Below are 72,089 nucleotides of genomic sequence, written 5' to 3' on the forward strand. Positions count from 1 at the left end.
AGTTTGCTTTTACCGTCCCAAGTTATCGTGTTGTTATTTGTTTCTGTATGGGGTTTAGTTTTTGCTTCCACATGAATTTGTTGGCCTTTGGATCCTAGAGAACTGTACTTAAGCGTGGCCAGGTGGGATGTCGACGAGCTTGTAGGGTTCAGGTCGTGACATCGACAATCCGAGACCATAAGCCATAGTTGGTTTCATCCAACTTAACTGCAATTTGTGATGAAGATGAATCATTCTGCGATGTTGGTGCCGGAGGAGGAGTCTGGTTCTAAATCAGAATTTGAGTCAATTTGGTGGTCAGATTTTGGTGGAATTCCCCCCTTGATTTTGGTGGGGAATCACTACTCCTAAAGGATTTTGATCCACTTTAGGTCCGAGGTCAATCGTAAGAACAAGGTGAAAGATGAAGACAACGTTGGGTGGCCGGCGCGAGACGAAGAGTACTCACAAAAAGCAAACCCTAGGGTTTAATACCATGTTGAAAAGCAAAAAAAGAATATAAAGAAAACACAATTTAACGAGGTTCGGCAATATACCTACGTCCTCGATCAAACACCTCGCCCTCTCTCTTCTTCTTTTTTCTTCTTTTCTTCTTATTTCATCAAGTATGCACAATCCTACATATATACAATCAAATGAACTTCTTTTACAAGTCAAGCATCTACAAATTAGGAAAAAAGAATACTCTACAAATCAAGAGGAAAAATAAAATCCCTAAAAATTAGAGGATTCCAGCTCGAGCCAACACTTAGCAAGTCACAGTAATGCGTTGTGTAACAATGAAAATTCCTTAAGAGTTTAGTAAAATTGCCGTTACTAGATATAGCTTTCGTAAATTTTTTTTGTTTTTTTGGGCAAATTTGAGTGAAAGTTACTAATTTCTTAAGAAACATACTCAAAGTAAGTTTTCAACTTCTTACTTACTTGATCCATCATTCTGATAGAAATCCTTAGTAAGTTGTCCCACTAGCATTGAATTGCTAGTACGATATAAGGTATGGCAAAAACAAGTACAATATAACTGACAGATCACTATTGTCCGTAAATTGATGGAGAACGTATTTTAAGGTATGGTTGACTGATTATTATTGTCCGTATATTTTGAATCTCATCTTACTCAATGCCATTTATGTTTTGCTCTCATTTTCTATTGGCTTGTTGCATGATGTGACAGCCCGTTCACATAAAATACATTTCTCTGCATTTATGTCCGAGTTTGATGTAATTCGAAAATTACATCAACTTGAAAGAATCCATGTCAGATGCAATGTGCACGCACAAAAGGACTCTTAACTACGGCTTCTCCTTTCATCTTCTTTGCCTATATCATGATCAAGCAACTCATTAGCCGTGATTATAGCAAGAACTGATTATTTCCATAGGCTAATGGTGAGACAGTTCGAACCGGTCAAGCAAAGTCACCGACTTTGCTTGCTTTCAACGACATTCTCATATAAGGCTCTGTTTTTTTTTCTTTGCTTTTGCCAAAAATAACTTCTATGAAAATTTTATTTGTACTATCCATCGTTTGGTTCGGAGAAAATAAACTAGTCAATAAAAATATTTTCCATTAATGAAAAAAAAACATGTTTAAAAATGGGTGAAATGATTTCCTCTTTTTGAAGAGAGGTAATTATTTTTCCTCATCTTTCCTCTCATACTCCGTCAATTTTAATTTCATTTTCTTTTTAACTAGTTAAAAAAATCATAATTCTTTAATAATTCTTTTATTTTTAATTTTATCCTTTTCTTTCTTCTACTGCTGATCATCGGCCATAGGCGACGAACAAGCCTCATTGGCCTTGGGTGAAAGGTGGCAGCCAACGACCTGTAGTGGAAGAAAAAATGAAAATAAAATTACTTAAAATTTTGAAATTTTTGGGTAATTTTCTCATAGAAAATCAATTCCTTATCAATTGATGAAAAACATTTTCCAATTCTTTTTCATGTCTTAGTCAAATACCGGAAAATATTGTCATTTTCTTAGAAAATGACTTTCCGAAAATATTACATTTTTTGTGAAACAAACATAGCCTCGATATCAACCTGTCTTAATTATATATTGACACGGCCCCCATCTCGTTAAAAAGCTTTCAAAAATGGAACGGCAAAGCTAGCAGATATGGATCCGAAGAAGGAAACCCCTCAACTTCCTGGAAAGCTCCCAAAAATCGCAACTTTAAGGTAAATATTGATGTGGCTTACGTACCTGGAGCGTCGGAGGGCTCGATAGCGTGGGTTTGTCGTGATTTGGTCGGCTGATTGGTTAGTGGTGGCGTGAGATCTGTAGCTACCTCATTGGCCCTTGTGGTTGAAACTCACGCTTTAGCTTCTGGCCTCGAAGGAACGAAGATGAAGACTTAACTGAGTTTTTCTCTCCTGGCGATTGTACTTTTGAGTTTGAGACTGATTGCTTGGTCTTAGTGGAAGCTGTCTCCAATCCCCACCAACACACGTGGGAAGCCCATGTGCCAATCCTGAAGTGCAAAGATACCTTGCTTAATTACTCAAATGCCCAAATGTCTTATTGCCCTAGAGAATCAAATTCCGTCGCTAACTGGGTGGCTAAGAATCATAGGAAAAATACCTTACCTTTAAACTAGGTTTCCTCCCCTCCTCTTGCTTTGTGGGAGCTATTATGTATTGATGCCCATCCCTCGGGCTTTCCTTCCTGAGTTATTTCAATGAAAAGTTCTTGTTTGAACCAATAATAATAATAATAATAATAATAATAATAATAATAATAATGTATTGTATAACAACTTGGCAACTAGAGAAATCTGGAAGTTGCGAAGCTTAGTCGGCCAATTTGCCAACTTGATGGACTTTTACTAGAAAAATCTGGAGAAGGGAGAGAGATTGCTCCATAACTCATTAATGGAGGGGCCATAAGCAGATCCAACAATACGTGAGAGGAGTCAATATTCGTACCTACCAAGTTGGTGAAGGGCGGCCCAGCTGAGATATGTCCATTTATGATATTTGGGTGCGGGATACGACAAAATGGGGAAAAGTACCATAGAAGTGCCATAACTTGTGTATGACGTTCACTTGAGTGCCATAACTTTCAAAACGTTTACTTAAGTGCCATAACTTTCAAAAATCGTTCACTTGAGTGCTACGTCGAAGTAAAATTGTTCACTTGAGTTCTACAGTAACTTTTCCGGCGTGCCACGTCGCCTTTCCGGCATGCTACAGTAATTCTCCGGCGTGCTACAATAACTTTTCCGGTATGCCACGTCAGCTTTTCTACTGCCACATCAGTTTTTCCGGCTGCCACGTCAACATGGCACTCAAATGAACAATTTTTGAAAGTCATGGCACTTAAGTGAACGTTTTGAAAGTTATAACACTCAAGTGAAGGCCGTACAAAAGTTATGGCACTTCTAGTATACTTTCCCCAACAAAATGCATTAGTGTACGACTCTTTCGAAGAGGGAGATTGGTCTCTCGAGACATCACAGATACCTCCTCGTAAGTGATAAGCTCGCAATTGTTCTCAAGGTATCAAAGATCGAAATCCCGTCTTATAACACATTTATAAAGACCCTTTTGAGCATTGTTATGACATCCAACCTCCACACTCTTGCCGTCACAATTAAGAGTACCAAGTTGTGTACTTCGAAAGTTACACGTTCTGCGGGAGATGCAATAGTCGCCTAGCGTGAATTAGCCTGTTGCACGAAAACTTCCAGACATTCCACGATTAAATAGAAGTAAGACTAGAATGATCAAGTAGTGGAACTTATATGGTACTTGGTCGGTTTTAGTATGTACTTTGAATCCAGTAAGAACTATTTTTTGTCCATCCAAACCGGTACCTTTAACTCTATGGACACTCATTGTAACAATTGTATTGTCTAATTGCACCAAAAAATCATAAATGGTGTTCTGAGGCGTTCGTTGCATTCCTAATGTGGTGTAATCAGTCCATCACTCATACATTCGTCACATAAGTATCTTTTTCAGTATTAGTGAAAACATTTATTATTGCCTCCTAAGACTTTTGTGATATATAACGCTTGCTTTGTTCGTCGGTAGATCGTTAAACTCATTCTAAAAAAGTAACTCACGTTACGTTTCATAAAAGTATCACGCTCTTAACATGTTCTTGTATATGATGATTTAATCTGTTCGCCATATCCTCTGTGTGATTATTATGCTTGGAAACAGCTTCTTATAGGAAGTGCACTAAGCTATGGGATCATCTCAATTTAGGGGGGTAAATTGAAATTTTAGTTTATCCTTCTTCAACTGTAAAATACGGAACAATTAGTTTTTTAGGTCGGAAACAGAACAATTAGTTGAGGGGCTCAGATTGACCCACATTACCCAGATACAGTAACTCGACTAAAGTGGTCTCAATTTTTTTTGTGAAAAAATTTACACAAACCGAAACAAAAAGTCTAGAATAACAATATAACAGTATGTTGTAAGCTCCAAATTCTTGAAAGAATGGAACTTTTATAATTTTTAAATATTTTTTTGTATTTTTTTGTGGCTCAAAATAGATTGTTATTCTCACAGTAAATTGAAGACTATCATGTAAGAATTTCTCTTTTCTCAATGCATATCCAAAACTTTCACAATACACAAATGTTGAAATATTCCGTGACTTCCACGCCCAACTTGATTCCTTCATTTTTATTTTTTTTAAAGTTTTCTAAGCGCACTCACGAAAAATTTCCTTTTAGATAACAGTATATTATATGAGCCAGCAAATATATAAATTCACATAACTGGTTAACAAAACCCCCTTCTTTTGAAGGGCAACTACCGTCATTAATGCGATTTTCACCCCTTATTCTCCCTCGTAGCATGGCTGAGCAGCTCTATATAAGGTCCAAAGCCTACGAACGCATTGCCTGTACAGAGATTCAGAGAGAGAGGGAGAGGGGGGAGTGGTGGAGACGAAGCTCGTCATGGCTTCTAAACCAGGACTATTCACCGATTGGCCATGGAAGCCTCTTGGAAGCTTCAAGGTGTCAACTCTCTCTCTTCGGTTGCTCAAGTCTTAAGACTCCTTATTGCACGCTATCTCTAGGATGCTATATTAGATAAGGGCAACAAAATCTTCTTGCAAGGCAACTTTCTTGAAAACGTTTTGAGGCAAATTTCCTAAGATGATTTGTTATTGTCCCTTTCATTGTACACCAAAATAGTCGCGTCTCCCATTTAATTTCCAGCTAAATAGGCTTATCAACTGTCCTAAAGACAGCTCCCTTTTGTCATTCATTTGTGTGCAGTACGCAACGTTGGCTCCTTGGGTGGTACGCAGCGGTTACGTCTTCGTCAACAGCAATGGAAGGGAGAGGGACGTGTCCACGTTCCTGATATTTCCATTTTTGCTATGGAGGATGCTCCATAACCAAATTTGGATAACTCTGTCTCGATACGGCAATGCCAGAGGGAATGGTAGGATCGTCGACAAGGGCATTGAATTCGAGCAAGTCGACCGGGAAAGAGACTAGTCGGTTCCCTTCTTCCCTCCTTATCATCTCCTTTTTCCATCCCTCCAGAACTTTTTTGTTTTGTCTCTACCGGGATTCAAAGGATCATTAAAGGCCCTTCTGTTCTTTGGGAAAAAGCATTGGAAAAGACTTAAACCTTTTATCCATACTAATTTAGTCATAAACCTTTTATCCTAATGTCAATTTAGTCTTCCAGCTAATTTTGGCTAGATATTATTGAGTGAATGCCGACCCACCTACATGACACGGCCCGCTGACGTGGTAAATAAATTTTCAAAATTTTAATTTTCTTTCTTTTCTTTTGGTTTTCTCCCTATTTTGTTTTTTCCTCCTCTTTTCGGTGGCCGGCGAGGGCGTGGCTCCCTTGAGCAAGGGTGGCCGTCGCCACCACAAGCGAGTGTCGACCTCACCGGGCCTCACCCTAGCTTGGGCTAGACCTGCGTCTTATGTTGGCCTCACTCGGGCTAGGGTGAGGCCGTTGCTAGCCAATGGAAAGAGGAGAAAAAAAGAAGAGAAAAACAAAAGAAAGGAAAAATAATTACTTAAAAACGTCAAAGTCATCGTGGGCCATGTCATGTAGGTCAACTAGCATCCATATCAGTAATATCAAGCTAAAAGTAGTCAAAAAGACTGAATTGGCACTAGATCATAAGGTTTAAAACTAAATTGACACAATTAAAAAGTTTAGGACTAAATTGACATCAATGTAATAGGTTTAGCGCTTTTTTTACGCTTTTCCAATTTTTGGGTCTAACCTCTTTTTTGAGTTTCTTCAACCACAAAAGGGGACCATATCAAGAGTTAATTAAGTTGATAATATCAACAAGAAGAGAGAAATGAAGAGCTATGTAGCACCGACACTCCTCCTAAGTGAGAGTGTCGTGTCCGACACCGACACCCGTCCGACACCTCCCGACACCCGTGTCGGTCGCGTTGACCGCGTATCAGCATTTCGACACTTGGTCAATGGGGCCGACACTCTACCGACACCCGAGTCCGGCGTGTCGGACATGTGAAGTTTATTAAAAAAGAGAAAAAACTTAATAACGACAGTTTGGACTTTGGAACCCTAGATATTGTAGAACTGTGACCCCCGTCGTCGCTTTTCCCTTTCCTTCTCTCTGAGTTGTGGGACTGACCCATCTTCTAAAAATTTAGCCTTAACTACCTGGCAATGCTAACTTTCGGATCTTTTATAAAAGATAAAACCTTCTAATCTCGTTTGGTATGCTTTTATTGTGCCATGCTTTTAAGTTTTCCAGAATATGATATCTTTCTATTTTTTACAATTCTTGAGTTTGTCGAATTGTTGACGTAAGTGAAAGCTCGCCATCTACGATTAAAATCAGTGCATATAATACCTATGTTGGCTTTATTTATTTTTTTATATTTTAAAAAAATATTTAATATAACGTGTCCCCGATGTGTCGGATTTTTCTATTTTTGAGAAATGACGTATCGACATGTCGTGTCGTGACGCGTGTCGGTGTCGGTATCGGTGCTACTTAGATGAAGAGTCAAATTTCGCGCTTCACACGTCTCATCACAACTAGTTTTGCTGACACTTATTCATTAAGAGTTTGTGGCTTTTATTTTTGACCTTTTATTTTTCTATTTCTTGTGGCGTAGGCATTTAATATTTTTAGTTATTTTATTTTTTAGCACCGAAAACATTCACAAATTTTTTATATCAACTCATAGATTCACATAGAGTATTTACGTAATTTTTCTAGATTAAATAATACTCTAAATCTTGGCAATAAAATATCTGAAATTTTTGGCTTTCATAAATTGGTAAATTGAAGATTGTAGGGGATGTTGAATATAATTATGTAATTAACCACTCGTCTATAGGATAAGTTACAATATTTCGCATCAAATGACACATAAATTTAGCAGCCAGTCAAAATGTAAGGCGCATTAGCATCTCGTAATCATATCATCCATAAGCTAGCATGATCCTATAATTAAGGAACGGGGTCGGCCGTACACATAACAAATTGTTACAGCCTATCCATGTGTTTTTCTTCAATTTAGCCTTGTTATTTCCTAGAATGAAGTTGATAAAGTAATTGCTAAACATTTCCTTTCTTGTTTAATTTGTTCAATTGTTGTGCAGGGACGACCAAATACTGTTCAATGGATTAATCTTCTATGCCGGAGCGGCGACAGTCGCCGGAGCTTCTTGCTTGCCGGTGTGGAGGTCAGACGGTGTAATAACCACAGCTCTGCTTCATATGGGGCCGGTGGAGTTCCTCTACTACTGGCTTCACAAGGCGCTTCACCATCACTATCTCTACTCCCGCTATCACTCTCACCATCACTCCTCCATCGTCACTGAGACAAATACCTGTAAGAACTCATCTTCTCCATCTCTGCATGTGGGACTCTTCTTGTTTAAGTCCGGTGATTCCGAGAGAGAGAGAGAGAGCCAGTTGATGACGGGCGGTTTCCAGAACAAACACCCACATCACATCGTCGTAGAGCTGCTTTCGAAATAGAGCCTGAATAGTGGAACCCATTGCCTGGGCTAGGGGCCCTCACCGGCGCTCCCCCTTGGCTCAACAAGGCCAACCTTGCCCAAGCCAGGCTGACCTCACCTAGGATAATGAAAAAGAAAATTTGAACGATTAATTATTTTAAGCAATATGAGTCATTATCGTTTGAAAAATGTCTTCCAAATAACTCATTTTTAATCAAACAAAAGGAGCCTTAGTGTTAATCATACTTGTTGGGTGTTTATGATGCTCACGTGATGCGTGTGCATAGTGTCTCTTTTCTTGTGAGCATCGTAAACACCCAACAAGTCAAATGACACCAAACCTTTCCAAATCTTTGCTTTTATTCTTATGTCTAGGAAACTATGACACCAAATCGCTCGCACACCAATCATGAAAGGAATGTCATCCCTATAGTACTCTTTATTCTTGTCCAAGTGGGGTGTGAGGTTCTCTGTCACAATGGGAATGTGTCCTCGTCCATAATCCTCAGATTTAACACACTAGTCAACCACACCTCACTCAAACCTCTCCTCCAAATCTCACTTACTCCCTCTTCTATCTCTTTCTTCTCCTCGGCTGCCCACTAGCTGACCCGGCTCCCCGCTGCCTCTTCTCGCTCTTTCTTCTCCTCAACTGCCAACCGACTGACTCTTCTGTCCACCGCCCGTGGCCACCACCATAATCGAACCGAGTGTGCATTATCTTCCTCTTGTTAAAGTTCAATTGTACAGACCGACCACTTAGTCGCTGAAATCTCGGGTTGGTTGCAGCTGTGATTCATTCATTTGCCGAGTACGTGGCGTACTTCGCGCTGTTCGCGATGCCTCTGCTCACGACGGTGTGGATGGGGACGGCATTGATTGTGTCATTTGTCGGCTGCGTGACGTACATCGACCTAATGAACAACATGGGGCACTGCAATTTCGAGCTCATTCCTAAGTGGATCTTCTCATATTTCCCCCCTCTCAAGTACCTCATGTGCACCCCCTCGTAACTCTCTCTCTCTCTCTCTCTCTCTCAACAAAAGTATGCGATTATCGGTGAATATGTTAAGATTGGTTAACAAAATTAGTATACAAACAAATGTGATGGGCATTATTATTGAGTGTTTAGTACAACCCCACTTACTGTCGGCCATGTCATTTGGTATATGATTTGTGAAAGAGTCTTAAATTAAATATGATGCGTTTGGCGCATCATTTGAAAAAGTCTTTGAACCTCTAAAGGCCTTTCAAAGGCCTTCGAGCCAAAACTAGCGTTCCAAAGATCCCATACCCCAATGCAAGAAAGTTTCAAAGGCCTTTGAGCCCAAACTAGCATTCAAATGCCTTTGAGCCGAAACTAGCATTCCAACTTAACACTCGTTTGAACTATCTAAACTTCAATTTTGATGCTTGAGCGACATTACCCTGGGCGATCCCCTCATGGGGTCGTGCAGGGGCCACGCCGAGGTCGCACGGCCTCCAGCTGCCCAATGCATAAATGGGGTTTTGGCTGTGGGACAATGGTAGTAGTTGTGATGATAGTTAGGTCAGCGATTTATGTTTGTGTCAGGGGGAACAGAAAGCCATGGTTGCTCTGAAGGCACCTCGATCTTCTTGGGTTGCATGGTGCTTGGACGAGTTCCTGTCTCTTTCGGAGACGCTGGAGTGGGGGGATTGCAAAAAGAGAAGAAAAGGTGGTTGAGGAATTCAACGGGAGAAAGTGTCAAAAAAGTCCTAAACTTATTGTATTAGTGATTTGTAACCTTTTTTGGTGATTGTCCTAATTTTGTATTGGTGATTGTCTAAACTTTTTATTAGTGCTAATTTGTCCTAAATATTCCATTGGCCTAAATCTTTATATTTTCCATTGAGTATCGAATTTTGATCGAAAATTGGGTTCACTTGCTAGCGTAACTTGGATATTTTTTAATATTTTTAATATTTTAAATAATATTTTAAGCTTTTTTGTTTTTTAAAATTATTTAAAATATAAAAAAATTTTAAAAAATCCGTTAGGCCACGTGGATTTTTTTGTCTGATTTCATCAAATATTGGTATAAATCAATTTTAGACTAAATTGACTATTGTAAGGTTTGGTATTACTAATAAAGGTTTGGTTAATTGGCTAAATAAGGTTTAGGATGATGAACCAAAAGGTTCTAAATTGGTTTTTTTTCACTTTCCATCATTGTCTTGTTCTGAGGGCGGGTTGTTCTAACAGTCCTCCACATTTTGGACCCGGCTCAAGATTCACATTTTCGAGATGATATTTTCATGATCTTTATTCTTGTCGACATGTTTATCTTGCATCTCCTCTCAAACCTTTTTGCTCGCTCTATGTCTTAAGAAATATTGAAAAAATATTAAACTTATGCATCGGTATGATTCGGTCCTAAATATTTAATTTGACAAATTTTTAACGTTTTCTTTTTAATTGAGTCCAATTTAGATTGGAAATTGGAAAAAAGTGATGGACCATCCTGGCTTTTTTAATAACATTTTAAATTTGGGGGATTAACTATAGTCGCCCATTATTTATATTATACGTTTGAGAAGGAGAACTCTCTTTCTTTATATCAACGGGTCATAATTTCTTCCACCCTATATTGGACAAAGGCCTTGAAAGATACGAAATCCAAACCATATGAACCGATCGGTGGACTGATCAGCCGTGGGCTTTTGATAGCCATCCGGACTGGTCCTTGGTTCGGTTTTAAATAGTCACTATGTCTGAAGGATAGAGTCGTGTGCAAGGATTGGGGTTCAACTTGTTGGTGAGGGGAAATTCGAGAACATTAAAGTCTGAAACTCGACGACTTGTCACCAATCGCATTTATTGTATAATTCGACCTTGTTGAGAAATTTATGGACATACTTTTTTTTTTCCACATGGGGATTAGCTCTGCCTGTACGTCAAAAGTTTTCACACAATATACTTGAAAAGAACCATACGATTAATCTTTTGGCTAATTGATGACATTATTTAGTCACGTGATTCCAATGTTGCAGGTTTCATTCATTACATCACACGCAATTCCGGACTAATTACTCCCTGTTCATGCCATTTTACGACTACATCTACGGAACGATGGACAAGTCCACCAATGAACTCTATGAGATTTCGCTCAAACGAGAGGCGGAAGTGCCCGATGTCGTGCATCTGAACCATCTCACGACTCCCAAGTCGATCTATCATCTTCGGGTGGGATTCGCCTCTCTCGCGTCCCGGCCTGACCGATCGTCAAAGTGGTATCTCTGGTTGATTTGGCCTGTGACACTATGGTCCATGATGGTTACTAGGATTTATGGGCGCACATTTGTGGTTGAGCCCGATGTCGGAAGTGCTCGATGTCGTGCATCTAAACCATCTCACGACTCCCAAGTCAATCTATCATCTTCGGGTGGGATTCGCCTCTCTCGCGTCCCGGCTTGACCGATCGTCAAGGTGGTATCTCTGGTTGATTTGGCCTGTGACACTATGGTCCATGATGGTTACTAGGATTTATGGGCGCACATTTGTGGTTGAGCGGCATCGCTTCAATAAACTCAAAGTACAAACTTGGGTCATTCCAAAATACAGCATTCAAGTGAGATTTTTTTTTTTTATTTATCCGCCCAATTGGTTTTTTATTTCACGTTATGGAAGTTTTTGTGCTCTTATTTTGGTCATTTTCTCATTTGTATTAATCATTTATTTGATCTTCTTTCTAGTACTTCATGCAATGGCAAAGGGAGTCGATCCATGGTCTGATTGAGAAAGCCATCTTGGAGGCAGAGGCAAAGGGGACCAAGGTTTTGTGCTTGGGTCTCTTGAACCAGGCAAGCATCTTATGACATTATAATTTCCAACCCATTCATATTATAATATGAATCATGATAGGTTCGTGATGGACACTTTTTGCAAGACAAAGTTTACGGCCATAAAAGTTCCATAGGGTTCAACATCTCAATTATTTAATGTGCTAGACTATACTATAATGCATACATAACCATTCTCTAACACTTAAAAGAGGGAATGGGAGCATAACTTATAGTCTGATGTAATGTCAGGCAACGAGTAGTTTCAAGGGGTGGACGTTATATTAACTGATGATGACCTCACGAATTTTAGCTAGAAGCCAAAAACAAAAAAAAAAAAAAAAAAAACAGAAGAGGAACCAACCCCAAATACTGAAAGAAGGGACAACTACATGTTGGGGTGTAGGTCGTACTCTCCAATCCTAACACTATAGGCAAGTCCCAAAACTTACCACGGTAATACACTTAAATCCTTAAAAATTCATTTCATACATTTAAATCCTTAAACTTGTCAGAGCCGTCTATTTCAATCCTCTAGTTGGCTCCATTAAGTTTCTTTGTACATAAAACTATATGGCAACATTTATTAATGGCCCACACTAGATTAAAAAAATTACAAAAATCAGGTTGCATTTCCCTCCACCTAAAATTGATGGAACTAAATGAAAGGACTCAAATGCAACGAAATTGTGACTTTTAGGACTTAAATACACGAAATGAAAGTTTCAGTATTCGAGCATACTATCGTCATATCCTCTCTTTTCCAATCGAATTAGTTTATATTCATTATAGGATAAGAAGATGGATAATAATAGCCGTGTACTCTAAACTTGGTATTTGCAGGGAGAGGAGCTGAACGTACATGGCGGGTTATACGTGGAGAAGCATCCTGAGCTCAAAGTGAGTTGTGGATGGGAGTGGATTAGCAGTGGCTGTGGTGATCAATAGCATTCCCAAAGGAACTGTTCAAGTCCTCCTCAGAGGGAGGCCAACCAAGGTGGCCTATGCCATTGCTTTTGCTTTATGCCAAAGTGGAATCCAGGTGACTTAAATAATTTGGATGGTAATTCTAAAACTTTTAGCTGTTAGATGATGATGTGATTTATTATTTAAATATTTTGATATGTTCTTCTTAAAAGGGACTTCCTAGGTAGAAAAAAAGGAAGATAATTCATATCCTCAACTAGCTAAGAAGATGATGCCCGATTCTCGTTAGTAAAGTAGATTTTTCTTTTATATTTTAATAGTTAAGAAAATTCCACTCGTTTCTCAGCATCAAATTATAGCTTTCGGATCAGCAAATAAATTCTATATTCAATAGCAAATTATATATAGCATGGACATTAGTTACGATGCACATGCAAAAAAAGTTATTAATTGTCGATCGAAACGTGTGAACTTTCATCTCCCTATAAGAACTGTCAATTTTCAAAATAATGGAGATAGCATCAATTTGCTTACCTTATAATTGTTATATTCAAGTCCGATAGGGCTGTTCTTGGCACCATTTTTTAATTGTCTTTCTGATTTGGGTCACTACCTCTAGCTACTCTTCTTAAATGGTGGTACAAAACTGATTTTAGGTGGCTACACTGCATGAGCATGAGTACGAGATGCTGAACAAATCACTCAATCACAAGTGTGACAGCAATCTGCTTCTCTCAAGTGGCCATGCTCCAAAGGTGAATGAATCATGCCCTTCTTCCAAATGGCTTCAATTATAAATGTGCATGGGCTTTTAAGGATTCAACATGTTAGCTTCTTGGTTTTATTTAGATTCTTAAGAGGAATTGGATACCCTAATCGCTATATAATGCCCTAAGAACTTATTATGATGATGGTGATACACGTGAACGATCACTGACGGCTGGTGTATTCTTAGATATGGATAGTTGGAGATGATATGATGGAAGAAGACCACTCAAAAGCACCAAAAGGGACCTTATTCATTCCCTTCTCGCAATTGCCTCCAGAAAAGCTGCGCGGCGACTGTTTCTACCACTACACACCGGCTGTCGCGACCTAGAAAAAATAAACGAGTTAATTTTCGGGCTAATGGATTATCGGGTTAATTAATTAACTAACCTAACTCGGACTCTCCCAAGTCCATACCAAATCGCAACTTAAGGTTCAAATAATTAACATACAACGTGTTTTGAATTTGGAGTCGCCACTAATCATTTTCGGTAGGTTGATTAGAAACCTAAATAAAATAGCGGGAGAAAACTATCTTATTTCCGCGAACCGGAGATTTTGAATTCGGGGATTTGGTTACGTCGGATTTCTCTAACGCCCTTTCGGTACCATTTTCATGAAAAATATTTGATTTGGCAATTTTGATGGATTTTACTTGAAATTCAAAGATGCATTTTTTGTTTTTTCTTCTTTTTATGGGGATGTAAAACATTGAACTTTGTACGATATACACCATGGGTGATTTAGAAAGAAAGAAAACGCACCGATCCACGAGTATTTATAAAAATAAATTAACATGTAATAATGCTAAAATTTGGAACACGTGACATGTCTAAAATAAACAAACAAATGTTCAAACCAAACGATTACATTTTTGTAGATCGAGATGGAAAGGATTACCTTCTATTACACAAAATCTTACTCACATACACGTTATAGTTCCCTTTAAGATCTCGGAGTGGAAGAACGCGGCTGTCTTCGAAAATGGCAAGCAATGGCGTTGTTGGGTGGCGAGAGGCGAAATATGTGTCGGGACTCGTCGAAGATGATGCTCGACTAAAACTCTTTCTTCACTCTCGAATTTTCTCTTCTAATTTTTCTCAAGAACTCTCTTTTTCCTCTCTAAAAATTCCTCTCAAAACTCTCTCCAAACTCTCTCAATTCTCTTCCACTCTCCCCTCCTAATTTTCTCTCTAAAACTCCTCTCAAGAGCTCTCTAAATGCTCTATCACAAAAATTCTCCTCCTCAATTCTCAAGAACTCTCCCTCTTTTATAGCCAAATTTCTCCACCCTTCATTCTTCATCTTCATTTCTTCACCTTCCATTTTCATCTTCCCTTCTTCATCTTCATTTCTTCACCTTCCATTTTCATCTTCCCTTCATCACCTTCCCTTCATCATATTCCCTTCTTCATCTTCCCTTCTTCATCTTCTTTTGGTATTTGCAATACAGCCCGAAGTTCCAAGTATTTGCAATGCAGCCCTGAAATTTTAAGTATTTGCAATACAGTCCTGAAGTTTCAAATCTTCTCGGTGTATTTTTCCATCCCGTGCCTGGTCTAGACGCATGCTAAATTAAGTGTTCTTGCCCAATTATATGCCAATGCAATGTACGCTAAAAATAAATATGTGAGATGATTTTTATTTAGAACTAAAATTAGCTCTAATTTTTATGCAAAAAATAGATTAGTCAAAATTTAGGCGTCAACATTGCCCCTCTTTGAGTGGAGGCTCGTAGAGGTTCCGCTCAAAGACAAATTGAATCCTAAATTTTGACGGTGCAAATTATGGATGAACTTTTTGGCGGGAGTTTTAATCCCATTTTTTATGTAATGAAGTGATGCATGATATGCAAGACTGTAAATAACATGTGTCATAATTTCCCTTTTTCATGTTAGAGAGACATGCACATGGATCGCATACAAGAATACTTGTTTTATCAAATTTCTCGTAAGCTAATGGTTCTCTTAATTTCCAAGCTTCTTTTTGCGGATGTAAGGATTTTAAGGTATTTGGCCTATCCGTTATCGAGACTTCTCCCTAATGCAAGACAGCAAGATATGTGTGTCGTTTGAGATCACAAGAGCTACGTCGTTGTGAGTCGAAAGAAGTGAAATCAAGTTCACAAGAGCTGCGTCGTTGTGAGTTGATTAAATGTTGAAATCGCCAGTGCATATGTCTTCACGATTCGACAAAGGGGAACCAAAATCATAAGAGCTACGTCGTTATGATTTGGTTTGGATCAAAATCATGGGTGCTTATGTCTTCATGATTTGATAAAGGAGCCGAAAATCATAAGAGCTATGTCATTATGAGCCGACTAAAGGTCAAAATCACCGGTGCATACGTCTTCGTGATTCGAAACCGAAATCATAAGAGCTACGTCGTTATGATTTGATGAGATGTCAAGATCGCCGGTGCATATGTCTTCACGTCCCGAGATTGAAACCATAAGAGCTACGTCGTTATGATTTGATAAGATGTCAAGATCGCCAGTGCATATGTCTTCGCGTCCTGAGATTGAAACCATAAGAGCTACGTCGTTATGATTTGATAAGATGTCAAGATCGCCGGTGCATATGTCTTCACGTCCTGAGAAAAGAGGCATATTGCCTGAATTGAACAATATTTGATAGGAGCACCATCGAATGGAATCGATAAGTACAAAAGGGGCATATTGCTGAATTGAATCATAACAACTATCATCGAAGAGTTGTTAATTTGAAAAGGGGTTCGGAAAACTTACCTGGGTTCTCCAAACGATTAATCAAGGAACGAAAGCATTGCTCGTATCGTACCTAGTAGGCATTTGCCAGAAAACTTGCTCATTCAATAATCCTTGGATGAATTTCGAGACCTTAGGAGGGAACTCGAACATCGGGAATGTATTACCTATCATAGAATGTCGGAGGTAACACACACAAACATATTCAACAATGAGTATAATGCAATCACTCATACTATGGTTCATGTATAACCATTCTGTCAAGTTTGCATTACCAATTTTGTCCAGGGAGGTTCTCACATTACGAATACCTCGAATGTGAGTGAATGGGGGACTTAGTCCGAAAGGGCTTTCTCTCACTCTCGAGAAAAGCTATTTATCCTGTCTGCGGGATTCAAGAGAAATCACTCAATCTTTCCATCATCGCATTCGATAAGGATCCAAGTAATCTCGCAATTGATACGACCGAGCCGATCTGGAGGTCCTGATTAGGACCGTAATGAGGGCTAGGTCAAAGGTTTACAAAGGGGACTCTAATTGAGTCAAGGTTGTTGAAATGAATTTCTTCATCATCTGCTCCGGATTTACAAGTCAAGAATCCTGCAAAAATGAGAGAGAAATAATCTTGCTCGAACTTCTTGAGTGATGCTTAAAATCATTTAACTCTACGTTAACTCAAGTGCCATAATCGAAGAGACTTTGGAGGGTTATAACGTAGGCTAGGATTGGGGCGAGGAACGAAAAGGCTCGTTTTAGCTCGGAAATTAAATGAGAAGGGGCTTGACGTTGGTGATTATCGTCGACTAGTCACCGATCTTGGTCTTGGAAATGTCTTTGAAAGAATACCATCATTGAATGAGGGATGGTAGTTTTCTACTGAAAATTGCACTTTGCAAACTGATTTCTTGGGGAGTTTTCTTCACAACAAGTATCTGTCAAGGATTTGCAAGAGACACAATGCAAACATGTACATGGAATTTACAATTTAACATGCAAAAATGTACATTCAAAATTCAGAAGTACTTTACAAATGAATGTGCATTGACCTTACTTTTGGTAGGCACTTTGCTTTTCCTATGCTTGAAATTTTCATATGAGATCGGCCTTTTCTTTTCTTACTCCCGACTCTCATTTTTCTTTTTTTTTTCTTTTTTTGAGAAGAGATTTCTTTTCCTTTTTCTTTGAGAGCTCTTCGACATCTCTTTATTTTGCTTTTTTTTTTTTTTTTTTTTTGAGAGCGGGCCCTTCTCCTTTAAGCTGAGTTTGCCTCTCCTTTTTTTTTTACAATCCCATGATTTTGAACCGGGAATTACAACAAACATAAACATTTACAAAGAAAATTATGTAAACATAAAAAATCTAGCATACAAGAAATGAGTCCATTCGGGAATTCTCGTTGACGAGACCATCTCCAATTCTAATCCTTGGGAAAATGCTATCTTCGTCTTTGGAATGAGCAAATGATCACCAACGGGGTTTAAGAAATGAATTTGCGGGCTCAAGTGGGCTATGCAAAGAATGAAGTGTATAGGATAGAGAAATGAATGCTCTTCATCATCCTAAGGCACTTGAATTAAAATTCGAGTATAAATGCAAAGAAACACCCGAAGATTAATGTTAGTCCGAGCAAAAAAATTTCTAACCATTTACCTCGTGTTCTGCTAGAATTAACTGTGCGGACCCCGATGTGGGGTGGTTCTTGACGAGGGTAGAGAAATGAAACCACCGCTCAAAAGGGGTAATCAATGGATCACTGTAGTGTTTGGGATAGAGAACTGAATGCCTCTGTCATTTCGGCTATCGTACCTTTTGCAGAAAACCTTTTACCTTGTGAAATGCGGAACTTAACCACCGTTCAACTCTCCCGAAAAAATGGGACGTGTTTGGGAAAGGATTGCCTTTCATCATTGCCATGCCCCATTCCATACATTCGATGTATCTTATGTAGTTCATGTTCCTTATTCGAGTTGGTAAATTAAACATGAGGAACAATATGCACAAACTATGCAATGTATGAGTGTTTTCGAGCATATAAAATGCAGCAACTTTTATCTTGGTGGACGGAATTCGCAAGCACATAAGAAACTTCTTAGGGCGTGGATTGGGAGTTGCCCTGCTCATGCAAATGAGTTGCAAAACTTCTTTATCCGGTTCGAGACATGAGATTGTCGAAGGCTCCGGGAATTTCTTATTAATTTTTCGGGAGAATGGATACTTCCCTATCGGAAAGGCGGTGAACCCTGTAAAAATCAAAAGGGAAAGCATCAATGTACGTTCTCATGTTCTAAACGAGTTGAAACGATACCGCTTTACCCTTGTACGAATTTCTTGTGAACTTTGAATTGAAAAGATTAACTCATCTGGATCGGATTGTATGTCCGGGATGTTATCTCTCCGGTTTTGTAACCATCGGTTGAGCTTCAATCGGCATTGAAGCTGAAGCAAAAGGTTTTTATTAATCTTTGTACATTGATGCCAAATCCCGGGATCGAACTCGGGACGCCTCGGACCACTTGTCATTCCCCAACCACTAGGCTATGGTGATGTTGGCGTCCATGGTTGGTTCGCTTTTTGCTATATTGTTCTCAAACAGTTGGCAATCCCCGTTGAGAATGAAATAAGATTAAATTAGAGTTTGAAACGACTAAGAGCCAATTGGGACGATACGGAGTTACCCATCTTTGAGCCCGCTTGGTCTTTTACTCGTATTCTCCCAAGTAAGGCTATTCGGAATCTCTCTTTACGGATGTTCGGGCGTCGTCCACAAATTGATTTGCTACAGGCCTAGCTTAGTAAGGAACTTACGCATTTGACAAGAGAGGAGAAAGTTCGTCCTTTAACTCTAGGCAAATTCTAGACAGGTTAGAAAGTAAAAATATCCCACGTAGGGGAACTATACATGGAATTAAAGGAGTATTCATGCGAGATTGGTTCCACCTCTCTTCTGGCCACTTCAACGATCACGATTCTGTCTTGGACTAAACACCAACAATCGTTGTTTGAAGACCCATAATAACTTGCTTCGGATCACTCGGAGGTCCTTCATTTCCAAACAGGCTCATCAAGGTAGCAAGCTCATCATCAAAGTAATTTTCTGATTTTTCGAGCAATTGATACTCGATTGGGCATTGTTACTTGCTAACACCGGTGACATTGTTTGTGAGCGTCGACTCCTTAAGCTTGAGCCTCCGTCGTTGCTCCGGAACTTGTAGGGATGATCAACTGTCTGCTACTAGAACCACCAGCGGAAGGTTGGTATGACCTGTATTCTTGATTGGGAAGTGGCCGGGTACCTTTTGCTCGGTAGGTTTTCCGAATTGATCTTCCGAGTCAACTCTAGTCCGGTCGCCTTGGTCCCAAGCTGCATCGTGCTTCCTGGCTTATCTCTAACCCTTTGAAGGTGATTTGTGACACTTTGCATGGTGAGTCGTCTATATTCATCATTTTGTGTACAGCCCGGTGGTCGTCTTGAATTGATTCTTTGGTCGAACCGCCTCAATGAATATAGAATGAAGCTTGGCGGACCAAATGGGCCTTTTCTTTTGGACAAAATCGTCGTCGTCGGCTTGGTCGTGGTTTTTTGTACGAGTAATTGCTTCCTTACAGCATGCTGCCAAATGTTTTGGAGCACTTGAACGTGACCGGCTTTAGGACGTCTCGAGCACCATGCAATGTGGCCCTCGTGATGAACTGCGATCATTACTTGCTGATACTACGATGACCTGTATGTCTAACTCGGAATCAATGATCTTTAAGAGACCGAAACCGTCCATATCGATTCCTACCACGGTGTGACGACGATGTCAAACTCCTTTTGTCGCCTCGGTACTTGTAAGGCATCCGTTGCTTTCGCATAAGCAAAATCCTGTACATGCAACTTCTTAGCATAGCACGAGGATTGGAGAGGAAACGGGGTTGCCATCAATGACCATGACTTTGAGATCTTCGGGATAGGAAGGTTCCCATACTTCCCTGGAATGAACGTGTTTTTCTTTTAAAACCTTCCATATGTAGATCGAAAATGGTTTGTTTCGACAGACTGAGCTTTAGATGTTCTCGGACTTGCAAAACAATCTGCGAAAATCACAAAAGTGACGGTGGTCTTTCGTGACGAGTTCGGTGGTCATTTATAAACTTTTTCTGATTTGTTAGTCTCGCATATAGGTTCTCGCTTTTTCTACGAAGAGGACAACTTTTTCTCTCCTTTCCGGTCTTAGTGCCTTGGATCCATTTCGTAATAACTCTTGCCTCTCACTCAATCTGTCATCTTTTTCCTTTTCGATATGTAGGAGCCCTCAAATCTTTTCGCTTTCTCTATGAACGAGGCGGTTATTTCCCTCCTCGGATCTTTTGGTTCCCCTACGAACAGGCGATTATTTCCCTCCTCAAATCTTTTCACTTCCTCCCGAGGCAATTATTTCCTCGAATCTATTTGCTTTCTCTAATAACGAGGCACTATTTTTTTTCTCAAATCTTTTTGCATCTACCTATGTGAAGACTTTTAATGCTTTTCCTTTCGGCGTTCAGTCAAATCTGACAAAGAATTCATGCATTTAAGCATGATGATATTTGCGGATAGTCTTGTTCTTTGTCCCTTGATTAACTCTAGGCGTAAAAGGAAGAATGTCTCACATGGGGACTTTGTAACAAACAGTACATTCATTCACGCATGTCTCTACTTCTCTTGAGAATTCATAAGGGCTAGCTAGTAATGCTCAAAAGAGTGATATTTTGAAAGCCCATAATAAAAACTCAAGCTTCATGTAGGCTCTGATTCGGAGTTTCATCGGTGTTGAATTGGCCGACTGTGACATCGTGGAAACTCCAATTGTAGTGATGCATGTCACTTCCCCGAAGGGCATCGGTTCTGCCTCCGCAAGGCCGACTTTCTGGGATGTATCCCCAACGAAATCCGATTGTGCGAGAACTTGCTCGGGGGATGAATCGATAAATGAGCATTTTCAATGCTCGGATGTGGCTCATCAAGGAACATGCCACCAAAGGTGATGGGGTTCTTAGACATGGCAAATAGCGATGTTAAGAGCATCCCTATACCTCTTGATCTCTGAAGCTCTTCATTTTCTTCCTTTAGAGACGCAAGTTCATGACTTTCACTTTGAACCTTCACTCGGGCCCGCTTGTTTTGAAACCAAAACCTGACCTTCAAGGGCTCCATTCCTAGCTTCGGCTCAACTCATTTTTTCGTTTCCGTTCACGTAAGGGCACTCCTTGAAGGCAGCTTCGAGCTCTTTGATTTGATGTTTTCTTTTCGGGGTTGACTACGGCTGCTGCTGTTGCTATTGTTGTTTTGTTATCGAGATCTTGAACTTCACCGCCAAGGGAGTTGGGTTTTACGGCCTGCTTATTTGGATCGGCCTCGAAATTCAGCAGTTCATTCTCGGGGATGTCTAGGTTGGTTGCCTCCAAGTAAGTCTTTGGTAGCCTCCAAACATGTTGGATTGAAATACCTCTTCGCCTTTTGTTCACTCTACTCTCAGTTGTATGCTTACTCTCTCCAAATTCTTTTGAGTAAACATGTATGTTCCGAGCCTCCTTTTAACGTGGATGAAAACCACCAAGCCAGTGCTTCTCCCAAGATTTCGTGTTTCCCGCTTTGTCTTCTTCATTTCCTCGACATGGTGGGACCCTCAAATCTTTTCTCAGTATTCTGTCCCTCTTTTAATATGGCAAGACCTTTAAGTCATTTCGCAACTTTTTCGAATTCGTGAGCCACGAGATGGTAGATCCGCGATTCACGGACGAAACGTCGTAGTTTTACCCGGATAATTAACTCGGCCCCCACAATAATTATTGCTATGACTTTTTTCTGCCCTTTAAATTAGGGTTTAACGCCGAAACGATTATCGCTTCCATATCTTCATCTCCAATCTTCTAAGCACTCTTTCGCATCCACTCTTTTTCAGCAACTTCAGCAACAATGGCCTCCCTCCCCGCACGCGTCTTCTCGGCTGAGGTTTTAGCCCAATGGGAGAAACTTTATAATCTCCTAGGCCAGGGCTACTCTTATATAGCCAACCATCCGGAGGTCGAAACCGAAATCCGTCTTATGTTTACGGATATGGACACCGTTTCTATTCAAGGTACCAAGTTAGAAGAGGAATATAGGATCTTCCCTACCCTCTTCACTAACTTCCCGGAGGCTTACAATCATGCTCATCAAGATGTTACTTTGGCCCATCTTGTGAGGGCACGCTATCGGGATCGGTCGGACAACTTGATGTTGGCCGGTCTTGTAGCCGACAATCATAAGAAGGCCCTTGACTATGGTAATGATCAAGTCTCACTGCTGATTCGCGAGAGGGGGAACTTGGTGGAACGTTTGGCCATGTCCCAGACCATCTTTGAGCATGATCCGCTCAATATTGTTTTGAAATTCCAATGCACATGGCTGGAAGAAAGGATGGACGATCTGACCCTGGATATAGCTCGCGGGAGAATGCTGATCCATGACCTGGAATTTGTTGTCGAGTATCACGAGGACAAGATAGCCAAGCTTAAAGAGAAATGTGAGCTCCTCCTCTTTAAGCTGGCGGATCTCGATTCTCGGAGCGATCGGTGTAGGCGGAGTATCAGCTGTATGGAGAGTCGGTTGAACTCCTTTGTGATGCTCATTAGGGCTCAGGTTGGCTTTACGTTCCCACCCCGATAATCTGTTTGTAAGGCTTTCTGATGGATGAAATGAATGCAAGTGTTTACCGATTTCATCTTGGTCGTCATATTTTTTTGCAAGATAACCCCTTTTACTCTGTGAATATGTAAATCTCATGCTACTGATGGCTGATTCAATTGGGCCGGAGAGACCCCCCATTCGAAACGATCTCTCAGCAAAAATTGGTAGCGATGAAACAAACGAATGCCCAAATGTGAACAACTTGTGAATCCGTATTAATATTATAACTCGATTATGAAAACATCGGAGTAAATCAAGTATAATATTTCTTTACGTAGTCAGAATTTACTGGGTTGGTAAAGACACGACCATCCATCTCGGCTAGAATCAAAGCACCACCAGGGAGCACCTTCTTTACTATATATGGACCACCATAGTTTGGAGCAAACTTCCCTTCTGGGAGCGGGACTATTGGCGGCAATTTTCGCAAGACCAGGTCATTGATCCGAAAATATCGAGGCCGAACTTTTTTGTTGAATGAATTAGCAACCTTCGCTGATAACACGGCCATGACATATAACCTTAAGTCTCTTTTCATCGATCGGATTCAATTGGCTCGCCCTCTTGGATCCATTCACTTAAGTATAGCTTGAGATAGTATACGTAAGGAAGGAATTTCCACTTCAACTGGTAGAGCAGCCTCCATTCCATATACAAGAGAATACGGGGTTGCCCCGTAGATGTCCGGATCGAGGTCCGATACGCCATAAGTGCAAATGGCAACCTCTCATGCCAATCGCGATAATTTTCAGCCGTCTTTGCTAAGATTTTCTTAATGTTCTTATTGGCGGCTTCTCTTGCTCCATTCATCCGAGGACGATATGGGGAAGAGTTCAAATGCTTGATCTTGAATTCCTTGAACAATTCGTCCATTAGCTTGTTGTTCAAGTTTGAGCCATTGTCGGTGATTATGGCTTCGGTGAACCATATCGAGCGATGATATCTCGACGGATAAATTTCACGATATTTCGTCTTGTGACCGCTAAATAAGATGCGGCTTCGATCCATTTAGAGAAATAGTCAATTGCTACCAAGATGAATCGATGCTCATTGGATGCTTTAGGATTGATAGGGCCGATAACATCAATGCCCCACATAAAAAACGGTCATTGTTCGGATAACCGATGCAACTCGTTCGGAGGGACATTAATCTTGTCACCATGAATCTGACATTTGTGACAACTCCGGACATGCTGAACCGGGTTGGAAGTCCCATCATACTTCTCGAAGTCGGGTATCTTGAACTTCTCTGGCATTGTGACCTTTGAAAATATAGATAGGTCAATCTGGGGTATGTTGTGAATCCCCTCAACCTCTCGGATCCTCTGTTCCATTTGAGCCAACAGCTTGGCCGCATCACTATTCAATCCGGGGGTCACGGGGTTGGCTTGAGGGATTGGGACTACGGGTGGCGTGCTCGAGTTCATGCTGTGATGATCACATCTTCTAGCGGCATTATCGATAGGGAGCGCTTCCGGGGCTTTACCGGAGTTATCCGGGGAGGAATTCGAGCAGGAATGATTAGCGGCAGGCTGGAGGTGGATGATTGCGATTTGGTGGTGAAGGCGGCCATCATTTCCTCCATCTTTAGGGACATCATCCCTTCAAAGGCTCGGTCAATGAGTTAAGTTTCTCGTCCGGGCAAAGCGATAGTGGCGTTAATGTCGGCCATCCTCTTTGCGACTAATCGAGTAATATGTGGAGGATCCGTGATAAATTACCTGTACACGGTAACAAACCCAAAATTAGTACGGGGAGCAAGAACAGCGAGCCGGCCCATGGCATCCCTCTAGACTCAAACGAACAAAGTGATTATAACCAAAGGATTGAAACATGTAATTTTCAGTTTGTCCGCTTTTACGAAAAAATTCGTATTAATTTGCACGTTGATCAAAACATGTCCAAATTTTACGAGCTTGTAGTTGAGAAGATGATGAACAACTTTTATGTTGGCCAATCGGACTAGAAATGCACGGATCAAAGCAGTTTAATTTGTTTTTCCAAAAAATCGCATTCAGAAAACTGTTATAACCGCAGGTAGTTGAAAAAACAAAAGGCCATCTTAAATTATGAATTTAATTCTGAAATTTTGTAGGATATTAGTTGAAACATAGGTCTACAACTTTCATGTTTGGCACTTACTCAAAGCTCGATCGTAGAATTTAGTAAAAATCGCACAACAGGAATAAGCCAAATCAGAATTGAGGACAACTGATGAAATTGTAAAAGCTGCAGAAGCAAAGTACGAAATTGGAAATAAGACAATGAAACTTCTAAACAATCAACCTAAACCATGGACCGGCCCAAAATAAAAATGAGATAACAGGGTACAAGAGACAAGAAATTACCTCTCATACGAAGAAAATGTCAATCACAAAGACATGCGCATGAATCGTGAGTTTAAATCTTATTCTATCTATCCAAAAGGCTTTTGCAAAGTGAAATGATGAACGAAACGACATGTTGCAGCCTCGCGCACAGTCATCATGACTAGTCGCAACCTCGCGTGCAATAGTCATGACTAGTCGGGTCCAATCACTTCGGCTTGGTTCGGTCGACAAGGGCAATTATCATGCATCGTAGCCTCACGTGCATGAGAACAAACCCTTGAGCCATTTTTTGAAAAAAATTTCGGGATCTAGATGGGATAACCTTTAGCGAAACCTTACCGCCAAGGTTAAAGAACCATCTAAATACCATCTTAAAACTATTAGTGTGACCCAGGTCCGGTCACGGGTTGTGTGCGGTGTAGTGCAAATACTATAAATCATGCACAACAATTAAAGGCAAACACCGCTTCAATGATTCAAAAGTTAAATCACAATTCCAATTCACCAAGCCCGCAAAACAAATGGTTAGCCGATCACTCCTCCCCTTATAACTCCCAATCGCAAAACATTTAACACCTAAGAATGAGAATTCAACCAAAGTTTACCAAATCAAGTGATTTCTTTTCATGAAATTATTGCCTAAGTCCTCTTTGAGTCCCCGATGGAGTCGCCGTTGTCGCGACCTAGAAAAATAAACGAGTTAATTTTCGGGCTAATGGATTATCGGGTTAATTAATTAACTAACCTAACTCGGACTCTCTCAAGTCCATACCAAATCGCAACTTAAGGTTCAAATAATTAACATACAACGTGTTTTGAATTTGGAGTCGCCACTAATCATTTTCGGTAGGTTGATTAGAAACCTAAATAAAATAGCGGGAGAAAACTATCTTATTTCCGCGAACCGGAGATTTTGAATTCGGGGATTTGGTTACGTCGATTTCTCTAACGCCCTTTCGTACCATTTTCATGAAAAATATTTGATTTGGCAATTTTGATGGATTTTACTTGAAATTCAAAGATGCATTTTTTTGTTTTTTTCTTTTTTATGGGGATGTAAAACATTGAACTTTGTACGATATACACCATGGGTGATTTAGAAAGAAAGAAAACGCAGCATCACGAGTATTTATAAAAATAAATTAACATGTAATAATGCTAAAATTTGGAACACGTGACATGTCTAAAATAAACAAACAAATGTTCAAACCAAACGATTACATTTTTGTAGATCGAGATGGAAAGGATTACCTTCTATTACACAAAATCTTACTCACATACACGTTATAGTTCCCTTTAAGATCTCGGAGTTGGAAGAAGGGTTGTCTTTGAAAATGGCAAGCAATGGCGTTGTTTGGTGGCGAGAGGCGAAATATGTGTCGGGACTCGTCGAAGATGATGCTCGACTAAAACTCTTTTCTTCACTCTCGAATTTTTTCTTCTAATTTTTTCAAGAACTCTCTTTTTTCCTCTCTAAAAATTCCTCTCAAAACTCTCTCCAAACTCTCTCAATTCTCTTCCACTCTCCCCCTCCTAATTTTTCTCTAAAACTCCTCTCAAGAGCTCTCTAAATGCTCTATCACAAAATTCTCCTCCTCAATTCTCAAGAACTCTCCCTCTTTTATAGCCAAATTTCTCCACCCTTCATTCTTCATCTTCATTTCTTCACCTTCCATTTTCATCTTCCTTCTTCATCTTCATTTCTTCACCTTCCATTTTCATCTTCCTTCATCACCTTCCTTCATCATCTTCCCTTCTTCATCTTCCCTTCTTCATCTTCTTTTGGTATTTGCAATACAGTCCCTGAAGTTCCAAGTATTTGCAATGCAGTCCCTGAAATTTTAAGTATTTGCAATACAGTCCCTGAAGTTTCAAATCTTCTCGGTGTATTTTTCCATCCCGTGCCTGGTCTAGACGCATGCTAAATTAAGTGTTCTGCTTGCCCAATTATATGCCAATGCAATGTACGCTAAAAATAAATATGTGAGATGATTTTTATTTAGAACTAAAATTAGCTCTAATTTTTATGCAAAAAATAGATTAGTCAAAATTTAGGCGTCAACACCGGCCATGATCGCTCCTCCGTCCCTTGAGAATGTGCATTCTTGTGAGGTATGATATGGCCTCTGATTCCGATTTCCGTTAGTCTTTATTTATGCTGTTGAAGGGAGTGTTCTTTTGTAATTTTTGCAGGGAAGAGAACTTGTGCTTTTGTATTGCAAATGCAAAACCTACCTTACAACATTCATACTAAACGCATGTATCATTGTTACATTGGCCGAAACACATTCCTTACATCACCATCTAGCCGTTTCGATTCGCAAATTTCTTGTGTGGATAAATCTATATAGTGATGCAGCAACCTTAGTACAAATCTTCTTCTTACTCTGGTTGGGATACTGCAGAACTGGTTGCCCCGAAGAGTGATGAGTGCATGGCGCGTCGCCAGGATTCTACATGCAACAGAAGGGTGGGAGGAGCACGAGTGTGGCCACACCATCACCGACGTCGACAAAGCATGGCAAGCTAGTCTTCGGCATGGCTTTCAACCTCTTGGCTTCCCAGCTCATGTTTCATAGAAACTGAGTTAGATTTATCTCGATTTACATTGAAACTGTGATACCATGCAAACGACAGTACAATACCCTATGGGATGAATTATTGTAAAATTATGCCTCACACTCTATTTAGGAGGTTTTCTTTTTGTATAGGATCTGTTTAACATGATCCATTTGCTATATTCATCGCCATAAGGCTTGTGCAGAGTTACATGATTCATGCTCTTAGCAAGTCACAGTAATGCGTTGTGTAACAATGAAATTCTTTAAGAGTTTAGTAAAATTGTTGTTACTAGATATAGCTTTCGTAAAATCATTTTTTTGGCAAATTTGAATGAAAGTTACTAATTTCTTAAGAAATGTACTCAAAGTAAATTTCCAACTTCTTACTTTCTTGATCTATCATTCTGATAGAAATCCTAGTAAGTTGTAGGTTAGTATATGTGCGGTATATCCGATTATATTATTTAGAGTAACAGGTTTAAAGCTAAGCTACTTGTAACTTTAATGGAGTTTTGAGATACTTGCACTAAATAAAGGTTTAACTCGAAAGAAATCTTTATGTAGGTATATTAGTCTCATGAAAATGTTGGCTATACTTTTTGAGGAATTTTATTTTTGTGATTTTTTTTTACAAATAAAGTGGGGGATTGTTGAAGTTTGTTTGCAAAACAAGCAAAAATCTATCTTTTCCAATCCCATATAGTATAGAAAGAAGAGTGCAAGTCTCTTTAGTAGTTAGAAGGCTACTATGGTCTTTCAAAATAAAGAAATAGGCAAGTGGGCTAGACTCCATCATACCCGCGTGCGTTTCAAATAGTGTGATTGTTAAGGTAGGAGTTGAAGTTAATTTATATTTTATTATTATTATTTAATTTCGAATTTTATATTAATTTCGGACAGTGAAGAATTACAATTTTTCAGACGAGACGGTTTTCGGACAATGAAAAGTTGTGTCCATCCAAATTAGCAATTTTTGAACATGAGTAGGTGTGTTCGAATGTGCAGTTATTCGGAAATGAAAACGTACATCCCAATTAACAGTTACTAGACACGAAGACGTGTATGAGAATTAACTACTTTTCGGATGTGAAAAGCTGTGCTTTTTTCTCATTATATATTCAACTATTTTGTTCATTTTTCAGAACTATGCTTCTTAAAATTTTCAGAGTTTCGTTTTTTTTCAAAATAGATATAGCCTTCCTTTCTGATTGTTTCCTAGAGAATTCTTGAAGAATAATTAGGATTACTATCTAATAATCTGGTTTGAGACTTTGTTATATCGTAAGGATCTTTGCCAGTATCATTAGTAATGTCGTGGGGCAAATAATTCCTTAAAGAGAGTGTTATCACACACGCCTCAAATTACGATATAACCGACCTATCACTATTGTCCGTAGATTGATGAAGAATGTCACGACCCGAACCCTACGAGCTCGTCGACATCCCACCTGGCCACGCTTATGTACAGTTCTCCAGGATCCATAGGCCAACAAATTCATGCGGAAGCAAAAACAAATCCCCGTACAGAAACAATTAGCATCACAATGACTTGGGACGGTAAAAACAAACTTATATACATATCCACACGTTCTGTACAATTTTCCAAACCTACGGCTTCGGAGGCTACTGTACAATCCTATGACCACTAGAACAAAAAAGATTACGTGATCGAAGCCTACTATACATCCAAAATAAAACAGCCAGCAAAAGCCAAGAGGCCAACTACCCTAGGCCTCGTCCTCGCTATCCGGTACTATATCATCTCTCGTCTCCAACTCATCCTCGTCAAGCTCGGGTGGCTGTTCCGCATCCGATGGCTCTACAACCTCCCCATCTTCTCCCGGTACCATGACCTCGGGAATATCGAACCTTTGAGGCGGGTCATTCATACTTGAGGCAAAAGGTCTGAAAAACAACGAACCCACGACGGGGTGAGATAAAATCTCGAGGGAAATCTCTAACCCTAGATTAGGTCGCTAGTGCCTCCAAACACAAACTAGGCGAGCAACAATTTCCAACAACTCTTTCTTGCGCTACCCAAAATTCCCCAATTAAATTCCAGAAAATTCCACTCTTTCTCTGAAAATTCTCACACTTTCTCAAATATTCTACGTTACTCCCTCTCGGCGTTTCACCCGCCGACAATAAAATATTCTACGTGCTCCGGGGCACGTTTTAACACATCAGCCATAATATAAATATCCACATTACTCCGAAAATTTCTACGTTACTCCGGAAATATTCCACGTCACTCCGTAATATTCCACGTCACTTGGGAATATTCCACGTTACTCCGGAAATATTCCACGTCACTCCGAATATTCCACGTTACTCCACCGCCATCAAATAAGTTCATAACATTGAGCCTCGGACCTTTATGGAACACGGCTCTATACATATACCCGGGTCTCGGACACATAGGAATACGACCCACGGATCTCGGTCTCGGACACATATGAACACGACCGGATCAAGTCTCGGACAATTAGTCGAACACGACTCACTTTGGTCTCGGACGACTTAATTGAACACGACTTTCTTACTTTCTCGGTCTCAGACAATCGGACAAATACGGCTCACTTTGGCCTCGGACGACTTGATTGAATACGACCATCACATTTCCTCGGTCTCAGACAATCAGACGAATACGGCTCACTTTGGTCTCGGACGACTTGATTGAATACGACCATCACATTTCCTGGTCTCGGACAATCGACGAATACGGCTCACTTTGGCCTCGACGACTTGATTGAATACGACCCTCATATTTTCTCGGAATAGATCGGGATCACGTGATTCACTCACGTTAGAGAATTAATAATTCGGGATCACCCGATTAATTCACACTAATCCAAATATTAATCCGGACTACCCGATCGGTTAATACTACCATAGTATCCAATCCACGTCATGCGACCATATTACGCTAACGTAGTAATTTATAAATCACGCACCATTAAAATTATACTAACGTGGAAATTTATCACGGCCGAACAATAATAATTTTCTAACATATAATTAATTCACGACCATAGTACTATACTATAACAATGTCACATTTAATTAGCACCGTGGCATAACGACTTTATGTCACATAAAAGTAACTCTAGTTAATATATTAACTAACCATGGTTCAAAAATTAACTAGAGTTAAATACTAACCTAACCATGATTAAACTATAGCATAAAGTAACTCTAGTTAGGGCATAAAGTAACTAGGGTTGGTAGGGTAACCATGGTCAAACTTTGACCAAACAAATATCCTCTTGCAATTACTATTCATTGCAAGAACAAGCATATCTCACCTCCATTTCTGCAATTTTCGTCCAGCCCCTCCACAAGCCCAAATCCAACACTTTTCTTCATCAAAAATTCACAATTTCATGGTCTTTTAGCAACCTAACCACCTAATTTAGGTTTAGAAACAATCCTACCTCAAAAACTCGCAAAAACCTCCGTTGAACGGTTGAGGAAAAGCTTGAACCAATCGGCGATTCCGGCGATCCTTGCACGGCCGGCGACTCGGCGACGATCTAGCGACTCCAAGCGCTCCAAAGCGACACCAAAGAAGGCTTGAAGAATTTTCGGCAACGGAGGGTGAGAGAGAGGGTGTTCGGCCAAGTGAGGGAGAGGGAGAGTGAGGTAGAGAGAAAGTGAGCTAGAGAGAGAGAGAGTTCTTGGATAATGAAGAAGAAGAGGCCAATATAATAATTAATAGAGGTTAATAATAATTAATTATGCCCACAAAATCAAGAGAAAAATAAAATAAAATAATTATCTCCCCTCATTGACTAGTCAATCTCGGCCAAAAGGGGAAATGACCAAAATACCCTTCGTTCCAAGTGAAAAATAGGGTATTTTTCGAGGGCAAATGGGTCCTTTCCCATACCCATCCAAATCTACTTTTCCCGAACCTCCTTGGGGCGAACCGCGAAGGAATTTCACACAGGATGAGGAAACGTCCAAAATTTTTATTTATTGAAACCCCTGAAGGTCCGACGTCAAATTCTGAAGCTCGATTCGTGACCAATCTCGATCAATAGAATTTTCAGCGTATCTCAAACTAACGGGCGGCTTTTAGGAGTTACGCGTATCGACCCGTGATTAAAATCACATTTAAGAATTACTCGAGCCATGGCGACCTTGGTTGTCATTCAATTGCGAGGATCAATCACTAGTCCCGATGGACACGATCGTTAGAAAATAATTTAGGGACGTTCGGAACCCATACGAGGTCAAACGGAATCACCCGTGATCCAAGCGTAGGGTATTATCCAAATCGTTCCTTAATCATTCTAGGATCGGCCTATATTGGTCCAGAATATTCCCTCGACAATTTTCATGGCCAAAGAGTCAATCCAGGATCAAGTTCTTAGGTCCACGTACTTGATTTTCCTAGCTAGCCATTCCCATTTGGTTAGTCTGCTCGAGAGGGATCAACTCCGAGTGAGATTAGACTGAAATACATCAATGAGACCTTTCATTTATTCAAAGCTTCGAAAGTGGGTCGGAATTCAGGATGTCACAAAGAAAGTATTTTACGATATGGCCGATTGATTACTATTGTCCATGTGTTATGAATCTCATCTTACTCGATGCCATTTATGTTTTGCTCACATTTGTTATTGGCTTCTTGCACGATGTGGCTGCCCGTTCAAGTAAAATACCTTTCTCCGCACTTCTGTCCGAGTTTGATGTAATTCTATCATTACATCAAATTGAAAGAATCCATGTCTGATGCAATGTGCACGCACAAAAGGACTCTTAACTACGGCTCCTCCTGTCATCTTCTTTGCCTATATCATGATCAAACAACTCATTAGCCGTGATTATAGCAAGAACTGAGTATTTCCATCGGCTAATGAGTGAGACATTTCGAACCAATGAAGCAAAGTCAAGAAGGATGTTTTGAGTATGAAAAGAGAATGCTTAAGTCGTTTAGTTTGTTGCAGTGAGGGTTTGATTTTCATTGGGGGACTGGCAGATGCATCATTTCATTAGCAAGCTGGTTTAGTCCAATTGGCATGTCCATAATTCAGTAGCTGATTAGCATTAATTGCGTAGCTTGCAATTTCTAGTTTTCTGTCAGGAAGCGGTTGCGTGCAATAGTGTTGCAATAACCAGGCAATCAAACACATAACAAACTCTGATGTTGGGTTTACATGATTCGATCAGTGTGACATGCTTCATGGGGAGAGCAACACATGATTCCAATGTAAATCAAGCGATAAAAACAGAAATCATAACCATACTTCAGTTGCTCAAACATTCTCAATGTTTCTTTATCCGATTATACTAGTACCCCCAAAACAGCGTTGAGTTCTCACAGTTCCTTGCGCAACAATTTCTCGATTTCACAAAGGAATTCACAAATCTTACTACAAGCGACATTGGCTTCAGCCACCAAAACTCATCTCAAACACAATTGAGAAAACTACCAACTTTTTACGTAGAAAAGATTTAGATCCAAAATAAAACAATTGGCCCTTTTATTAGAAAATTACTATATTAGGAAACCTATTTAAGTTAAAAAATTAATCTTGATTGGATTTTCTTTGCTAGGTCAAACGCAAGACTTAATAAGCATAGAGCTACAAAGATTTGGGGCTCCATCAGGAAATATAGGCGCGGACTATAAATAACATCAGTAGCCCTATTTTGAAGAGATAATATATTTTCGTCGGATATTTTTCGTGTCCCCGGTATCAGTAGCCCTACAAAATGGTCCAGTTACAACTACCTCAATAACTACTCATGCATCGAGTTGGGTGGAGACTACGATGTTGAAGTTGGCCGTGTCCCATCATAAACCCTGGGACCAGCAAACCCTTGGCTTCTGATTGGTTTGACTGCTGCTTTCGGAAGTAATTGTCAAATAAAAGGGCCCCAAAACAAAACAGAACATTCAGCACCCGTCGGCATCCATAAATTCGAGTTGTACACGGACACTTTTTCAAGTCCAACAAGTGATTCGCACGTAATTATCACAAGGACGACGTCGTTTAAAGCGTGAATTACACTTAACACTAGAGCAATATGTAGACTCGAAATTGCACGATTTCCTTAGGTGTAGCTTCGTATTAATGCCCTTGATGCACCTACCAATGCGGATATTTATTATGATCGTACTACTCCATTCATCACCCATAGTAACTTTGGTATTTCACTTAACCTGTGTAAGTTCTCTCAATTGAAGTTATAAATTGCATGAAATCTAGAAACCTATAATGAAAAAGGAAGACTAAAGCCTCACACTATTTCTTAAGAATTTTCTTCTCAAGCGTGCGTAGATATATACACAAGTGCGAACACAGATGTAAGATTCATGCTTTTTGAGAATGAGATTATTACATAACATAAGAATGTTGAATAACTTTTCAAACTAACAAAATAAAATGGCAAAGTGAGAAAACATGGACTTATGAATTAAATCAACATGTCAAGTTTGACATGTAATTTTTTAGAAAATTACTTTAGGCATTTATTCTCATGTCAAGATGTTTGCTAAGTTAGTTCATGGCATTTTGAGAAGGCAAAAAGAAGATCGACTAGGAGTATTCTCTTTATATTATGCAATTGATCGGTACCGGGGATATGTATAATTGTACTCTTTTCACCGCCACATTGATAAAGAAAGCATTTACCATGTGGCGGTCACATCAAAATGACAATGGTGACGTTGTGTTACCGATCAATCCCTTATTTTCGCATATTATGAATCTCATCCAGCTTGTCACCATGTCTCTTTTGCTCTCGTTTTCTATTGGCTTGTTGCACCATATGATGGCACCATTCACATAAAATACCTTTTTTCCGCATTTTTTGTAAGTTTTTTTATTTTTGGTCTGTCCTATTTCTCTCTCTCTCCGGGCTAATTCTCCTCTCTCTCTTTCTGACCTTTGCACCTTTTTTATCTGAGCTTGACGTAATTCGAAAAATTACATCAAATCAAAAACTTTCCATAGTTGATACAATGTGCACGCATCAAAAGACTCTAACAAAGTCTCCCCTCCTTCATTTTCGTTGCTTATACCGTGATCAACCAACTCATTAACCGTGATTATAGCAAGAAATGAGTATTTCCATTGGCTAATGATTAAGACATTTTGAGCCAATCAAGCAAAAGACATTTTGAACCAATCTAGCAAGGTTAAGAAGGATGTTGCCGATAACTGGTCTTCCTAGTTTTTCGAGGTTATATTGCATATAGAGTGGTCTGCGTTGAGTGTGAAACGAGAGGACGCTCAAGTCGCTCAACTTGTTGCAGTAAGGTTTTGGTTTTCACTGGGGGACTCGCAAGTGCTTTTTTAGCAAGCTAGTTTAGTCATATTGGTATGTCCATGATTCAAGAAAATTGTCCAAAAAGTCTTTAAGTCTATTGAACTTTTCTCAATTTTTTCGACCAAAAAAAATAAAGAACTTTTGTCAATTCAGCCCTAAACCTTGTAATTTTGTCGGTTGAGTCTTAAACATTTTAAAATTTTGCCAATTGAGTACATTCAACCAATTTTGGCTGGAAATCATTTGATGTAGACGCCGGTCATCCTACATGGCACTCCGGTGCTAACGTTGACATTTTTAATAATATTTTAATATGTTTTACAATTTTGATTCCTTTTTTTCTTTTTTTTTCCATTTTTTTTCCTTACGGTGGTCGGCAAAGGTAGTTGGGTCTTCATCGGCTACGAGCGAGGGTTGCCGAGTGCGGCCCTTGCCAACCGCAAGGGAGGGCCAGAATGCCCCTCACTCGCGACCCTCACCTGGCCGCCACCACTTCTATGTGAGGCCATCGCGGATGCGAGTGAAGCTAGCCTCGCCTTGACCATTGTAGGCCTCGTGAACTTGTAGGCCACGATAAGAAGAAAAGAAAAGAAAAATAAAAAATAAAAAAACTAAATATTTATAGAAACATACTATTAAATATTGTCCACGACCACGTCGGCGGTGACACATAAGATGGCTGGTGTCCATATTAGTAATTTTTAGCCAAAATTGATCGGATGGACTCAATTATCAAAACGAGAAAAAGTTTAGGACTTAATTAGAAAAATTAAAAGACTTATTACTTAATTGACAAAAGTATAATAGGTTTAGAACTTTAAGAAAATTTTCTCGATATTGCGTAGTTGGTTAGCATTAATTGGTCGCTATCAATTTCTGGTTTTCTATTAACAATTGGTTACATGTATAGTGCTGCAAAATTAGGAGACCAAACACATAACAAACTCGAACACTGGGCTTATGAGGTTCAATTGGTGTGACTTGCCTCACCGGGAGAGAAATGCATGATTTTTATTGTAAATCAAGTGATACAATAGAGATTATGACCATATTTGAACCGTTCAAATACTTTTAGTGTTTCCCTACCCTCATCCTTTATATGTTTTCACGAACCAATCTCTCGATTTCACAAATTTTACTACAAAGACTTATTGTCTTCTACACCAAAAGCTCCTCTCAGAGGCATTCACAGAAAAATACTCGCTTCATATTGAAATTCGCAAAAGTGAGGAGATGGATGTCCCTATAGTGTTTGCCCATGTATTCCTACAAAATGGTTTCTAGTTACTAGTGGTGAGCATGAGCCGAGTGGGTATGTTTTGGACCTAGACCTTGAAACCTACCCTATTATGGCGGTTTTCAAATTTTTTAAATCTGGAACTTATCCGATTTGTCCTGAAACCTGTTTTGGAACATACTCTGTTTTTTTTATCCGGATCCATGGTCTAATAATATGAGTAGCAATGAACGATTCAAATTAAAAGATTAACAATAAAACTCACTACAACAATTCCTAATATAAGTAATAGAAATTGCAATCCAGCCAAAAATAGAGGAAGTGAGGCAAGCGAGTGTAGATTTTTTTTTTAATAGTTGTTAAAAACCGATCCGGTTCCTAGGTACTTCGAACCAAGAACTGGCTCCCAAAATTTAAGACCGATTCCCAGACCGCTTTGAATGGGAATCGATCTTTGGACTTATTTTTTGGTTGGTTCAATCCGGATTCGGATAAACCGGATCCGCTTGTAACCTCCACTAGTTACAACCATCTCAATAACTCCTCATTCATCGAGTTGGGTGGAGCCTGTAAAAGCTGAAGTTGGCTCTGTCCCATCATAAACCTAGGACGAGCAAACACTTGGCTTCTCATTGGGTCTACTGCTGTTTTTTTAAAGAAAATATCAACGATTCAATTTAATTTGGTTTCCTTGAAAAATTGAACTAAATCGAACCATTATGGTGTACGTTTGAATACAGAAATTCGACACGTATATTTAAATCAAACCTTCCAATATGTGGATTGCATTTCAATCACATCACTAGTTGCAAAAGATAATTATCCAAAAAGTCATAAACCTATTGGACGGCGGCCAATTCAATCCTAAACCTTTTGATTATATCGATTTAATCTCAAACATTTTGATAATTTGTCAATTTAATCCTAAACCTTTTTAAGTTTTTCAAATTTAGTTTTAAATATATTATTTGAGTAATTAATCGAAATGACTATACTGATAAATCGTCAAAAGATTTATAATTGAATAGACAAATCGTCAAAATATTTATGACTGAATTTACATAATAAAAATGTTAATAACTAAATTGACAAATTTACAAAGAATATATGACTAAATTGAAACAATTAAAAGATTTAAGACTGAATTGGCCACTGTTGAATAATTTTACCATTGTTGCGACGATTACGTTAGATTCCCCAAAGTACAAAACCCCACAACGAGGGACAAGAGTTTAACTTGAGCAAGCCAACCCAATCCGCAACACGTAGTTTCTTGGATCCACAGACCTGGCATGAAAAATTCTAAAAGTATATAACGAATATTGACAAAAAAAAAAAAAAACCACTTATGCCGATGCAATGATTAGAAAAAACGCACCTAACAGGAGCTGGCCAAGTCAGCCTGTGGAAAAAAAAAAAAAAAAAAAAAAAAAAAAAAAAAATAAAAAAGTCAGCCTGTGGAGCGTTGGTTGGTGGAACGTGACGTGCATGATGTAGGTGGGAACTTAATGCAGAGAGACCAAGTACTGTATAAAAGACGTCGTGCATGCGCAAATTTAGCACAAAGGTTCTTACTGTTCAGTGAAAGATTAGTCTGGCAAAGAAAAAAAACACAGAGGAGCAGAAATGGCTTCCAAACCAGGACTTCTCACCGAGTGGCCATGGAAGCCTCTGGGGAGCTTCAAGGTACACTGATCTCTTGAATCTGTTCCTTGGGGTAGTTTCGAAACTAAATTCTTAGGTTGGTGAACTTAGGATTTTCTCAAAATGTCGCCCCGAGCTATTCTTTACGACACTGTGTTAATCACTCAAACATACAGTAGATTTTTTTTTTTTTTGTCAAACATACAGTAGAATTGCATAAGTGCATTTTGTGTGCGCAATCTCTTTCCAGGCGAAAAGTTCTTCACGTGGTACTGCTCGGGCTTGTCGTAACGCGAACTTGTTATTGCAAAGTAAATTTTACTAGTTATTATTGGTAGCTTGTTTGTAAAAGATGAATTTGGAAGTGCTTTGTCTCACATAAAATAAATTAGAGCGCGTGGGTAAGTATATAAGCGTGGAAGTTCTCTGTTCTTACAAAGGAAGATAATGGGCTTAGTGGGCTGCATCCTACCATACCGACATTTGGTGATCTTACACCAGTTCCAACATATAGCCATTATATATCATTACAAGAAACCGAATCTGTTAACTTATGTGTGTTTCGGGGTTTGGGGGAACTATGATAGTACGCCATTTTGGCACCATGGGCGGCTCACAGCACGTACCAATTCATGGCGAAAGGGCCCGACGAGAGGGACTTGGGCTATTTCCTCGCATTCCCTTTTCTTCTGGCGAGGATGCTTCACAATCAGATCTGGATCTCGCTCGCCCGCCATCGTACGGCTAAAGGCAATAACCGGATCGTCGACAGAGGCATCGAGTTCGAGCAGGTCGATCGAGAAAGCAATTGGTCTCTCTCTCTCTCTCTCTCTCTCTCTCTTCTCTCTCTCTCTCTCTCTCTCCATTGCAGATTATTCTTGTATTTTCTGTTAATCGAAGCTGCTCATTAATTAATGTTGCTCCAACCGACATTAACAGGCGGGAAAAGTCTAAAAGAAAAATCATAAACTTATTGCATTGGTGCCAATTCAATTCTAAACTTTTTGTACTTATGCCAATTGAGTCCATCCGACCAATTTTAGCCTAAAATCCCCGACATGGACGCCGAGCGTCATACTTGGCGTGGCCAACACTGATATGGATATTTTTTAATAGTTATTTTTAAATATATATATATTTTTTTGCTTTCTTTATGTTTTTATTTTCATTTCATTCTGGCCAGCAAGGGCAGCCTTGCTCGCAGCTAGTGAGGGTTGGCTGGCCCTCATCTAGTGGCTAGCATGGGTTGCTGACGATCCTCGTCGGCCATAATGAAATGAAAAAAAAAAGAAAAAACAATTCAAAAAGCATAATTTTTTAAAAAATTTATTTATAATGTCCATGTCTGCATCGGATGTGCCACGTAGGACGACCGGTGTCTACATCAGCTATTTCCGATCAAAATTTTGCCGGATGGACTCAATTGGTACAAATGCAAAAAATTTAGGACTGAAATGACCCAATAACACAGCAAAATCAGGAAGCCAATGATATCACAGTTCATTTTTTTTGGGTGAAATTTATTGTTTTCTTCCATTGCAGGGACGACCAGATCTTGTTCAACGGGATTCTATTTTACGTGGGTCTCGTGACAATCCCAGAAGCCTCTCACTTGCCACTTTGGAGAACGGACGGGGTGATCGCCACCGTCCTGATCCATACCTTGGCCGTGGAGTTCCTGTATTACTGGCTTCACCGAGCTCTCCACCATCATTTTCTCTATTCTCGCTATCACTCCCACCACCACTCCTCCATTGTCACCGAGCCCATCACCTGTAAGTTCTGCTTCACCTCACATTTTTGTGTAAGCTTTCTTCTTCTTCTTCTTCTTCTTTTTTCCGGTTCAGTGTCCGTCGCACGATTACAGGACGATCCGAACCATGACGGCTCCGTCTCTGAATTTGGAGTGTTGGCACGTACGTCGTACCAATAAGTGATCCAATAACTCATTTAATTAGATAGCCGACTTCTTCCTTTTTGCAGCGGTAATTCATCCGTTCGCAGAACACATGGCGTATTTTGTGCTATTCGCGATACCCTTGCTCACGACGCTGATCACAAGAACGGCTTCGATAGCATCCTTCGCCGGCTACGTCACGTACATTGATTTCATGAACAACATGGGTCACTGCAACTTCGAGCTCATCCCCAATTGGCTCTTCACCATCTTTCCACCTCTCAAGTACTTGATGTACACTCCATCGTAAGTCCCACAATACGTACGTACATCATTCTCATTTGATCGTTTTCATAGATGCATGAAAAGGAGGGCCTTCACGGCATAATTTAGGCGATGCTGTTTGTAAAGGGCTCGCAAAAAAGATAAATTTACAAGGGAAAAATCAACTAAGGACATAAGCATATGAAGCATTACATCCTAATCCATTGAAAAATGTCCTGAACTAAAACATAGGCTCTCTGCACCACCAAATTAAAGGAATGTAATAAAGCTATTGTTATTGCATAGACCAGATGCACACGCCTCAAGGCTATCTGTACCATTAAATTCAATGGGTCCCACCGAATTTTACGAATGAATCTTTGCTTAAATGGCTCAAATGGTCTCCGGATCTAATTTCTTCCGACGTAAATACCATTTTATAATGTACCCATGACCAGTAAGACAATGATCAAGCAATGAAGCTAGAAGAAGTGTCCTGGGGGTTATGTATAGCCTTATAGGCCCCCAAATACCTTCAATTTAAGGAAATAAGATCCCTTCCGGATGAAGTGGGCCCTCACATTGTTTTGGTCCGGATCTTTGGGAAAAGTACACTGGAAGTGCTACAACTTGTGTACGGTATTCACTTGAGTGCCATAACTTTGAAAACACTTACTTAAATGTCATAACTTTTAAAAATCGTTCACTTGAGTGCTCCGTCAGAATAAAATAGTTCACTTGAGTGCTACAAGAACTTTTCCGGCGTGTCACGTCGGCTTTTTCGGCGTCCACGTCAACATGACACTCAAATGAACGATTTTTTAAAGTTATGGCACTAAAGTGAACGTTTTGAAAGTTATGACACTCAAGTGAACACCGTAAAAAAGTTATGGCACTTTTAGTGTACTTTTCCCCAGATCTTTTGTTGTTAAATATCATGCTTTGTCGATTATAAGGTTCGACGACGCACTATAAGAACTATGCTCCCCCCAAAAACCGAACCTTGTTGTCAACCGCATTGCATTTAATGGCTACAAATTTTCATTTAGGAATTGCTTATGAGTCCTAATACTTGGACAGCTTCCACTCGTTGCACCACACCCAATTCCGGACAAACTACAGCCTCTTCATGCCGATCTACGACTACATATACGGGACGATGGACCGGTCGACGGACGCCACATATGAGACGTCCCTTCGAAGAGCAGAGGACTTGCCGGACGTGGTGCATCTGACGCACCTGACGACGCCGGAGTCTGTCTATCACTTGCGGCTAGGGTTCGCCTCCCTCGCGTCCCGGCCTCACTCGCCCAAATGGTACCTGCGGATGCTGTGGCCGGTCACGCTCGCCTCCGCGGCATGGACCTGGATCTACGGCCATTCCTTCATCTTGGAGAGGAACAGCTTCAAGAAACTCAAGTTGCAATCTTGGGTGATCCCAAGATACAATGTCCAAGTAAGAACTAAACGAGGAGATTGTTATCATTTCACACTTGGCGTTTGCTTTCCCTCGTTCCAAGGGTTTGAACATTGATGATTTTCTTTTCCTGTAGTATCTATTAGAATGGCGAAGAGAAGCCATCAATGGTTTGATAGAAGAAGCTATACTGGATGCTAACCAGAAAGGAGTCAAGGTTCTGACATTGGGTCTTTTCAATCAGGCAAGACGGTGTCTCCTCCCTAGCCAATTCCTCCATTATTAACGTAACTTGATTTTTCGCGAGCCCCAATCCGGCTTCTTTCAAAATCACACTCGGAATTCTTTCATTGGGGTATCTATTTTAGCCCGATTTATCTAGTCCTTATCCATTCAATTTTTTTTTTCTGCTTTTTTTCTCCTTTTAGGGAGAGGAATTGAATAGGAATGGTGAATTGTACATTCAAAAGCACAGAGATTTGAGGACCAAGTTGGTGGATGGGAGTAGCTTGGCAGTGGCAGTTGTGCTCCACAGCATTCCTCAAGGGACAAGCCAAGTGCTCCTCAGAGGCAACCTTAACAAGCTTGCTTATGCCATTGCCCATGCTTTATGTGCAAGGGGTATCCAGGTCCTTACCACTCTTCTTCTTTATAAGCCCAAAAGTTAGCAGAGTCCTTTTGAAGCATGTCTCTTTAAAGGGTTTGCATATCCGCGATCAATATATATCTAACTGATACAAGAAATATGGCAGGTAAACGTAGCTTCTAAGGATGAACATGAGAAGCTCAAAGGGAGTCTCAATGGGAAGTACAGAGGCAATTTGATCCTTTCGGCAACTTATTCTCAAAAGGTAATTGACAGGGCAGTTTTTGAAGATTTAGCAACATATAATCTGTGTGAGAACGATGTTCATAGCATCATCTGCTGCAGATATGGTTGGTAGGAGATGGACTTGCCGAAGAAGAACAGAAAAGGGCTCCCAAAGGAACGTTGTTCATACCCTTTTCTCAATTCCCTCCTAAGCAAATCCGCAGAGATTGCCTTTACCACAGCACTCCGGCAATGATCACTCCCCGGTCATTCGATAATTTGCACTCTTGTGAGGTTAGTTTGCTCAATTCTGTAACCAGAAACTATGCAATATTGGAGTTACGTCGTACAATGACCCATTTAACCCACGAAGTCTGTCGATAGATTATGTGGTAAAACGAAATCATGTATTAACCAATCGTGCTAGATTAACCATAACTTGCATATTGTTCTAACAAGAGAAGCTTAGTAATTGATCATAGATATCAATTACAATAAGGCAACTGAATAAGACAAACTAACCATGTTTGTATGTGCGAATGGCGAGCGAAATTGTTTCGCGGGATACCCGATAAACTCTTAGTTCTTGGTCTGCAGAATTGGTTGCCGAGAAGGGTGATGAGTGCCTGGCGCGTGGCAGGGATAGTGCATGCGTTAGAAGGATGGAACTTGAACGAGTGTGGAAGCATGATGTTGGACATAGAGAAAGCATGGGAAGCAAGCCTCCGACATGGGTTCCGGCCGCTGGTGATCTCAGCTGTGTGAAGCGACAAGGGCCTGAATTGAGAAGAAAGGCGCGAGGTTTTTGGAGTGACATTACTGTCGAGGTTCTTAATGCTGCGAGATATGCGAGACGATAGTTCTAAGTCAAGTTTTTGGTGCTCTCCGTGTGCTTGTTGCTCAAGATTGTACTCACAAAACATTCTCGTTCCCAAATAATTTACCTATAATGATTATGGGAGTAAACAATTCCGGTTTCTCTTTGCATAATATTTGCCATTTATCAAAAAAATATAAAAAGACATAATCAAATAGTTTGTACGATCTTTAAAATGTAAGTTTCTACATCCACGCAATGCTTGTACTATGACATCCTGAATCCTAGAGTCGTTTACATAAAAGTAGCGAGTCAAGGGCAAGTTCTAGAGGGAGACACCTCATAGGGGTATATGGCATAGGAAGGAATCATCACATTTGAAATAGACAAGTGTCCACCTATTGGAAGATTCTAGAACCTAGCCCTTCTAGGTGGCAACACATGATTAGACCACTTAGAAATAGAGTAAAGACAAACTAATTACACATGGAAAGTGAGGATAAACACGGCTTTCCATGAAAATCACGTAATCTTTGACCGGTCAAATCAAGATATTTGGCTTTGACCAAATCTTTGATCGAGTCAAACGTGATCTTTCATAATAATCACCGCAATATTTGAATATTCAAATATCATGATTACAATGGTAACTCAGGGGGGTAGGTGGCGCGCATGTGGCGACAAGAGGAAACTTGTATTTCTCGAGAGTACAAGTGTCCCACCACCTTGAAATATAAAGCCCTAGCCTCGGCCTAGCCTCTATAGGTGGAAGAATATGATAGGACCACTTGTTATGTCATCATGGCACCACCAATGATTGAGGACAAGTGGCAGACAAGTGTAAAGTAGAAAAATACAAGGCTTTCTTGGAGAGAAAGCCAAGGGATGCCATAAATAGCCAAGAGCACCTTAGGAATACCTTTCCCTCAACCTCTCTCTCTTTCTCAGCCGCCTACTCTCTCTCACGCTGTCTCACCGTGACTGCCATCTCTCTATAGTCTTGTTATACTAATTTTATCAAAGCGAAGGTAAGTATACTTCTATTCGTTTGATGGGATGAATTGAGCTTGTGTTTGGTTTATGTGCTTGTAGGAGAATGGTTGCGTATATGCTTGAGTTTACTCATGACCCATCGCCTATGGTAGCGGGGCTACCGATGCTGATTCACGCCTCAATTGAAGGTTACCGTTATTGATTACCGCCTCATTCGAGGGTTACTATTGCTGATTACCGCCTCATTCGAGGGTTACTGTTACTGATTACCGCCTCATTCGACGGCGAGACGAAACTACTTAACCATAAGGCCTAGTATGGGACGAGTCAAGTGGAACGATGAAAGAGTCTTACGAGACCAAGCATGGGTTGTCTCACAAGGGATGCCTCGATAGGTGCACATCGAGATGCTCGTCAAGTGAGAATGGGTAGGCCCGTGAAAGTCTGGGACCTCATTGAAATGAACTAAAGCGATGGGTAATCCTATTAGGATACTATTACTTGCGATGTTGTGAAGATGTATGCATGTCATGTCTTGCTGGGATGACTATGGCAATATGATGTTGACATCATCCACGGGGCCCGAGAGAATACTTATTCTTTTGTGTGGAAAAAGGTAAAAATACGTTTAAATCGAAGAATGATTCTCCCCGGATCTCGAAGAAGCAAGGTGCTGGTGTTATGCTAAATGTTCGTAAACATAAGGGAATGTACATGCTTGTGGAGAAGGGTGATGAACGAACTGTGGTTTCTATTCTTGAAACTCTACAACCCCTATTGAAGGCATTCAACGATGTTATGCCGGAGGATTTGCCCGACGGATTACCTTCTTTGAGGGATATCGAACATGAGATTGACTTTCTTCCAAGTGCAAGTCTCCCTAATTTACAGCATTATCGGATGAATCCGAAGGAGAATCAAATCCTACAAGACCAGGTGGGAGTGCTACTTCGAAAGGCTTTTTGCGCGAGAACAAGAGCCCTTGTGCAATCTCTGCATTTCTCACGCCGAAGCAAGACAGAAGGATGCGTATGTGCGTTGTTAGCCGCGCCATTAATCGGATTACTGTCAAGTATAAATTTCCAATCCGTCGATCGGACGATATGCTTGATCGATTGATTGGATTAAGGGTCTTCACGAAACTTGATCTACATAGCGGATATCACCAAGTTCACATCTGTCCCGGTGACGAGTGGAAGATGGCTTTTAAAACTAGTGAAGGTTTGTATGAATCGCTTGTTATGCCATTTGGGCTCACCAACGCACCTAGCACTTTTATGCGTTTGATGACTCAAGTCCTTAAACCCTTTATTGGCAAATCCATTGTGGTTTTCTTTCATGACATTCTCATATACAGTCGAGATGATCGTCAACACATGGATCATTTAAGAGATGTCTTGTTAGCCTTCGAGACAAGCCAATTGTACATTAACCCGATGAAATTTAGCTTCATGACGGATCGACTCCTTTTCTTGGGGTATATTGTGGGAGCAGAGGGCCTTCAGGTTGATGCGGAAAAGGTAGCTGTCATTCGCGGTTGGCTAGTTCCCTAGACCGTTGGTGAGGCACGCAGCTTCCATAGACTTGCGATATTCTACCGACGCTTCATTCGAAATTTCAGTACCATTATGGCCCCAATCACCGAGTGCCTAAAGAAAGGGAAGTTTCATTGGGGTGATGAAGTTGAGACCAGTTTTAAACTCATCAAAGAAAAGCTCTCCATGGTTCTAGTATTGATGTTCCTTGACTTTGAGAAGGTATTTGAAATGGACTATGATGCCTTTAGTGTTAGAATTGGTGCTGTCCTTTCCCAAGAAGGTAAGCCTATTGCCTATTTTAGCGAGAAACTTAATGATGTTCGTAGGCGATGGTCTACGTATGAGTAGGAACACTATGCTGTGGTGCAAGCTATTAAGCATTGGCAGCCCTATCTTTATCAGCATGAGTTTGTCCTTAACAACGATGATCGTGCACCGAAGCACATAAAGAGTCAGAAGCATGTAAATCGAATGCATGCGCACTGGGTCTCCTTTTTGGAGCAATTCAACTTTGTGCTTCGTCATAAGGTAGGCCACTTGAACAAGGTCGCAGATGCACTCGGTCGACATGGTGAAACACTTGTGACCATACGCACCGACGTGATAGGCTTTGACCATCTTTGTTCTCTTTATGATGAGGATGACAATTTTCAAGATGTTTGGAGGCGGTGTTCGGCGACGGGTTCTCATGGGGACATGATAATTTAAGATAAGTACTTGTTCTTTGGTAATAAATTGTGCATTCCCCGCATCTCTTTGCGAGAACAACTCATTCAAGAACTTCATGGTGGCTCACTCGGAGGATACTTGGGACGAGATAAGATCGTTGCATTTGTTGAAGAGCGATTCTATTGGCCTCAATTGAATCGGGATGTTGGGCGAATTGTTAAAAAGTGCTACATTTGTCAGATCGCCAAGGGCCATTCTCAAAAACACTGGTCTTTACACTCCTCTACCAATTCCTTTTGGTCCGTGGGTAAATATTTCAATGTCATGTTGGGTCTTCCCCGAACCCAACGAGGTATGGATTTTGTTTTTGTGGTAGTAGCCAGGTTCACAAAGATGGCACACTTCATTCCTCGCAAAAAGACTTCTGATGCTTCATACGTGGCATGCTTATTCTTTCGTGAAATAATTCGCCTACATGGTGTGCCCAAGACAATCACCTCCGATCGCGACACCAAGTTTCTGAGCCATTTTTAGAGGACTTTGTGGCTTTTATTTGGGACAGATTTATTATACCATTCTAAATTCCAACCCCATTTCGAAGTCTATGAATGAATAAAATGAGTATCGATATATTTCAGTAATCTCGCTCAGAAATTGACCTCTCTAGAGTTGACCGACCAAAGGGGAATGGCTGACTAGGATTTAAGTACGTGACTAAAGAACTCGACCGCGGACCGGCACCTTGACCATAAGGATTGTCGAGGGTATATTTTGAACCATCACTGGCTGATCTAAGATCGGTATCAGAATAATTTGCTAATGTCATGTAATTGGATCGTGGGTGATACCTTTGGACCATAGCGTGATTTGCAAATGACCCTAAACCGATTTCTAACGATCGAGTCCATTCGAGACCGGCAATTACCCTCACAATTACATGACAACCAGGGCCGCCACGGTTCGAATAATTCTTCAACGTAACATAAATCACGGGTTGATACGCGTAACTCCTAAGAGCCGCCCTTCGGTCCGAGATGTATTGAATTTCCAATCGGTCGATTTTGAGTGCGAAGTAGACTTCGAAACTAGAAACCGGACATTTGAGGATTCCAATACTAACAAATTGGACGACATCTCATCGAAGATAGTAAAGATTGGATAGCGCTCCATAGGAATTAGAAAGTGGAAATTAGACCGCATAGGGAAAATGACCTTTTTGCCCCCGAGATTTCTTTCACCCATTTGGAATGGGGAAGGGCGAGATGGACATTTAACTCCCCCTTAGTCAGCCCAAATTGAAGAGAATGAAGACAAGACATAGATAGGCTTGATTGACAACCATCACCATCTCTTGTCAACTATCCTTCACAAGTACAAGTGGGCCACTTACTCCCATCATATCCATCATCTCTACTAGCCAAACACTCCACCTCCTCTTTCTCCTCTTCATTTGAACTCTCCACTCCCTCATTCACTCACTCTCTTCATCTCTCTCTCTCCCTCTCGGCCTCCCCCACTCACGCTCACCCGCCACCACGCCGATCGTCGTACTTCAGTTTTTGAATAGGCATATCTCTCTCATCCAACATTGTTTTGACCTCAAACCACCGCCATTCTCTCTCTCTCTCTCTCTCTCTCTCTCTCTCTCTCTCTCTCTCTCTCTCCGTGAATATCTGGATCGCCTCTTAACTCAACCGGACACGTTCTATAGAAGCCGAGGAAGGTAGGTCACTTACCGACCCCGCTAGTTGCCGTACCGCCGTTTTTGAACGGGCATATCTCCCTCATCTGACGTCATTTTGACCTCAAACCATGCCATTTTCTTCATCTATGAGTCCTCTTTCAAGCCGAACCGACCTTGTGTACCTGTGATCTTTGTAGCTCCCTAAAGACGTTCGAGACCGTGAGGTGCGTAGTCAGCCGGTTTCGCCGAGTTAGAGTTCGTGAGCCGTGAGGTGAATTTGCTGACCTTGAGTGGTGTTTTTGAGTAGCTTAGAGGCGTAAGTAAGTCATTCTAACCCTTGTCTAGCTTGCCGGGATGCTAAAGTGCATGAGTTGAGTGATCTCATAGTGTAAAGTGGTTGATATCGCTTATTATCTTGAGTAGTGTTCATAATTGCTTGTTGGTAGCGTGAGGTTTCGCCTTAAACGAGCATGAAAATGTTGCCCCGTGGCTGTGTAGGTTCAGTCCTCGTATGGATAACACATACTTAGTTTGCCTTGTGCTCGGTTTCGCAAGAAAATGAGTTTATACATGTTTTTATGGCATTATTTGTGCATGGTATGTTGGGCCGACTATGGCGAGTCCGAGAATGCTCTGAAATGTAGTTAAATGGTTGAGACTTGAATAATGACATACCCAATCGCTTGAGATCTTGAGTTATCAAATGTTGTTTGAAGTGAAATCTTGACTGTCAGGTGAATTGGACTGTTTCGATAGTCACCCGGTGATCGATCAAGAAAGTGACTAAAAAGCGTGTTAAGGGCGAGGTTGTCCCTTTTAATCAAGTGAAATTTTGTTAATGGCTAGTGGAGACTCGAGGTGGTGATTGGAGTACGGAAGAAGGTCTGGAGCCTCTGCTGAACCGATATACGAGTAGATGAGGACAGCATGCCCGTAGACGGACATCATCGAGACCCGTTAAAGAGACTAGCTTGTTGGGATCCCGAGTCTAATAAATGGAAAAGTTACCAAAAGACGACTAGCGATCGAGTTTGTCGCCGTTTGTTCGATCATTTTGATTGCTACCATACTCTACCCCGTGTCTATTTCGCTTGTGATTTACCTCCGATGTGGATTTTCCAGTTGTGGATGGTCTATACGAATTTGATTGATTCTTATTTTGGTTCATTGGATTTATCGCTCAAAATTCTTTTCACATGTTTATTTATTGCCAATGTTTTGTGGTACATGTGAACCAAACTAGGGGTAGTTCGACTTACCCGAACTATTTATCCTGCCCCCATGGGGTAAACTTTCAAATCCCACACCCCGAAGATGCCGGCATGACATTTTGGACTACCTAAGGACATAGATAATCATATGATTAACTTCCCTGTAGGACCAAATAAGACATGGATGCGGTACGGTAGCACTGTATGGGTTGACGAGGGAGGGGTACATAGGGTGCCCAATTGGTTCGAGACTTGGTATTTTGAGAAAAATGGTAGGCGTTTTGGTCCATTTAAACTCTCGGAGATACCGCCCGGTGAGTTACCCCCTTAGGCTTTATTTGGACCGTTAGAGGGAGATCATGATGGCCCCGCTCCTATACTTAATCCAGCCGCCCCCGAGCCCGACTTCCCCGATCCCGAACCAGAGCCAGAGGAGGAGGTTATTATTATAGTGGATGAGGACGACTAGGTAGAGGTGGCCGACGTACTCGTTTTTGACATGGAGATCTACTCGGAGGAGGATGCGGAGGAGTCGGTCAACTCCAGTGATTGACTCTACCCCGTCTTTGGCCTATGTTCCTCCCTGTACCCGTCTATATGTATTAGTATGCAGTGCTTGAGGTCCACTTTTGATGCATGAAGTCGAAGACCGTGATGTCTACCAGTCCATCCTTGGGTCTATCTTTCAATACTTACTTTCTCGTCAGAACTACGTTTACGTATCGTTATTGTATTAAGTACGTATTTTGTATCCAACTTTTAAATTGTAATATAAGTATGTTTGTATTGTGTTATTCTAATGTCGGTTGTATAATTTATGTACGTTCGGAGATATGTGCTTCCACACGATCATTTGTTCTAGCTTGTTCCAACACCGTCGAGATCTTGGGTTAGCTTACGATCGAGCGTCCTTTTAGTGTAGCGAAGGATGCTCACGTGCCTGGTCGGGACCCGTGGTGTGACATCTAGGGAAGAATGGTATCGGAGCGAAGGCAGCTCAATCCATGAGGTTGAGGCTTGGAGTAATAAGGTGGACTGATATTAAAACGATAGGGACTAAGACCCTTAAGTGAATAGGTGTCATAAGTGCGTAGTGTATGGCATTCGAATTGGCGTGTGTATTTGGCATTACGTCGGTTGTACCGAACAGTGGCATGATTCGATTACGTGACCGAAGTTGAACTGTTTGAGTGATATTGCTAAGCTGCAGATGTGGCGGGACCCGAGGTATGAATTGAAATTTGATGAATTGCTGATTGGTTGCTTGGTATGCAAAGAACTGGTTAATGTGGTGTGTGTTCGAGTTTGAATATATGCTGCCTATTGGTCTGTCATTGTTCTAATTGCTTAGTTGGGTAGCTAGTTGGCTTAGCCTCAAAGAGTTGGCTTAGGTTCCTAATTCCTAACCGGAATTATAGTTGCCTAGGTACCCTGTGTGTTTAACAATGACTAACCGTGGTAGAGGAACCGGAGGAGCATCTAGCTCGAGTGCACCACGGGTGGAAGATCCAAGAGTGGATGGTGTGCTCAAAGCTTTGAAGCAAATTGGAGAGTTACTAAACAGGCGGGCCCATAAAAGAGCCGCCACGACAGCAAGTCAAGCCGAGGAAAGGGTTGCTACTGCGGCCCAAGCCGCCCAGGCCGCAGCTGCTGTTGTTCACGCCGCACCGGGGTATCAAGGGAATAATCTAGGTCACGTGGGCGAAAATGTGCCTGGTCAAGAAATACAAGCTCGGGCTCCGTGTCAGCGATCGTGAGATTCCTCAAATTGAAGCCATCCAGATTTAACGAGAAAGGTGACCCAGAGTTAGCACCTAGGCGGATCGCTAAAATGGAGAAGTGTTTTAGGGTTATAGGTTGTACCGAGACCGAAAAGGTAACCCCGGCAACGTATCGGCTGCAAGATTTGACTCATGATTGGTGGATGGCCACGAGTAGCATAGTGTTCCCGGAAGGTGTGGGACGGATGTGGGCTACCTTTGCCCAAGTGTTTAACAATAAGTATTTCTCTGTGGCTGCTCGAGAACGCAAAATGAGAGAGTTTCGGGATCTCCGTCAAGGGAACATGACGATAGAGCAATATGAGATAGAATTCACGGGATTGGCTAAGTATGCCCCGAGGATGGTTGAGAACCCGGAAGACAATGCTATGAGGTTTCGGGATGGGTTACAACCAGAGCTTCGTAGCCGGTTGATAGCTTTGAATCCGAACACCTATGAATAGATGTATGTTCGAGGTCGGATGATTGAGCAAGACATGAGAGACGGGAGAAGGTTTACTCCTGTGTAGCGGTTTAACCCGCCTAGGGATAATCGGAACCAAGGCAAGGGACGGATGGCGAACAACAGACGATTTGTCCCTCCGATGAAAAGGAACATTGGAAAGCCCACCCATCAGAGTAATTAGAGTTGTCATATATGCGAGAGAAGGCATGGGAGTGGACCATACCCGTTGCGGGCGGGTGCTTGTTTCAAGTGTGGTCAACATGGCCATCAAATGAAGAATTGTCCGGACAGAGCCCTAGGAAATCAACCCCAAGGATTGAGGCCTCACGGGGGGCCGCAAATAGGAGCTGCGCCGCAAGCAAATATGAACAGACCGCCGGCGCAAGGAAGGATTTATGCGGTGACGAGGAAGGATGCCGAGAACACGCTTGGCGTGGCACAAGTACGGTCTCTCTCTGTGATCACGCTACGTATGCCTTGTTTGACCCTGGAGCTTCGCATTCGTTTATTTCTGCTCGGTTTGCTGAATTGGTTGGCTTAAGTTTACGGCCATTAGAAGTAGTTTTGCATGTGGTAACGCCTTTAAGGGATGGTGTGTCGATTACACTAGGGTGTGCAAACCGCAAGATAGTGATTAATGGTAGAGAGGACAAAATAGATTTGGTTGTGCTTCCGATGTATGATTTCGATGTGATAATTGGAATGGATTGGCTAGGAAAGCTAGAAGCTATGGTTGACTATGGTAGTAGGACGATTCAATTTAATCCAGTTGGTCGTCCTAGGTTCGAGTTTGTAGGGAGTCAAGGAGGAACTTCGATCCCTTTAGTATCGTCATTGGAAGTGACAAAGTTAATTGATGAAGGTTGTGAAGCTTATCTAGCTATCGTTATGGATTCGACAATAGAAGAGCCAAAGTTTGAGGATATACCTGTGGTACGAGAGTTTCCCGATGTTTTTCCCCAGGACCTATCGGGTTTACCACCCGAAAGAGAAACGGAATTTTCTATCGAGTTGATTAATGGGGCGAAACCGATCTCGAAGGCCCCGTATAGGGTGTCGATATCTGAGCTAAAAGAATTAAAGGTGCAGATGCATGAGTTTTTAGACAAAGGATTTATATGTCCAAGTGCGTCACCTGGGGAGCACCAGTATTATTCGTAAGAAAGAAGGATGGATCATTGAGATTGTGTATCGATTATAGACGGTTAAACCAGGTGACTATTAAGAATAAGTACCCACTGCCAAGGATTGATGATCTATTCGATCGGTTGCAAGGTACGTCGGTCTTTTCGAAGATCGATTTGAGGACGGGGTATCACCAGTTAAGGATAAAAAGGGAGGATATCCCTAAGGCTGCCTTTAGGATAAGGTATGGACATTACGAGTTTACGGTTATGCCTTTTGGATTAACCAATGCCCCTGCTGCATTCATGGACTTGATGCATCGTGTGTTTAAGGAATATTTAGATCGGTTTGTCATCGTGTTCATTGACGACATTTTGATCTATTCGAGGAGTAAAGAGGATCATGAAGTGCACTTAAGGATTGTACTACGAGACTCGAGGGGTCACTCGCTATATGCTAAGTTCAGCAAGTGCGAGTTTTGGTTAGAAAAGGTAGCATTTCTTGGACACATAGTTTCCGGAGGAGGAATTTCCGTTGACCCTACTAAGATTGAAGCGGTCGTGAATTGGCCAAGGCCTACGTCGATGACTGAAGTAAGAAGTTTCTTGGGATTGGCTAGTTATTATCGAAGGTTTGTGGAAAAATTTTCGTTGGTAGCAGTTCCGTTGACGAGATTGACCAAGAAGGAGACTAAGTTTGAATGAACAGATAAATGCGAGCGGAGTTTTCGGGAATTGAAACACGGATTGACAACCACACCTATCTTAACCATTCCTTACGGACCGAAAGGCTACGAGATATACAGCGATGCGTCTTTGAAAGGATTAGGTTGTGTGCTAATGCAACGCGGGAAGGTAGTTGCGTACGCCTCACGACAATTGAGACCTCATGAGATGAACTATCCAACGCATGACTTACGGTTAGCAGCCATCATTTTTGTGTTGAAGATTTGGAGACATTATTTGTGTGGTGAAAGGTTCCAAATTTACATGGACCACCAAAGCTTAAAGTACTTGTTTTCCCGGAAGGAATTAAACATGAGGTAGCGTAGGCGGATGGAACTACTAAAGGATTACGATTGTGAGATTCTGTACCACCCCGGAAGGGCGAATAAGGTGGCGGATGCCCTGAGCAGGAAATCAAGCGTCGCGCTGTTGTTAGTTAAAGGATGGACGCTTTTAGAGGATTTGAGAGATTCTAAGTTTAAATTTGAAGTCCGTCGGCTATCTAGTTTGGTGGCGACGTTGAGAGTCGAGCAAAAAATTCGGGACAAAATCAAGGCTTTACAATCCGCGGACACCGACCGTCGGAAGATAGTGGAAATGGAGGCAGATAAAAAGAGGCCAAAATTCCAAGTTTCTGAGGACGGAATACTGAATTTCAGAGGATGACTATGCGTGCCCAATAACGGGGAACTTAAGGAAAAGATTTTATCAGAGGCCCATAGGAGTAACTACAGTATCCACCTCAAGAGTACGAAGATGTACCAGAATCTGCGACTACATTATTGGTGGAATGGGATGAAGGTCGATGTGGCGAGGCATGTAGCCAAATACTTAACGTGTCGGCAAGTAAAGGCACAGCATTCCAAGCCCGATCAAATGCTGCAACCCTTAGAGATTCCCGAATGAAAATGGGAACATGTCATGACGGATTTTGTGATGGGCTTGCCAAGGAGTCAAAGGGGTCATGACTCTATTTGGGTTATAGTGGATAGGTTGACCAAATTTGCGCATTTCCTGGCGGTGCGAAAGGATTTCGCCATGGACAGATATGCCGAGCTGTATATACGGCAGATAGTCCGACCGCATGGAGTTTCCGTGACGATTACGTCGGATAGAGACCCCAAGTTCACCGCACCATTTTGGAAAAGCCTGCAGAAGGCAATGGGGACGAAACTGCAGTACGATACCGCTTACCACCCTCGGACGGATGGGCAATCCGAGAGGACGATTCGGACACTGGAAGATATGCTACGAGCATGTGTCATAGATTTCAAAGGAGGTTGGGAAGAACAGTTGCACCTGGTGGTTTCACCTACAATAATAGCTATCAACAAAGCATCGGAATGACACCGTTTGAAGCACTGTATGGCAGAGCATGCGTAACCCCGATATGTTGGGATGAGGTTGGTGAGAGAAGCATAAGCGGCCCGGAGCTAGTAGAACAGTCCGTTGAGGCGGTGAAGGTCATTAGAAAAAGGCTTAAGACAACTCAAAGCCGCCAGAAAAGCTACGCCGACAAGCGGCGCAGACCTTTGGAATTCCAAGTGGGAGACCATGTCTTCCTTAAAGTATTGCCGATGCAATGACTATCTCGGTTTGGAAAGAAATGAAAGTTGAGCCCGAGATATGTGGGTCCTTTTGAGATACTAGAGCGAATTGGAACCTTGGCCTATCGACTTGCCTTGCCGCCAAACCTACGCCGAGTCCACAGCGTCTTTCATGTGTCGATGCTAAGGAAGTACGAACCAAACCCAACTCATGTATTGGACTATGAAGCTATAGAAGTGGATAACCGAGTGACGTATATAGAAAAACCGGTCAGAATAGAGGACAAGAAGGAGCAAGTCCTGAGGAACAAAACAATCTCACTAGTAAAGGTGATCCGGGAGCACCACGGAATGGAAGGAGCTACTTGGGAGAGCGATGAGGCGATGAGGTGTCAATACCCCTAGCTGTTTGAGTAGTTAAAGTCTTGTAAATTTCAAGGACGAAATTTCCGTAAGGGAGGAAGAATTATAACATTCTAAATTCCAACCTCATATCGAAGTCTATGAATGAATAAAATGAGTATCGATGTATTTCAGTAATTTCGCTCAGAAATTGATCTCTCTAGAGTCGACCGACCAAAGGGGAATGACCGACTAGGATTTAAGTACGTGGACTAAAAAACTCGACCGCGTACTAGCACCCCGACCATAAGGATTGTTGAGGGTATATTTTGAACCATCACCGGCCAATCTAAGATCAGTATCGGAACAATTTGCTAGTGTCATGCAATTGGATTGCGGGTGATACCGCTGGACCATAGCGTGATTTACAAATGACCCTAAACCGATTTCTAACGATCGAATCCATCTGAAACCGGCAATTACCCTCACAATTACATGACAACCAGAGTCGCCATGGTTCGAATAATTCTTAAACGTGACATAAATCACGAGTCGATACGCGTAACTCCTAAGAGCAGCCCGTCGATCCGAGATGTACCGAATTTCCAATTGGTCGATTTTGAGCGCAAAGTAGACTTTGAAACTAGAGATCGGACATTTGAGGATTCCACTACTAATAAATTGGATGACATCTCATCGAAGACAGTAAAGATTGGATAGCGCTTCATAGGAATTAGAAAGTGGAAATTGGACTGCATAAGAAAAATGACTTTTTGCCCCCGAGATTTCTTACACCCATTTGGACTGGGGAAGGGCGATATGGACATTTAACTCCCCCTTGGTCAACCCAAATTGAAGAGAATGAAGACAAGACATTGATAGGCTTGATTGACAACCATCACTATCTCTTGTCAACTATCCTTCACAAGTACAAGTGGGCCACCTACTCTCATCATATCTATCATCTCTACTAGCCAAACACTCCACCTCCTCTTTCTCCCCTTCATTTGAACTCTTCACTCTCTCATTCACTCACTCTCTTCATCTCTCTCTCTCTCTCTCCCTCTCGGCCTCCCACTCTCACGCTCACCCGCTACCACGCTAGTCGCCATACCGCAATTTTTGAATGGACATATCTCCCTCATCCGACGTCGTTTCGACCTCAAACTACCGCCATTCTCTTCGTCTCTCTCTCTCTCTCCCTCTCGGCCTCCCACTCTCACGCTCACCCGCCACCACGCCGGTCGCCGTACTACAGTTTTTGAATGGGCATATCTCCCTCATCCGACGTCGTTTTGAGCTCAAACTACCACCATTCTCTCTCTCTCTCTCTCTCTCTCTCTCTCTCTCTCTCTCTCTCTCTCTCTCTCTCCGTGAATATCTAGATCGCCTCTTAACTCAACCGGACGCATTCTGTAGAAGCCGAGGAAGGTAGGTCACTCACCGACCCCGCCGGTCGCCGTCTTGCCGTTTTTGAATGGGTATATCTCCCTCATCCGACGTCATTTTGACCTCAAACCACTGCCATTTTCTTCGTCTATGAGTCCTCTTTCAAGCCGAACTGACCTTGGGTACATATGATCTATGTAGCTCCCTAAAGACATCCGAGACCATAAGGTGCGCAGGCAGCCAGTTTCTGCCACTTAGAGTTCGTGAGCCGTGTGGTGAATTTGCTGACCTTGAGTGGTGTTTTTGAGTATCTTAGAGGCCTAAGTAAGTCGTTCTAATCCTTGCCTAGCTTGCTGAGAAGCTAAAGTGCATGAGTTGAGTGATCTCATAGTGTAAAGTAGTTGATATCGCTTATTATCTTGAGTAGTGTTCATAATTACTTGCTGGTGGAGTGAGGTTTCGCCTTAAATGAGCATGAAAATGTTGCCCCATGGCTGTGTAGGTTCGGTCCTCGCATGGATAATACATACTTGGTTTGCCTTGTGCTCGGTTTCGCAAGAAAATGAGTTTATACATGTTTTTATGGCATTATTTGTGCATGGTATGTTGGGCCGACTATGTCGAGTCCGAGAATGCTCTGAAATGTGGTTAAACGGTTGAGATTTGAATAATGACATACCCAGTCACTTGAGATCTTGAGTTATCAAATGCTGTTTGAAGTGAAATACTAACTGTCGGGGTGAATTGGACTGTTTCGATAGTCACCCGGTGATCGATTAAGAAAGTGACCGAAAACTGTGTCAAGGGCGAGGTTGTCCCTTTTAATCAAGTGAAATTTTGTTAATGGCTAGTGGAGGCTCGAGGTGGTGATTGGAGTACGGAAGAAGGTCCGAGGCCTCTGCTGAATCGATGTACGAGTAGATGAGGACAGCATGCCTGTAGACAAACGTCATCGAGACCTGTCAAAGAAACTAGCTTGTTGGGATCCCGAGTCTAATAAATGGAAAAGTTACCAAAAGACAACTAGCGATCGTTTTTGTCGCCGTTTGTTCGGTCGTTTTGATTGCTACCATGCTCTACCCCGTGTCTATTCCGCCTGTGATTTACCTCCGATGTGGATTTTTCAATTGTGGCTGGTCTATGTGAATTTGATTGATTCTTATTTTGGTTCATTGGATTTATCGCTCAAAATTCTTTTCACATGTTTGTTTATTACCAATGTTTTGTGGTACCTGTGAACTAGACTATGGGTAGTTTGACTTACCCGAACTGTTTATCCCGCCCCCGTGGGGTAAACTTTCAGATCCCACACCCCGAAGATGCCGGCACGACGTTTTGGACTACCCAAGGACATAGATACCCATGTGATTAACTCCCCCGTATAACCAAATAAGACCTGGATACGGTATGGTAGCACTGTGTGGGTTGACAATGGAGGGTACATAGGGTGCCTCATTGGTTCGAGACTTGGTATGTTGAGGAAAACGGTAGGTGTTTTGGTGCATTTAAACCCTCGGAGATACCGTTCAGTGAGTTACCCCCTTGGGCTTTATTTGGACCATTAAAGGGAGATCCCGATGGCCCCGCTTCTATACTTAATCCAGTCGCCCCCAAGCTTGACTTCCCTGATCCCGAGCCCGAGCCAAAGGAGGAGGTTATTATTATAGTGGATGAGGACGACCAGGTGGAGGTGGCCGACGTACTCGTTTCTGACATGGAGATCTACCCAGAGGAGGATGCGGAGGAGTCCGTTGACTCTAGTGATTGACCCTACCCAGTCTTTGGCCTATGTTCCTCTTGTATCCGTCTATATGTATTAGTATGCAGTGCTTGAGGTCCACTTTTGATGCATGAAGTCGAAGACCGTGATGTCTACCAGTCTGTCCTTGGGTCTATCTTTCAATACTTACTTTCTCGTCAGAACTACGTTTACGTATCGTTGTTGTATTAAGTACGTATTTTGTATCCAACTTTTAAATTGTAATATAATTATGTTTATATTGTGTTGTTCTAATGTCGGTTGTATAATTTATGTACGTTCGGAGATGTGTGCTTCCGCCTGATCATTTGTTCTAGCTTGTTCCAACGCCGTCGAGATCTTGGGTTAGCTTACGAGCAAGTGTCCTTTTAGTGTAGCGAAGGAAGCTCACGTGCACGGTCAGGACCCGGGGTGTGACATTTATAGTATAGCAGCTCCTTCCATCCCCAGATCGACGATCAGATCGAAGTCTTCAATAGTACTATGGCAGATATCATTCGATGCCTCCGTAGTGACATGCCAAAGTAGTGAACCGATATCTTGCTCCCGCTGAGTTCGCTTTTAAGAACACAGTTAATCATTCCACTGGAAAATTACCATTTGAAGTCATTTATGGGCGAACTCCACAGCATACATTAGACCTTGTGTCTTTGCCTAAAGTCCTAGGGTATAATGTTGCAACCGAACATTTAGCAACAAAGTTACAGGAGGTACAAGATGGTGTGAAGCAAAGTTTAGAAATTTCCACCGCTGCCTACAAAGCTGCTGCAGATAAACATCATCGCCTCAAGATATTTGCTGTAGGTGACAAAGTCATGGTCTACCTTCGCAAAGAATGATTTTTCTGTAGGTACATATAACAAGCTGAAGCGAAAGAAAGTTGGCCTCTGCCTAATCATAAAGAAAATTAATGACAATGCTTATGTTGTTGATCTTCCCGGTGATCTTAACATCTCCCCGACATTCAATGTTGCCAACATCTTCGAGTATCATTCTCCGGAGACTCCCCTTTATCCCGATCATACCTCGAGGACGAGTTCTTCTGAAGAGGAGGAGAAAGATGTAGAACAACTAGCATGTAATTTTTTGAAAAAATGTGATCGTTAGAAATTAGGTAGATTTCCCCGATTTGGGGCAAGCGAGCTCGGATTGTGCTCAAATTTGATTAGTTGAAACAAAACGGTCTTCTAATCAATAATCACAGCTTTACTGTGACGTACAATGGATTTTCGCATTTCAGAGTCTTTTAGATAGGTTTTCGAGCGTTTTTCTATTTTAGGCAACTTTGTGATAGAGGAATAGTAACAGGAAATTCTTTCCAAAGGATATGCTGAAATTGATTGAATAATGATGTCGATTACATAGGGCGGACGTCCTTTATATAGATAGGACCCCTTAAGAAATTAAAGACGAATCAAATCTATTCCTAATCAAATAAGAATCAAATTAAATCAACAGAATTTAAATCAAATATCACGATCGGATATATCGCAAAGTTGTCTAAAATAGAAAACTGCTCGAAAACCTATCTAAATGATTCCGAAACGCGAAAATCCATTGTACATCATAGCAAAGCTATGATAATTGATTAGAAGGCCATTTCGCTTCTGTCGACCGAATTTGAGCACGGTTCGAGCTCGCTAGCCCCAAATCGGTGAAATCTACCTAATTTCTAACGATCACTTTTTTTCTAAAAAAATCACACGCCAATTGTTCTACATCAAGTTTTTAGAGGAAGAGATACTAGCAAAGCCATGAATGAAGACATAAATGTGACTATTTGACACCAAAAATGATATAATCATCGAAAAGCACATGCCTTGCAAGTGAGGGTGACCAAACACATGAATAGTACATGAATATGGACAATCACATGCATGGCACATGAGTGTTACAGCACATGTACCATCTTATCGATGAACATAGAGATTAACATGTGTTAATCGACCCCGGGCACTGTGGTGGTGGGGTCCTACGGTTGCCCCCGAGGATTAGTCGTGCTTCACCGCCGGTTTGAGCGCAAGCTCGCTTGCCGCGCGGACACCTCGGTTATTAAAAAAAAAAACGTGTTAATTGACATTTGTATTCATCAATGCCTCATATCCAGTTAACGAAATACGATGAAAGATAATTTGAGGTAAATTTATTATAGGTGTGTCACTTTCGGATTTTCATTGTATTAACCAATTTTTTATTTTTTTAAATTTTTGTTCTTTTCCTTTGCTTTTTTATTATTGTTCATTTTTCTTTTCTTTTTCCTTCGTCCTTGGCCAATCGCTGGCACGGTGCCGGCCAAGGAGCTTGAGGCTTGCTAGATCCCAAAGAGCTCACCTATGGCCATCTACGAGGTAGGCTGCGGTGGAGGAAGGAGAAAAAGGAAAAGAGAAAAGAGAAACATACAAAATTATTAGAAATTCATTTTGTTAAAATGAATAAAAATAAAAAATAAAATAAAATATAAAAATAAGAAGCTATTAAAAGGAGTGAACAAAGGAAAATCAAATCTGATTGTGTGTACCAAACAACAAAAAATATTTTCCCGGTCCTTTTCAAATTTCAGCCGAACACTAAAAAATATTATCGAAATAAATTTCTAAAAAATAATTTTCAAAAATTACATTTTTCACGAAATGAATAGATCTTAAATGTAAGTTGTTGATACCAAAAGAATGTCACTTGGTAGTTGGTGGAGCATGAAGTTAAACAAGACACAGGCTGAAGTTACCAGAGGAATGTCATTTTCTCGTTAAACAAGTCAGGCCTGTTAAAAAGAAGTTGCGCTCAAATGTAACCAGGTCAAATCACTTTATAAACGAAGGGAGCACAAGGAGAAATGATACAAATGGTTTCTTAATTTTCTTCTTATGTGCAATATCGTCCATGAACTTTGAATTTATTCAATGTGATCTTTGAACTTTAGCTCAATATGTAATGTCATCCCTGAACTTTTAATTTATTTGATGTGGTCCCTAAAAACAAATTAAAATCTCGGGAATGGCATTAATCATTAAATTAAACTTTATGGACCACATTTTAAAAGTTCAAGGACGGACATTGCACATTGGACCAAATTTCAGGGATCATTTATGTAATCATCCCCTAAAAAATGATAGATCGAAGCACTAATTAATGTTTTCCATCTAGCCTTGATCTCATTCATATATTCTACAACTTACTGCAATAATATTAATCATACACATTATCTCCAAGGTTCTATTTATTTCGCAGAAAATCAATAATTTGAAATATATTTTACTAAAAATAATCACATATATCGCTTGAAATTACTAGGCAAGAAAAAAATATTTTCGTAAATGGTAAAAAATATTAACCCTAGCCAATGCTCATTCCGTGGTGTTAGATGTTAATGTCTAGTGATATTTTGATGATAGCTTTGTGAAGTCAATTTAATCAACGTAACTAACAAGTGATGAAGCAGAGCCGCTCTAAACAAATTATAGCATGTTTGGCGGTCACAAGATGTCTCTCTTTTTTTGCCTTCTTTTTTCGAGATATCTCTTGAAGCAGTGAAGTCTGCACCATGCTAAATAAACGAAGCAGGGAGAACGAAAAGCCGTGCGAATGTCCTGCAAGCTATAGTGAGGAAGAGTCGGACTAAATTCTGTGTGCCCCTACCAGTTTCACTGCAAACAATTTTAGTTGGGTCATCGCTGATTTAGATGCCACTCGTCTTATGCGACATGATTAATGTTAACGTGAGCAATTTTGTATTTTTAATATTTTTTTTTTTGTAATCCAAGATCCGCTAGTCGTAATCGGGTCAACTCACCACCACCCGAAGGGCGGCGAAGACCCTTTCCGACGGCGACTATACCTGGAGGGAGGCTAGCCCCGCAGCCCACCAGCAAGGGCCCCCCACTTAAGTCCGAGAAACGTGTTGAGAGGGTTTTGAACCTTCGACCAGCTTACGCCTTAAGGCCAAAGAGCTCAAAGCTCACCAAACGCGCCATGCCCGTATTTTTAATATTTTTCTTCTTTCTTTTCTTTGTTTTCCACTATGGTCGCTGGACTCCAATGAAAAGAAAAAGGAAAAGGAAGAAAGAAAACTAAAAGAAATAATAATAATACAATCTAGTAAATACCAAACAAAAGTACAAAAATTGTCCATGTTAGCGTCGACCGTGCCACGTGAGACAGCTAACATCCACGTCAAATCGTCAAAAGATTTAGAGCTAAATTATCATATGTATAATAGGTTTAAGACTTTTCGGGATAATTATGTAGAGAATGGATATAAGAAATACGAGGGAATTTTTCTATTGAATCCTATTCTATTGCATCCGATTTTGGTTCTTGAACGACTAAACACAACATGAGCTGTTGTCAATGACCCGACCTATTATCACTATCTGCATTGCCTACTTTTTTTTCTGATCGGACGTGAGAAAGGAAGAGAAAAATGAAAAAACGAAAGATACCTCTGTCAACCATAGGTGAGAAGCAAACGCCTTGGTCACCTTCTTTGGTTCATATTTAGATCTTCTTTACCTCTGATTCTGAGCGCTGTTGGGTTTTACTACATCGAATTCGCCAGCATGGGCAGAGTTTAGGTAAATCTACTAATAAAATACCTTGTCAACCTCGTCCGCACATTAAATTCGCATCGCTCAATTGTGTTGGGGTGTAGGTTTGTATTTTCTATCGGCCAAAAGGCACGTGGGTCCCGGTCACTTTTTCATTTGTAGTTTGGACTTGAGCCCGTGAATAGCTATTATTATATATACTATTTTTTCTCTTGTAATTGAGTGACCTAACGAGATGTGTGAGGTGCTAATTATAGTGAAATTATCTGCTGGACGTAATCCTAGTTTAATGGTAAATTAGGATAAAACTTTGTGTCGATTTCCTTTTCTAGTTTCTTACGCTTTACTTCGTTATGATTGTGCATCAAATTCTAACAAATTGGACATTACTAGAATCCGATTGCCACTTGTTTATGACATTGAAGGTAACATAGGATTTTCGCGAAAAAAAAAAAAAAAGGTAACATAAGATTAGCGAGGACTTAGTACTTCACGACGCCCATCAAACGGGACAGGTGATCAAGAAAAGAACACAGCTGCACAACATCCCTCAACGGAACCCACTCTCTCGTTCCAGCTTTGTTCTGTTTTCTTGAGTTCGTGGGGTGTTCATTTTGCTACTTTGTTTTCCCGCTTTGCTCCTGTCTTCATTTCTTTTTTTAACAACTTTTGTTGCTTTGACAATGATGTCTAAAACCACATCAACAAACACAAGTCCCATGACTGTGTTGGATTGCCATGTCAAATGCCGATCCTACCCAATTGAAATGAAGGAATGAATTGGTCTCATTGAAAGAACATAAAGACGAATTGAACATTGGAGAGAAGTCCATGGACAGATGATGGCATTGTCCCTTTAATTTCCAACGGATAGGTGATCAGATACTCTTCGAGCCTCTTCGATTATTTAAAAGAGTAAGGAATATCTTTTAGCAAAATTTTTGGTGCCAACAATAGCCAATACTTGTTGCTTTTCAACCGCGACACAAACGCACCCTTAAGAGATGACCTAAATGCTTCCCTTCTGTACAAACTAAAAAGGTTTCTTTTAACAAAATCGAATTTGTGATGATAAAAACAAAGTTTATTAATTACTATAATGACCAATCATTCATTTAAAATTTTTTATAGCAATACAAATTTCGCAATAAGGATGCAACTATCGATAAGACTAGGGCCAATGTATTTGATGCTAATACTATAAATAGTCTGAGAATTATGTTAAATAAAGTGCATATCATGTTGCTATGTATAGCAAGCCATTCATTGCTAAAGTTATATAATACAAATATGGTCATAACATCTTGTTATCGCGCAATGATAGCGAGCGGTGTTGTTGGCAGCGGCGGGGCCGTCCGAGGCGGCTGGAATGGTGATAATGGTGGTAAACTTGGGCTGAGGCGTTGGGTCTGTGGGTGTTTTGGGGCTTTCGTCAGTAGATAGGCCTTTTAGTCGTTCTAATCAGATTGTGGAATGAGATTTGTATTTTTAAAGAGTAGACCTAATGTATTTTAGCAGAGCGTGAAAATTCATGTATCTTTTTGTATTTTCCCTAAAATTCTTCTAATGCTAATTTAAATGGGGATATTACCGAAAAAGCCATAGAACTATTATAAAGATGTCAATTCTATCATAAAGTTTTCAATTTGATCAATTTAGTCTCAAACATTTTAGCAACTTAGCAATGTAATCCTTTTGGCCAATTTTAGTCAGGAAACGCTGATGTGGAAGTTAGTTGTTCTACATGACACGAAGGTGCTAACATGAACGATTTTTTAATTTTTTTTAAATTTTTAGTAATTTTTTTCTTTTCTTTCTTTTCTTTTTTTTTAATCTATATTGAAGTCCGGCGAGGGTCATTGGCTAGCCCTTGCCTCACTTAGTAGCTAGCAAGGGTCACTGGCCCTCGTCGACTCACGGTGAAAATAAATAAAAAAAACAAACAAAAAAGAAAATTTATAAAATTTCAAACAAAATTTTAAAATTTTTAAAAAAATACAAAAATTATCCACACCAGCACCGATATGCCACGTAGAACAGCTGGCATTCGTATCAACTATTGTAGATGAAAATTGGCCAAATTGACTGCATTGGTAAATCGTCAAAATGTTTATAACTAAATTAGCCTAGCTGAAGAAAACATTAGCCCAGTCAAAAAGTTTATTATTTAATTGACATCAATATAATAAATTTAGGATTTTTTTTTTCCAATTTCATGTGCGTTCCTGATAGATTCTCTCTAAGTGGGTACCATGGACCCCTAATGTTTTTCTCTCTCTAATTCGTGTGCTGCTCATAACTAGCGTCCCCACCTAACCAACTTCAACACCACAAGACATGGCGATTAGCTGAACTTGGAAACATGGACAAAAGAAATTGATGGACATGGACAAAGGAACGCACAACTGCAAAAAATTTGGTCACCGAACATGATTTCAATGCAGTAAAATAAGATGCCAGATCTGTTTCCCAGGACATTCGTGGGCTAAACAACAAAAGGGACATCGCCAAGCAAGAGCAAGATTCATGGTTGGTGGTGCATTAGCGTGACACCATACTTCAGTCTCTTAATGGCACTAATGTATTTGTTGTTGTTGGGCGCTGATATGGGCCCTGTGCATGAACTTCATCTTCACTCAATAGATGAAACCTATTGACTTGGGTAGAGAAAATTGTTCAAAAAATCGTAAACTTATTGCACTTTGGCCAATTCAATCATAAACCCTTCGATTGTGCCAATTAAGTCCTAAACAATTTAACAATTTATTTATTTCCTCTAATTTTGACCGAAAATTGTTGACATAGATGTCGGTAGTCCCGTGGGGCATAGTCACACCGACGTATGTTTTATCTTCAAGCTTTTAATTTTTTGTTATTTTTCTGAAGTATTTTTAATGGCCAACTGGCCCTTAACAATAAAAGATGAAAAAGAAAGAAAGAATAAATTAATAGAATTTCAAAAAAAATTATCGTCAACATCGATCGTATCACATGGGACGGTCGGCGTTCACATCAATAATTTCGTGCCAAAATTGACCGGAATGACTAAATTCACACAAATTGTCAAAAGGCTTAGGACTTAATGAACACAGTTAAAAGTTTGAGACTGAATTGATCAAAATGTAATAGGTTTAGGACTTTTTTGAACAGTTTTTCCGACTTTGAAAAGAAATAAATCAAACACAGAGGAGTGATGAGACTTGGGAATTCCACAAAAGAAATTGGTAGATCAACACAAAAGCTCGAAAAAACTATTTAAGGAAACTAACAGAGGTCTTATGGAGGAGGTCCTGTTTCATATTGCCATCACCTGACCGCACCCTCACATGACTAGTTTGAAAAATTGCACCAGAAATTATCAATTATAATATGCGATCTACCTACCCGTGAAAATCAAGTGTACCCACTGAAGTTGGAGGAGCGATTGACTTTTCTAAATAGGAATTGCTTCATTTTTAAACTAATTCAAGTGAGGTTGATAAATTGTTGTTTTCTCTTATTTTGTTTTGTATTATGAGAAACGAAGTCAGCGAATTGCTATTCACCAACAATAAACAACTTAGAAACAATGTAGGAACGACGTTGTTAGTCACATGAAGAAAAGACGTGGAATGGAACTTACCTTGGTGACACGGCATGCGAATGACCTAGTGTATCGAGAATTTAGTGCTCGAAGACCGGAGGAAGAAGGCGACATTCAAGCTTTAATCCATGCGTTCTTCTCTCATGTGAAAGCACTCTAGGTACTTCATGCCAAAGAATATGAAAACAGGACAGTAGCATCCGACCAAGCTCGATGATGAAGGTGAAAATCTAAAAGCACGGGGAGAATTCCGAGTAAATATGAAGTCCATGGTTACGAGAATTTCTTAGGCTGTATTTGGTGTGATCTGGATTTGAATTCGGTACTTGGCAACGTCCTTTGAACTGGATAAACTCGGATAAACCTAAATAAAATGCCGGATAAGAAATCCGGAGGAGGGAGGGGTGAGAAAATTCCGAATTGAGAAAAAAAAATCAAATAACTTAACAAACCCTCTTTTCCAATGATGGAGTGACGAAGCGGCCATTCGGATATTGCTTCGTTAGTCACTGCGCGAGGACCACCACCACGAGATCGCAGTCACACCGGACCACCTTGCAATTGCCGTCGCCTCAGACAACCGCCGATCGTCATCAAGTCAGCTGATCGTGTTCCGAAGATTGAGGGTAGAAAGGACCACCTGTCAAGGAGAACATCTTGGCCACCGTTTGAGAACCACGACCATAACAGCCGATAACCGTCGCCTTTGCCCTCAACCATCATTGTCGCCTCCACGATAGCCCTTCACCATTGATTCTCACTAAAGAAGTTACGGTTGTCCTCATCATCATTGAGTCCGAGCTTGATCGACGAGGTCGATTTTTGGATCTCAAATATGTTGGGGTGCGGTTTGTAATCCCCATCGACAGGAAGGCATGGAGGATGAATAGCCGCTGCTTATTTATATTTTCTTTTTTGTTCATAATCGAGTGATATGACAGAGAGGTACAAAGTGTAAATTATAGTGAAATCCTCTATTTGTTGTAGCCCTAATTTAAATGTGAATCAGGATAAATTTTGTGTCTATATTTTCCATTCTAGCTTTTATGCTTTACTTCGTTATGGTTTGTGCGTCGAATCTTAATAGAATCTAAGGTTGGCTAAGCCCTAGATCCAGTTTGTTTACTGTTGTGCTAACGTGGTCCACTTCTAAGCAAATCCTTGACATAGTGGTCGTGGCTATCATCACCGTAGTTTGCAGCTTGATAGCACATTCCTATATCCATGTTATATTCGGGCATTTACCAAACATATGATGGGATTTTTCACAATTCACGGGACAATCCGGCAAGATTTCTTATTGCACCTTATCCTATCTTATCTCAATGCGTATCTGGACAACCAGCACAGCCTTAAGTCATTTGGGTGGATGCCACTTGAGTACGTAATTAAACTTACACGGGCATGAAAACAAAAATTAAGATTGCATACAAATCAGTAACTAAAGAAATTAGAAGCTTAAATCGAATGACAATTAAGATCGTTTCATCTACCTACAAGGGTACTTCCATGAGGAAAGATCCAATAACATGAGCAAAAGTTCCCTCATTACCTCCTTTCACCAGTCACGTAGTTTGCAGAAGCAAAGCTGATTTCAGGGGCAAATTGAGCCGAGCTAAAAATAGTTTAAAGGGGGAGATATTCAACTAGAGACAATTATATATCAGTTTCGACATAATCAACATTTGGTCAAGGCCCGTCGCCTACCGAGAATTCTCACCCGGAACCACAACTCCCTTCCCAAAGATGCTCTGCGAGAACGAGAGGATAACGAGGATCAAGCCGCTGCTCCGCCCATCTCTGCCCTCGCGACGCGGAGGACCGACCCCAGCGACGTGGCTCCGGCACAGAGGGCATGTGGCGTGGCGTCCGAGCCACGCGTCGATGCACTCGGCGTGGAAGCAGTGGCCGCATCCCCACAGCCTCCGGTAGCGCTCACCGGCGGCGACGTCGTGCAGGCATACCGCACAATATGGAGGAGCTTGGTGTCTCTGGGAAAGAGTGAGGGCCGGGGGATACTGGCTCCATCGGAACGCCTTGGCACAGAGACGGACGAGGGAGACGATGACCGTCGCGACGAATGTGGCTTTGTCGAGAGCCGTCGTCGCTATGGCCTTGAGCTTGAGAACGCTCGCCATGTAAACTCTCTCTCTTTCTCTATCTGACTTGAAGCGGATTAGGTTGGGGTTTTCTATGCTTGCAGGTGTGTAAAGTGGATTCCTGCGAACGCACTCTACTTTTTGAATGAAGAGAAAAAGTATGGTTTAACCTCAAGAAAAAAAAAACCATGGACCCCTTGGACGTGATGTCATGAGCAATTATTATAAGTGCGTTTACTGTATGTACTAAACTAAATCTAGACCATTGAAGATTATATATCTCACCACATCTAACATTCTTGATTTAATTTAATATGTACACCTAATTCATAGAATACGTTTTTGTTTTAACTCATAAGTTCGTTACCCTTATATATATATCGATTTGGTTAGAAATGTAACACCATACTAGCAAGTGAGGCGATACATGCATCATGAAAGAGAAATGCTATGTATTTACCAAATTTAGGTTATGATCAAAATGAAGCGTCAAATTGGTATTGAATACAGTTCGCCACATTTATTATGCCATGTTTGTATATCATTGTCCCTAGAATACCTCGCACTGAATACTTCCACGTGGAGGATTTTTAGGTGCTTTAAAAGTGCCATATTTCAGTTCACTCAAATTAATCATTTTCCTGTAGACACCCAAGCTAATTATCACCCTAGGCATGTCATGATTCTAGAAGAAAATACAATGAGAATTTTATAACATTTCGCCTGCTAGAACGATTTGGATGTATAAGATTTAGTATTCTATTGCAAAGGAGAAAAAGAAAACCCTACCGATTGATGATTGATAATGTTAAGATTAATTTACGAAATTCACATACCAAGTTTTACAACAAATTTAACTGATCACCGGAGAAGAGAACCCCATTAAATGCCTAAACGGGTTCTATCACATCATGATGTGAATCAATTTTCTAAAAATCAGTCTTGTTCATCATGGTAAAATATACCATTTTCACGATGAATTTGATTAACGAGCCAATTTGTAGTTACCCACATGATAAGAATCTCAATCTCAATTTTTTTCTCGTACTTGAATTTCGAAAAGGCTCGTCGCCCGTCGTCAACTCGCATTTTGATGTGCCGATAACATGACACATAACAATCGCATAAATATCTTCTTCAAGAGGGCTCTAAAGGCCTTTCTTGGAGGTGGGGTGAGCATTGAGTAGAGTACCAATGGATCAATTACTGGGGATTGATTGATAGAGTACACTAAAGGAAGAAAATTGCCTACGTTATGTTACATATTTCTTCTCGTTGAAAAAGTTCACGTCACGAAAAATAGGAAGCGGGAGATTTAAATTAAAGGAGGGGAGATGTGCCGGGCCCACACATGGGCCCACAAGTGGCCTGGTGAACTTTCTATAAGGAAATTAAAAAAAAAAGGGTCAGAAGTCAGAACTAAAAGGAAATTAAAGCACAGAAAATGGACCGAAAGTAGAGACAGGTACACCCAACTACACGACTGTCAATGCTTTGGTTCACGACCAAGTAAAACTAAACGTACGGAATTCTTGTACACGACCTTTCTCCTCTTGGCTTATTCTATGTGTCTAGGATCGAAACTACAAGAATATTAAAGATGTGTTTATTTTGCAAAAAGTAAATATCTTTTTAAGTATAATCATTAATATCGTTTACAACAGTAAATGAGAAAACAAAGTTCATCATCCATGAAAATATTCAAGTATAAATTATTGCCGATGATAAAAAAAATTTCATTAACTAGTTATTTTAGACAATACAAGCTACTATTTTTAAATCAATATTTTTTAAATCATTCAGTTTCACTTAACAAATGGAGCCTTAATTTATTAAAACAACTTGAAGAAGTACTTAAGGAAATTAGTGTGACTCCTTTGGTGACAAGGTCTTATTAAATCATCTTGGGGGCATTTTTGGTTATTTGTCCTAGCGAAAAGAAACTCACTTTTGCAGCAAATATATCTCGTGGAATTCCAAGTTGATTTGGCTAATGTTCATCACCTAATCATACCATCAAGTGACTAGTCCGCAAATATTGACGAGATATGATCAAATATAATATAAGATCTACCTACCCATGAACAATCAAGTCTACTACCAAAGGAATCCACCTAATAGCTTCGTGTCGCATGTTAATTGGAGAAAGAACATTGTACCAACGACTTGGTTTATCACATGAAGAAAAGAACTGTTTCAAAAAAAAAAAAATGAATCTCTTTGTAATTGATATACTTAGACTTCCTTTGTCTCGCAAAAAAAAAAAATGATTTGAGAAATATTTTTCAAAATGTGGTCATTTATATAGCTTGAAATAATTAGTCAATGAAAAAATTCATGATCTATAATAATTAGTGTTTAAATATTTTCATGAATGATAAAAATATTTTTTGTTCATTCATTTTAGTAAACGATAAAAACAATCATTTTATGATAAAAATTTTTCAAGTATATCATTTTTTGCAAAACAAATTGAGCATTATTTCATAAAAAAATCATATTATGATTTTCATATTTAATATCAACGGGGGTGTTTAGGGCTCTTTTAGCAACTGACTAATTCGTATGGCTGTCTGCTTGTTCGGCACATACCGGGTAATTACCGAAGTTATACAAATTTGTGCTTCTATAGATGACGAAGATAATTCGAATTTAGCTCTTCTCTATAGTATATATATATATATATTTCGGGTTGATGTGATGGAAGTGTGGTAGGATGTGAGGGAGACAGGTGTGTCTTGACTTATTGACAAAGCTAAAAGCGCACCGTACAAACTTTTTTAATTCGTACATTCTAGATGATTCGGGTGAAGGTACACGGACTTAAAATGTAAGTTAAGATTGCATGCAAATGATAAACGACGAAATAAAAAATTAAGTGCTTTGTTTGTTTTCCAAAAAATAATTAATTCTCAAAAGTATTTTTTATTGTCAACCGAGATATTTAGATATAAATTATTATCATTAATAAAAATATCTTTCATTAATTTATTATTTTAAATAATACAATCAATCGTTTTTAGGACAATACTTTTCAAATCTTTCATTTTTTTGCAAAAAAAATGTAGCTTGAATGAGATAAAAATTAACATCACTTCATCTGCCTACAACGGTAACTTCCATGCGAACAAGCGAATATGTAGGCCACGTCGAATGCGGAAACTCAAATGAGATAGAAGTTAATTTGTAAAATCTTAGTTCGGGAGAATATTTCAACAGGTTATGTGTCAATCAATTGATTGATAACTCTCAAAAGTATTTAGATTATTAAAAAATGCGGAGGTTCTCCAAGTGTATCACGATGTGTCTTACATTCTTTATCTCGATCAATCTTGTGTGAGACTCATTTTATCTAAGAATTGGAATTGCACTACATGACTCCTGGCAATGTCTCAAAAATAGTAAAAAGGCCATCCATGGTGAGGGCTCCCCTTGCCACAGCCAGGTCAAGACGGCCTCGTCAGGCGTCGCCTAGGCGAGGACGAGGCCCAATGAGGCAGTCCTCACTTGGCCAAAGCTATCCTCTCATGG

At 40.6% G+C, this 72,089-nt stretch overlaps 4 protein-coding genes and 1 pseudogene across 5 annotated transcripts; 4 read left to right on the plus strand and 1 right to left on the minus strand.

Annotated features, from left to right (window-relative positions):
• Positions 1 to 4,812: 4,812 nt before the first annotated feature.
• LOC115732455 lies at positions 4,813 to 28,013 on the plus strand (annotated as a pseudogene).
• Positions 28,014 to 37,846: 9,833 nt separating this feature from the next.
• LOC115730916 (very-long-chain aldehyde decarbonylase CER1) lies at positions 37,847 to 43,296 on the plus strand. Of its 2 annotated transcripts, XM_030661531.2 has the most exons (10): positions 37,851 to 37,960; positions 38,506 to 38,729; positions 39,461 to 39,693; positions 39,902 to 40,121; positions 41,160 to 41,535; positions 41,633 to 41,740; positions 41,925 to 42,125; positions 42,249 to 42,347; positions 42,428 to 42,601; positions 42,905 to 43,296. In XM_030661531.2, the coding sequence occupies exons 1-10, from the start codon at positions 37,901 to 37,903 to the stop codon at positions 43,070 to 43,072; spliced, it is 1,863 nt and encodes a 620-aa protein (XP_030517391.1). In that variant the 5' UTR covers positions 37,851 to 37,900; the 3' UTR covers positions 43,073 to 43,296. The 2 variants fall into 2 exon arrangements, with proteins under 2 accessions (XP_030517392.1, XP_030517391.1); XM_030661532.2 differs by lacking the exon at positions 42,249 to 42,347 and having other exon boundaries at positions 37,847 to 37,960.
• Positions 43,297 to 50,664: 7,368 nt separating this feature from the next.
• Positions 50,665 to 51,443, plus strand: LOC125316461. The gene is made up of 2 exons (XM_048284798.1): positions 50,665 to 50,891; positions 51,002 to 51,443. The coding sequence occupies exons 1-2, from the start codon at positions 50,665 to 50,667 to the stop codon at positions 51,441 to 51,443; spliced, it is 669 nt and encodes a 222-aa protein (XP_048140755.1).
• A 194-nt stretch (positions 51,444 to 51,637) lies between these two features.
• On the plus strand, positions 51,638 to 52,606 carry LOC125316462. The gene has a single exon (XM_048284799.1). The coding sequence runs from the start codon at positions 51,638 to 51,640 to the stop codon at positions 52,604 to 52,606; it is 969 nt and encodes a 322-aa protein (XP_048140756.1).
• Positions 52,607 to 68,007: 15,401 nt separating this feature from the next.
• On the minus strand, positions 68,008 to 68,597 carry LOC115728555 (putative RING-H2 finger protein ATL69). Its single transcript, XM_030658876.1, has 2 exons — positions 68,167 to 68,597; positions 68,008 to 68,074 (listed from the first exon to the last, which is right to left on the minus strand). Exons 1-2 carry the CDS (start codon positions 68,595 to 68,597, stop codon positions 68,008 to 68,010), a joined length of 498 nt encoding a protein of 165 aa, XP_030514736.1.
• Between the last annotated feature and the right edge of the window lie 3,492 nt (positions 68,598 to 72,089).

The sequence above is a fragment of the Rhodamnia argentea genome, chromosome 9 (genome assembly GCF_020921035.1).
Source record: "Rhodamnia argentea isolate NSW1041297 chromosome 9, ASM2092103v1, whole genome shotgun sequence".
Lineage (NCBI taxonomy): Eukaryota > Viridiplantae > Streptophyta > Magnoliopsida > Myrtales > Myrtaceae > Rhodamnia > Rhodamnia argentea.

Coding starts and splice junctions, on each gene's coding strand:
- LOC115730916 (XM_030661531.2), top strand. CDS start 37,901: ATGGCTTCCAAACCAGGACTTCTCACCGAGTGGCCATGGAAGCCTCTG. Junction 38,730..39,460: donor GTCGATCGAGAAAGCAATTG/GTCTCTCTCTCT, acceptor CTTCCATTGCAG/GGACGACCAGATCTTGTTCA. Junction 41,536..41,632: donor TCCCAAGATACAATGTCCAA/GTAAGAACTAAA, acceptor CTTTTCCTGTAG/TATCTATTAGAATGGCGAAG.
- LOC125316461 (XM_048284798.1), top strand. CDS start 50,665: ATGACTAACCGTGGTAGAGGAACCGGAGGAGCATCTAGCTCGAGTGCA. Junction 50,892..51,001: donor GTTGTTCACGCCGCACCGGG/GTATCAAGGGAA, acceptor GAAGCCATCCAG/ATTTAACGAGAAAGGTGACC.
- LOC125316462 (XM_048284799.1), top strand. CDS start 51,638: ATGCGAGAGAAGGCATGGGAGTGGACCATACCCGTTGCGGGCGGGTGC.
- LOC115728555 (XM_030658876.1), bottom strand. CDS start 68,597: ATGGCGAGCGTTCTCAAGCTCAAGGCCATAGCGACGACGGCTCTCGAC. Junction 68,075..68,166: donor GTTCCGGGTGAGAATTCTCG/GTAGGCGACGGG, acceptor AACTATTTTTAG/CTCGGCTCAATTTGCCCCTG.